A 72,089-nucleotide genomic window follows, 5' to 3' on the forward strand; every position below is an offset into this window, starting at 1 on the left:
AACTTGAACGAAGAGGCAGCTTTGTAGTCGCACATATTACAGTTGTGACGGCGTCCCCAAAGTAACTTGTCAGTAGTATTCATCACAGCAGGAGGAATAGAAGACCCAAAAGCTGCAGAAAGAAAAGAATACAGGTTACTTAAGCATTTCTTTCCATTTGAATAGAAAATAGACTTATTTTAGGGTTTTGCATGGTAACATCACTCTAAGATTATGAGTCATGCCACACTGAACCACCCGGGGTAACACTGGCCTGCCCAGAGTTTTTCTAAGGTGTGAATAAATCCAAGTATAGCAGTGTTCTGATAGTTCACCCCTAGTGCATTGCTAGCACTGTAGCAGCAGTTATGAATAATTAAAATGAAACTACATCAATATTAGCTGTTACAAATTATTCAATGAAACACTTGATCACAACTTCCAAAGCTGAAAATATCCACTGAAACTTTATTATTTCCCTGTTATCAGTAAAGAGGAGGTTTGCCCAGAGGTGGGGCCGCCGAGATGGTGCTAGTGTCGAAATTGCAGCCCACCCATTTAGGCGGTGTCTGCGTAGGCACTCAACTGCATTCTGCCCATACAAGCTACAACGCGTACACACTGCCATGCACACAACCTTTCCTTGTCGTTCGCTGTTTCAAGAGAACTGAGAAAGCGCCAGACCAGAGAAGATATGCGCTACGACAGACCGCAGAGATGGCGGCGGACGCCAATAGTCCCCGAAGCAGATGACGTCAATTGCAACTTTGCATATGCAATTGCTAAGGAGAAAGTTTGTAAAAAACATTCTTGTTGTTCCTAGTAAAATGTGTTCAGCTTAATCTCTAGCTATACTGGCATAATTCCTTAAAGGGGCTGACAACCAATTTCTTTCCACAAAACTTTAAGTAAAGCCTCCAAAAGCTACCTGGCAACGGTCAAGCCTGCACTGGTTGATTAGAGTGGTGCAAGGACATTTTATTTTGTAAGCACAATTTTATTATCTGAGAAAACCCTAAAGAAGTTGTTGTGGTTCCACCAAAAATCCTGGGAAGTGATAGTGAAGTTGACTGCTTTGCACACAAACTGTTCGTTATACTCAATGGTTTTTATTCGCAGGAGGAAGAGAGCAACTGTGGTTAAACACTTTCATTTTCACATTCTCAACCGTGTTTGCACAAAAGACAAGGTAGAATAAATTTGCTGAAATTTTGTTTTCCTATAAAGTGTCTTTACTGTGTCATAAACCAGGTGCTCCTAGCATTTCTCCAATTTGTCTGCATGTGCTGCTCAGCTCTAAACTGACAACGTTCATGCGGCTGTTCGTGAGCATTGAATCATAAGACGAGTCAAGGCAATGCCACTATGGTTTTCAGTACGAATGAAAACGGATATGCCCATAAAAGTTAGACCTGATTTTATAATAAAAATAGTGCACTGCATTTCAACACTAATATTGAGACAACTGTGCATATCAGTAAAGATCACGTGATGGGGACCATATGCATCTTTGCTCGCTTGCCACACGGTGGTTAAAATGTCATTTTTCATGACTTTAGTGAAGAAATATAAATGCTTATAAATCTGTACTTTCTTGGGAATGATAGAGTGTGTTTCAACCTATACAGTAAGCAATCTGTCTATTACTGAGGTTACCTCAATCATGAGGGGTTGTCTCGTTCTTTAATCTACGTTTACATCTTATTAGACGTACAAGCATGTCATATTAAACAATAGCATACCGGACTGCACGCTACTGAACAAGATAAATTAGAACACCAAAAAACACCGTACTATTTCTTTAGCACTAAGCTTAAAAACAAAAGGGGACACATACATTCACAAAATAACAAAGAAAATAAAACTAAAAACACAATTTTCAAACATATGTTGCACTATCACAGACTAATTTACAGCGATTATTATTGATGAAAACACGCTCATAGAAGTGCATTCTATGTTAATAACAAATCATCTAGAGTAATATGTTAGTCAACTTCCATTGCAACACTAGGCATAATACGTTGATTCCTTAATATACTTGTAGTGGGAGCAGTGGAACACCAAGCATACAAGATATCTACACAATACGGTACTTTTAGAGAAAGCACTGGAATGCCAAGAATACAAAATATTTGCAAAGCATGACAACTTATTCGGTTTAGCAAAACGTAACTTCAAATCTAATCGTGTGACAAATCATTAAATGCTTGATATATGTGAACTCTTCATGTGCAAGAACACAACAAAGAAGCTAAGCCATAATACCAACAAAAAATAAAATAAAGAGCCCCTAGACAGCTTGTATGTTCAGAAGAGATAAAGAAAGTGTTAGCCTGAAATGAGAAAACATTGCATATCATCATTTGGCAAGCAACAAAACAGAAATCGCCACTTTAAAATTGAGAGGCAACGAAGATAGCTGAAAAAAAAAAGCCACATTGCACAAATAAATGGGTAATATTTAGCACATTGTAAACTGAACTTAGAGTGAGACATGAAACAAAAAGGAAACCTGGAACGATATGAGAGTACACCAATGTGTTTGTTAGCAAACTGCAAACTATAAATTGAAAAATCGGAGATCAGGATTGGAGTCATATATTCCAATTACAAGTTCAAACGAAATAGTTAAGGCAAAAGAAAAAAAATGCCATTAGCATAAGAAAATCAAAGTTAACATTTGTGTGTGGACACGGTTCATGTTTTTGAAAACTTAAAAATGGTTGACACAGGAAAAAAAACGTATCCATGTTGGAGCTCAGATCACCATTCAACTACCCTAAAAAAAACTTAATTTCCACTAAAAAAAGCCAAATGCAATCAGACTGTTTTAGTGAACATGTCTGTTGAACACTTCATACATAACTGACTTCACATGTACAGGTCCTTTGCATGTGATCAATTTATGCCAAGAATTTTTAGTCAACAAAAGGTTCAGAAAAGAATCTAACATTGTGTGTTGTGTTAGTTACAGCTGCATGTAGTGACATAAGTCGAAAGGTACGGCTAATGAATTAGTGCTCTTAAAAGCACTGAAAATACAGAGATGTCACGGGGTTATGGATAATACAACCTGCAGCGATGTTATGAAGAAACTAAACTCGCACAGCATTCAATACACGAGGCGTCCCTTAGATTTAAATATATCTACAAGATTCTTTCAGCTATGTTAGAACATTCTGTGTAACGATCCTGAGGTTAAAAAAATGGTGATGCAGCTAGCAAATAAATGAATAGATAGAAAGACAGATAAAAAATTATATCATAGAAAAATGGCTAGTAAACAATAAGGAAAAGTGCTCACTTGCATCCAAACAGAGCTCGTTACCGAAGCGAGCAAACACAAGGCACAGCCTTTCGTTTGTTTGATATTTTGCAACCAGCTCGTGGAGGTCCACCGGAAAAATTCTCTTTTCCAGGTTACAAAATGGCCACAGATTTTATTACCAAGTAGTGCGTACGCATTGCATTTTGTGGCCGTTGTTGCTGTTGATATAAACAGATGAATATATATTTTTTTTTTGGCCAATCGTCAGATGATGCACATTTGTTGCTTTCGCGTTTGCCTGCACAACCATGAGCATAGCTGTATTGCATTCGTACGATGCGCACCACTCAGTTCCTAACCCCTTAGACACAAAAGCAAGGCAGCGGCATAAACACTTGAAAGCATTTTTTCAAGATCCTGCAGTGCACTCAGACAAGAGTGTCAAAAAATATTATAACACTTGCACACAATGTGCACCAACTACATCAACGACGAAATTGCACTTACAGGGTCTCCATATTTCAATTTCAATATTTCTTGTTATCAGCTCTCTAGAATGCCATGAAGTGTGAAGTCCACGCATTTAAACTTGCAATTTGAACTACCAAATTTATAAAACACATATAGGTACAGCTTGCTGGTGGTACGATATTATGTATTTATGGTTTCTTATGGATACACATACATGAGTTTTTCACTGAACTTCTAATATACAGAATACTATTCCAATGGTTACTGATGAATCCTATGATGAAGCGATGGTAAATAATGACACGTTCTCAATGCACTTTACAACATGCATATGGATGATATAGTGGAGATAAGCTTAAATGCTGTCCTAATTATTCAAATTCTCTGAAATAATTTTGAAAATGTCCAATCCCGGTTCTGCCACTTTTGGGCCAAATAACGATCTCAGTCACTCACTCTGCTCAGTGGGTGCGCAGGTGATTCTTCAATGTGAATCTATTTGTGAAGCTATGGCCACACAAGTGGCTTTTGTGCGGTCGTTCTCCTGTGTGGGTGCGCAGGTGCATTTTCAACGCAGAATTTTGCGAGAAGGCTTGAGGACGCAAGTGGCACTTGTGTGGTCGTTCTCCTGTGTGGGTGCGCAGGTGCTTTTTCAATGTATAAGTTTGCGACAAGGCTTCAGGACACAAGTGGCACTTGTACAGTCGTTCTCCTGTGTGGGTGCGCAGGTGCTTTTTCAACGTAGAATTATGCGAGAAGCCTTCAGGACACAAGTGGCATTTAAATGACCGCTCGCCTGTGTGAACCCTGCAGTGCCGTTTCAAGTTGGACGAACAGGCAGTTTTGTAGTCGCACACATTACAGCTGTGACGGCGTCCCCAAAGTAACTTGTCAGTAGTATTCGTCACAGCATGAGGAATAGAAGACCCACAAGCTGCACAAAAAAAAAAAAGAATAGAGGTTACTTAGCCATTTCTTTCCATTTGAATAGAAAATAGACTTAATTTTAGGGTTTTGCATGGTAACATCACTCTACGATTATGAGTCATGCCACACTGAACCACCCTGGATAACTTTGAGCAGGGTGTGAATAAATCCAAGTATAGCAGTGTTTAGGTATTTCACCCCTAGTGCATTGCTAGCACTGTAGCAGCAGTTATGAATAATCAAAATGAAACTACATCAATAATAGCTGTTACAAATTATTGCACCAAACACTTGATCACAACTTCTGAAGATGAAAATATCCGCTGAAACTTTAATATTTCCTTGTTATCAGTATATAGGAGGTTCGCGCAGAGGTGGGGCCGCCGAGATGGTGCCAGTGTGGAAATTGCAGCCCCCCCATTTAGGCAGTCTCTGCGTAGGCACTCAAATGCATTCTGCCCATACAAGGTAGAGCGCTATACACACTGCCATGCACACAACCTTTCCTTGTCGTTCGCCGATTCAACATAACTGATAAACCACCAGACCAGAGAAGATCTGCGCTACCACAGACCGCCGAGTTGGCAGTAGATGCCGCTAGTGCCCCAAGAGAATGGCGTCACTTGCCAACCTGCTATACGTAATTGCTGAAGGCAAAGTTTGTGACGCATATACCCATTGTTCCAAGTTCTATGTACTCACCTTAATCACTTCCTGAACTGGCACCGTACCTTGAAGGAACTGATGGCCATTTTTATTTTTTTACAGTGTTTTTAATGGCACCCTTAAAAGCTCCCTGGCAGTGCAGTGGTTGAGTCTAATAGTGCACTAACATTTTGTAAGCGTTATTTTTTTATCAGCGAAAACCCTAAAGGAGTTGATGTGGTTCCACCAACAACGCTGAGAAGTGATAGCTAAGTTGACTGCTTTTCACGCGAACTGTTCATTAAGCTATTATATGTTCTCCTTTAACACGAGGGAAAGCAACTGTGGTTAACCACCTTCACTTTGGAATTCTCATTCCGTGTTTGAATATAAGACCAGGAAGAATAAAGTTGATGAATTCCCGTCATCCTGTAAAGTTCCTATGTAGCATTGCAAGCCAGACACTCCTTGCATTTCTCCAACTTGTCTGCATGTGCTGTTGAGCTTTCAGGTAACAACTTTCATGCGACCGCTCCTGAGCATTGAATCGTAAGACAAGTCAGGGCGATGCCACTATGCTTCTCAGTAAGAATGAAACCGAATATGCCAATTATAGGTTAGTCCAAATTTTATAATAAAAACAGTGCACTGCATTTCAACACTTATATCAAGACAGCTGTGCACATCAGTAAAGATCACGTGATGTGGACCATATGCATCTTCGCTCACTTGCCACATGAGGCAAAAGATGTCATTTTTCATGACTTTAGTGAAAAAAAAAAAGAAATGCTTATAAATTTGTATTTGCTCTGGAATGATAGAGTGTGTTTTAGCCAATACAATAAGCAATTTTTCCATTACTGAAGTTACCTCAATAATGATGGGGTCGTCTCTTCCTTTAATGTACGTTTACATCTCCTTAGACGTACTAGCATGTCAAATTAAACGACAGCATACCTGACTGTGCGCTACTAAACAACATAATTTAGAACATAAAAAAAAAAAACACAGTACTGCTTCTTTAGCACTAAACTTAGAAACTAAAGGGGACACTTACATTCACAAAAACAACAAAGATAATAAAACTGTAAAAACACAATTTTTTTAGAAACAAGTTGCACTATCACAGACCTTGTTTCAGTGATTATTATTTGTGAAAATACACCAATAGAACTGCATTCTATGGCAATAACAAATTATTCAGGGTATTATGTAAGTAAACTTCCAATACAACACTAGGCATAATATGTTGATGCCCTAACATACCATTTGAGTGAGAAGTGGAACACCAAGTATACAAGATATTTGCACAATATGGCAACCTATTCGGTTTAAAAATACCTCACTGCCAAATTAACCATGTGACGAATTGTTAAATACTTGATATGCAGGAACTGTTCATGTGCAAGAAGACAACAAAAAAGCTAAGCCATAATGACAGGAAATAAATAAAAAAGCCCCAAGAAGGCTTGCATGTTCAGGAGAGGTAATGAAAAATTCAGCTTGAAATGAGAAAACCTATCATCATTTGGCAAGCAACAAAATAGAAAGCACCAGTTTCAAATTGAGATGAGAGGTAGCAAAGACGGTTGGAAATAATACTTTCCATTCCACAAATAAATGGGTAATATTTGCCACATAATTAACTGAACTTATGGTGAGACATGAAACAAACATTAAATGAACCTAAAACGATATGGCAGTAGACCAATGTGTTTGTTAGCAAACTGCAATCTGTTAATTAAAAAATCACAGATCAGGATTATAGGCATATATTCCAGTTACAAGTTCAAACGAAATGGCCTAGGCAAAAGAAAAATATTTCGTGAGCAAAAGAAAATCAAGGTTCACATTTGTGTGTGCACACGGTTAATGTTCTTGAAAACTGAATAAATCTTGACTCAAGCACAATTACTGAAGCATCCATGTTGGAATTCCCATCAGCACACAGCTTTCTTTCAAAAAACTGAGATGCCACTTCAAAAAAGTAGTGAACCATGCAAACACTTTTTCAGTGTACTGAACTTCGATATGACTTTAAGCTCTTTACATGCAACATGAAGCTTCACATGCATGAAGGCTTTGCAGTGATGGAAGTGACTTTTTACTTTTCGGAACACACTTTGAAACAAGGAAAGTGCTGCTTTGGAGCAGCTATAAGTGTTTTCGGAGCAGAAAGAAATGCTTGTTTAGAGTAGCTATTGGTGTTTTAGAAGCAAATATTAAATTTGCCGTACAATAATCGGAGTTCAGCACATTGTCAAAGCATCTGTTCAACATTATTATTTCCTATGAAACATGCTTAACACACAACAATCAATGCAAATTTCACGAAGTAAACAATGACGGCTTGCCAAAAATGTGCTGCGAAACAAGCTACAAATTAAAATAGCAGTATTTGTGACAGAAATGAATTGAGGCTGGAAAAGCTGAGCACCACATTTTAGAAGTAACCACAGTCCCATATAACAGTTGCCAAACAAGCAGTAACTGTAATCAGGGTGAAATAAAAGCAATCCCGATAATTTCCACATTTCACCACGCTAGCCTGCCTGTGTATTGCTGAGGAAAAAAAGGGCCAAATGAGCTACATGCTCAAAGGGTAACTAAAGGCAAATACCAATTGATCTCAGAGTTTCTGAAAGCTCAATGTATGAGAATGTCTAAAACCGCAACCAAACAATTTTTAGGCTAAACGTATAATACGAAGTACGCCATGAGTGGTAAACGATGCCATGATAACGAAATTATGCCAATGATATGAATGTTCACATACAATTAATCACTAGTAACAAGCTGCGATAAAAAAGATTTTCCATGCATCAAGAGATGTAATAAAATGGTGCTTGTCTGTTTGTTTGATTTATAGAAAAAAAATATATTCGCTGACATTACTAGGGGGGAATGGTGCGAGTGATTAAAAAAATTGATAGATCCTTAAGCTCCGTCTTGCAGAGCTGAACACGATCGCAATATTCTGTTCCTAGTGCGTTCTTTGAATTCTTAGTGTATGAAATTTTTTTGAACTTCTTTTGAAGCCATTACGTAGCCTTAAGGGTGCAGTAGCATTCGTGCCTTTTGTAGTGGGTGACTGGCTTTAAACTTTGAACTCATTATGATAATTCCATGTTCTGATGCCCGATGACAATGTAAGCTTGTACCACACATTGTTACGGCAATATAACATGTTGCCTTGTGAAGCATGTACACAGGATGCGTGTGTTCGTGAAGCATGAAAGTAACTTTCACTGCCCTTCCAAGCAGTTCAGTTTTTGGCTGGTTAGGCTGGAATGTGGGGCCATCTAGCGGGGCCCAGTTGAATCAAGCAAGCAGAATTATGGCCTCCAAGAACGCAGAAAATAGTTCAATGGCCGCTGTTATTACTGCGGCTCCCGCTACTTTTGCTCTGCTGCTACTGGTGTTGGCAACTTCTTAGTGAAGACAACATTTGGACCAGTAACAGTGGCATCTAAGAGAGTACTTTCAAGTGCAAGTGATCTTACGTGCGCTAACGCGATGCAGACCATTTAAATGTTATTTTCTTTTTCAAAATAACCATTTGCTTGGCCCAAAACTAGCACTACGGGGTATTTGGACTGCTATTTCAGCAATCAACATTGACTTAATATTTACCTTTAAAGTCCTTTTAATATGCCAGTTCTTCTCGCACAAATGAGACCGAAGCCGATAATGCTGCACACTAGGGTGATAGCACAGCAATTATTTTCACTTTCTTTAAGACTTGTATGAGTCGGTCAAAGAGTAAAGGTTTGTTATTCTCATTCTCTCGGTGCCATTTCGGAGCAGGTTTGGAGCGATTACTGACAAAAATTACTGTTTGAAGCAGCACGGGGCAGTATTTCTCTTTTGGAACAGTTTGGAGCAATTGGACCCGCACTTCCAAAACTGCCTTTCCATGTAGTTTATTTCAATATTGTTAACAGAGTCAACAAAATGTTTCAGTAAAGAATCTAACTTGACGTGTTTTCAATGACCGAGTACAATGAGTAGTCCTAAAAAGGTATGGTTAACAAATTAATGTTCTCAAAACATAAAAGAGTATTACATGGTTGTAGATACTGCATCTTGCAATCTTAGTAATAAAAATATCCTGGGAGCAACTAAAAAAAGCTGGCCCCACCTACGTTTATATATGACAGCAAAACTTGCTCGTTGAACTGGAACATTCTGCGAGGCTATTCAGGTGTCATAGTTCCAACGGAAAGACAAAGTGTTCGCACATACAGTTGAACCCGACTATATCAAAAAGCTTATGTGCTGTCCTGCACAATCCAGCGATCCCACAGTGCTTGGAAATGACCTGCAAAATGTGCTTTAACCGGAAAAGAGAAAAAGAAGAAAAAAAAAAGAACACCCTCGTAGAGCAGAAATTTTGATGAAATGATTACTGGCACTTGTGAGAACACAAGTGTCTATTGGGGTGCACCTTCTGCCTAAATTTCTAAGGGCGAAGAGGGCATTGGTACAGTCGTTCACCAATGTGGAATATGCACATGATCGTTCAGTCTGGACTTGCGTGAGAAGCTTTGGGGGCACAAGTAACACTTAAACGGACGTTCGCCCGTGTGGATAAGCAGATGTTTGTTCAATGAGGACTTATGCGAGAGAGAAGGCTTGAGGACACAGGTGGCACTTGAACTGCCGCTCGCCTGTATGAACCCTAATGTGTTGTCTCAGGTGACATGGATGGTCCTTTCCGTAGTCACACAAATCACAGCACTGACGGCATTCCTGATAAAGAGTTGTTTGCATCCACGGTGGCAGGAGGGATGAAAGACCCAGGAACTGCACAAAGAAAACCGGGCAGGTAATGCGAGCATAGCTGTTCACATAAAAAAAAAAATCTTAATATTGAGTCTTTGCAAGGCAACAGAGCTTTACGACTGCAGGTCAGGTCATGGTAGGCAAATCTCGGTTAATTTCGAGCCAGCTAGGGTTTCGATAGTGTGAGCACAAACTCCAGTGCTATCATGCTCAGTACAAGCTAAACCACACGAGCACGCAGCCAAGCACACTGCAATGTTGTTGGGAGGCACCGATTATAGCATATTCTCAAACTATCGAGATGAGTTTGGCTGCAGCTGTGAGTCTACATCTCCCAAATTCGCTTGTTTACAACCTCCAAGTTATCGTTTGCAAAGCTGATAACACAGCAGGTCAAAACATGGGCGAGCGTGAGAGCAAGTCGAGGCAATGCACACGTACCGGAACAGCTGTACGCTCCCCGGATAACTCGAAATCATTTCACAGTAATCGATAACACCCTGCAACCTTACAGCACACTTGGCCAAGCACTTCCAGAATGTAGCTCATACCGAGCACGATAGCACAGGTGTTGTGGTGTTTTACCCTTCGTGCAATGCTACCACCGCTGTAGCCACAGTTATGAAGTCAAAGAAATTAAATGAAAGCGGTGTTGATTCACACAGTGTGTGAATAAGCCTAAAGATAAATATATACATATATATGCACACACACACGCATATGTATGCCATACTCTAGTTGTTACCAAGAAATCGTTTTTCTGTATAATCTTGCTGCAATATCTTAAGGGGCCCTGAAACACTTTTTCTAGTACACATGGAATAAATTAACTGGAATATCTTATTGCCTTACGAATTCAACCCCGCAGAAATTTGAAGAATCCATCTAGTGCAAGTGGAATTACAAAGATTTGTCGCATGCTGCAATTACATTATCTCTTCTCTCGTCCCGACGAAAGTGCTGGAAGCTAAGCAGGGAGAGATGGCAGGGGCAAGAAAAATAATTCACCCGCGCCTCACGAACTTGAGCACTTTTTTTTTTTTCTTTGAATGCGTGGCTTTTTCAGTGTGATCGCACGCGCACACGTGGACAAGTCATGGCCTCCTGCGGCTATCCCTGTAACGAAAGAGCGCGCCATGTTTAAATCAGCCAATGGCTTATAGATGGGTTTGGGGTTTGCTACGACTGGTTTTTGAGAGTTTTTTGTCATTTCTCGGGAGAAGAAGAAATTTTTGGATTACTTTGATAATTTATTGTGAAATCCAGGCAGCGTGCTGCGCTATAATATTTGGCTCGCGCATTGTCGGGAGCTTTTACTGCTGATTGGCAGCATTTTCTGACTAGACTCAAAAAGTGTTGCAGAGCCCCTTTATATACATTGAAATACAGGTGACTCGAATGACAGCAAACGAGAAAGTATGCTACAAAACAACACTATTTAGGAGAACTGAGAAAGAACAACATATCTCTTCAGCACAAAAGTTTAAGACAAAAGGGGATGCCTACATTTAAGAAACAAAGAAAACTGTAGAAAAGAGAATCTTCAAGAACATGTAGCAGGCACTTATTCAGTGGTTATTACTGATAATGTGACAATAAAATTACATATTATGGCAACAAATGTTTGAGCACATTAGATCCCTCGACTCCTATGAAGCACTAAGCTCAATGTGCAAACGATCTTGCATAAATGTAAAAGTACTGAAATATCGTAAATACAAAATATTGGCAAAGCACAGTAACTTACTTGGTGCTAAGAAATGCACTTACAAAACTAATTGTTTGACAAATTGTGAAATGCCTGATTGGTGGAAAGTACTTCTGTGAACAGGACAACAAAAGGAAGCTATAACAGGTAACAGAGAAGCAAGCTCCAGGAAATCTTGCGTGTACAGAATGAAGAGGTAAAAAAGAAATGCGTGAGCACAAAATGAGAATAAAATACATCGTATCATTTGACAAGCAACGAGACGGAAAGCACCCCTGGCAAATCCAAGGCTAACGAAGATCATAAGAAATAAAGTGAAGCATTTCAAACATAAATGGGTAAATATTTTTCAGATAGAAAATACAGGTTAGAGTCAGGCATAAAACAAACAATGAGTGATGCTGAAAATATATGACAGTACTCTAACTTCAGCAGTCTAATGTGCTTAACAAAAAAAAAACAATATACCTATGAACTAAAAAATCCCATAACAGTAGTTGTGGTATCAATCATAGTGACAAATTCAAACAAAATGGCCAAATTAGAAGAAAAAGATATAATTAGCACAATAATACGAGCGTTCACATTTACATATACACACAGTTATTGTTTTAAAAGACTTGATAGCAATGTTTGGCTCCACCACAATTAACAAGGCATTTATGTTGAAATTCCAATAAATGCCCGACTTTCTTACAAACAAAAAAAAACAAGTTTCCTTAAAGAGAAAAAAAGTCACGATTTCACCACAAATTGCCAGCAAAGCAAAGAAAACTACAGCAACGAATCGGAATGTTACGTGAAGAACAGCAAGCAGATAATAACTTGCAGCATGGTGCTGAAGCACAAAGGACACATGAAAACAACAAAACAACACACAGGACAAGTGCAAACTAACAGTGTTCACAGCTCGACACCTAACACACTGCTCAAACACAAATGATGCACGAAATGTATGCATGCACAGGTATTCACAGGATGAGCGAGAACTAGCAAGTGCCACAGTTGTTACTTCACTGCGTTTCGACAGCATTCTCCTTTCGCTCCGCAGATGGCAAAGTGACCTTTGCGCGCTCTGTAACCTAAACAGAATTTTTCCAGCAAAAGCACACGACGTACAAACTGCCCCCATAGCAAGACAAGCGAATGCACACATGGGAGACTATGCCTCATGGGGCAACATACCCCTTGATAAGCAAATGCAATGCAATGAGCAAGACACCGAGCGCGCTTTTCGCGCCATATCACTAGTAGATGGTGCCGAGGAATCCGGCCGTTCGCCATTAGTGAGGCTTACCGAGCACAACTACCGCAGCTCTAAAGAGGATGCTGACCACCTCTCCTTACACTGTAGGGACTGCGGCTGCGAACCAGCGTCAGAAAAGCACGAAGGTATTGAACAAAGAAAAAAAGTAAAGTAGCGCGGGAAGTCATAGAGGCGGCAGAAATGATCGATAGGAAGGAAGAAGCATTAGCTGCCCATCAGTTGCTTCAGCTTCGAAAGAAAGAATGTTTTGAAGGAATAACACTTGACACTTACATATTTCTGTAGTATTTGTTGCTCTTGTATAAGTGAATTGGTACAAGATAAGGTGCTATTGGCTCTGATAGTTGCACTATGCACGCGTCATGTGTGAACAATGCGTGCGTCGCCTACTTAAGCGATTTTATCAATTCTATGAAAATGAGTTGAATTTCAGAGCTTGCGTTTGTGTCATCCCTTTGTCTGCCTGTTCGTTGTTTAACCTGCCGTGCACTGCCATACGCTGCAAAATAACAAAAAAAACAGCACAGATGAAATCGCACTGACATTGTCTCTGGCATTCATGCTGGTGCAGGTGTCTCTAGAGATGTCCACTATGTGGAAAGGTCTGGTGACAAGACCTGTGAGGATATGCACATGAATCTTCAGGGTGAACTTTTGTGAAATGCTCTAAGGGCACAGGTGGCGTATTCACGTGGGTGACTAAGCAAGTGGCATTTATACGAACTCTCTCCTGTGTGGGTTCACACACAAACATTCAATGCAAACTTTTGCGAGAAGCTGGGACCCAGGTGGCATCTGATCAGCTGCTCGCCCCTATGAATTCTGACGTGCTGCGGTGGTCTTGTAGCTGTAGAAGGGGCAACAACGGCGACATTCTCGACAAGGCTTCTCAGCAACCGTGGTCGTTGTCTGGGTGATAGACCCCAAAGCTGGACACAGAAAAGGTTACGAGACAGGATACTTGAGTCATGCTTTCCGTTTAACAGAAAGGGTTTTACGTGACAACACCGCACTACTGTTATACAGTAGTGGGGAAATTTCGATTGACTTGTAACCACCTGTGATTTTCTGATGCTTACATAAAGACAAATATATTAGCCTTTTTGCATTTGACCTTTGTTAAAATACATATACTGTATCTATAGTCATAAAATGTCAGAAAGATTTAGAAAACTAACACTGACCGACACAAATTTTATAACTTTAATGACAATGGCTTCCAGGCAAATCCAGGAACAACGCACACTCGTGAATACTTCCCAATCGATTTCAGAATCAAGTCAATGAAACAAACTGCCACTTTAGTATAGATATCCTGCACTGTACAGATGCCTCAGTATCTCAATATTTTTTTAACATCCCTCTATACGGGTAAGGATGCCCTAGCTACAAAGCACAGTGAGGGAGAATGCATGCTCTTGTGAACTGCACAATGTAGACAAGTTAAGCAACATGTTTTTACTTCTGACTACACTTTTAAGAGCAACAAGATGCATATCTTAATGAAGTACTTAAGAAGAAAAGTATAAAATAAGAATAGAACTTCACCAATAAACATCAGAACCAAGGACCACTTTTTCACTAAGATCTGCAGCTTGCACTTGGATAAATAATAAATGATGCCTGCAATATTTCGCCTTTCAACTTTCAAGAGGGATCAACTCCACTCTCTAAAAGAACCTAAACAGCAGAGTAATCAAAAAGAGATTCTAGAAAGTGAACGGGCTCTAACCAAGAGATTGAAAATGCATGAACACCGTGGGAAAAGAATGAAACCATACAGTGTGAAAGAAAAGCAATCACAGTATCAGATTGAAAGCTCCGAGATAACAAAATATGGCTATATATAAAAGTAACATAAAATATTTAAAGGCACATAGAAAGCTGGTGTTCCTGATGTGACAATGAATCCAAGTGGCCTCAGAGTGCTTTGGTATTTTGTGGCACGCACCTGAGGAGAGAAAGTTGGGAATAATACATTAGCAACAACAAACATCATGAAAAGGAAAGCAGGCCTTGCTGCAACACAAAATTCATTCAAGAAGTGAATTTCATTTCTAAGCTAGGCATGTTATAATTACTGATCTATTACTTTATGGTGGTTATTTTATATGTGCTGACCTTTCACGAGAAGATATTTTCTGAAACGGGACTTCAATGTTAAGCTGCACATAATGCTCAAAATATAAAACATACTTGGCACGGAAACACAGCAAGATGGCGCTGCAATACTTTTTAAGTTTCATAGACTCATGAAATGAAACAGGGGCATGCCACCGCAACGATCATAGTCATGAGACTTCACGTTTGCACAGGTTTTTGCCACTGCGATCATGGATGGCTCACTCGTCGTCACCACGGTTCCTCCTTCTGCATGGAATAAACCCTGGACCAACAGGGGATTTTCTGACTTCGATGCCTGAAAACTTCGACGCAGCGACCCTCGGATCACAGCTGAATACTGGGTCCAAAAACTACCCTCTACGTTTGGTGGCTGATCATGATTTCGGCAGGCGACACTGTGCTACCAGGCATGCAGGTCGAACTGTGTTACAAAAGCCACTGTCACTTTGGAATCAGCTGGGGCATGCCACCGTAGTGATCACGGTCATGAGACTTCCCCTGCTTAGGCAGGTTAGTTACTTGTCATATGCCAGCAGCGTTCATTTTGATGACCACTGCGCTCTTGCAGTGCCGTGCCCCTCAGTCGGCCTGTATGATTGTCCATGTGGATCGTTATACCAGACATTGTACTTGTTATCTATTGATTTCCACCTTGCTAGTCCTTTGCTTCTGATGTCTGGAGACGTCGAACTGAACCCTGGTCCTACTAACAAAAACTCCGCCCCGTCCCTTGAAACAATACGCTTCGTGCGGGACCTATGGGGGTGCCTTGAAAGGCGCGTGCAGCGCCACTTCTGGTGTGGCGGGCGCGCAACGTTGAGAGTCGTAGCAGAAGGTAATGCCTGATGGCTTTGATAACTATGGTGGCACAAGCGCCCGTGGCCGGCGGGTTAGTGCGTGCTTCGAGCAGAATTTAAAGATATTGCAGGGGGACAATCTTCCACAATGCCGCCATGAATAAGTGGGAAAACCTTCACGAAAGCGACCATGTTTTTTTCGTTAGTGAGCGCTTTGCTGCCAGTCGCCAGGAATGACGGCTAAACGTGTGTGTCAGGTGTGTGTAATACATGAGGCTTGCTGCATATCTATCGTGGCAAGCTGTCATTCTTTCGAACTTAGATTATTATCCGTGCCTGCCCACTACCCGTGTACTTGCAAAATACTCGGAGGGTTTAGAAATATCAATGGCTCCACGGCCACTCGCTGTGGAAACTGGTGTGCTCGTTTGTTGCGGCGTCGTGCCAGGGCGATTTTCAGCCACCGAGTCTCGCAAAGTGCTGTGCTTGAAGTTGTCGCGGCATCATCGTCGCTCATCATGATCATAGTCTTCACCTCGCCGCTCGTGCGGCTAATGCTAAGAGCTTGAGGCGCGGGCGAGAAAGAGAGCGCAAGAAGATTTAGTCCAGAGAAGACGGCGCATGCATCGTCCCGTCTTTCGCTTAACCTTGTAAAGTGTAAACGACGACGGCATGGACACTTCGGCCACCGTCACGCGTCTCTCATTCACTATAACATCTTGCGTTGTTTCTGCTGCTTTCCAAAACAAACACTGACATGCACATCCGTCGCTACAGCATTCGCAAAGCATCGTTTCTTACCATGTATAGTTCTGGTATACTCTACACCCTGCATCATTCTTCTCTAACATGCAGATTGTATACAGTAAAAAAAAAGGGGGCTTTTGAATGACCCAAATCCGAAAGATGGGATTCAATTCATTACTTCCGGCGGTTATTTCCTTTAGAGCTACAGCACTTGGTTTTAGACACAGGAGCGTTTGGGATGCCATATGCGATATGCTACGCGAAACAAAATGAATTGAATTGTAAGGTTATTCAAGTGAAACTTATTCTTCAATGACATTACAATTTTTTTTATAAATTAAGTTAATTAGTTATTTAGAAAATGATCTATGGCTAAAGATGTTAAGAGCTCTAAACAAAATCATTTATATAACAAGGCACCGCCCATTTCACGGCCGATCGCCCATGATGCCTTGCGCCACTTTAGTAAGGACCAACCAACTTACGTACTAGCTTGATCCTATCGAGTGCGCATACGCTGCTGGGTAGCTACTTGTGTTTACGATAAAATGCTACGTAACCAAGTTCGCCCCTTCACTGATGGACCCATCAACTCAGTAAGGCACTAATTGACCTCGCATTGCATTCCTCAAAACTGCGAACGGTACGCGGCAAGGCAGTAATTATTAAGGTCCATCAAAACGCCCCATCAGCTTTGATCTGAAATAAAATTTCTTGCATGCGTTTCTTTTCTCACCAGCTTTATGGCAGCAAGAACATCACGCAAGATCATCGCACCTGCAGAAGGTTTCTAAGACCAATTCAAGCACGCATGGGCAGAATGCGAGACGGCAGACAAAATAGGAACTAAACACTTTTTGCAGCCCACAGTCGTGATCCACTTATTCCGCTGCCCAATAAAGCAGGGACAAGTCGAGAAACTCTGAAACTTCATTCCCGCTGGACACGGCGTGTACCTGTTGGTACAATCAACTACGCAGCAGTTCATGATTCAGATAAACTACGTGCTAGCAAACGTTGGGGGAGTGTTTGGTTCTGCTCGGGCTCTCAACGTTTGTCTTCTCTGACGGCCGCGTGGCAACGCACCAGTCTCGGTGCACAGTGTCTCTCCCGCCTTGAACAAGGTCAAAATGCTGTACTGGTGGAGCTAACTCTTAATTGTGCTCATAACTAAAACATAAAAAGTATGATTAGCAAGCTCACCACTCGATATGATGCACTGCAAAGAGTGGCTCAGACCAGTGAGCCTTTATCTAATCATTGAACTTGCCTTTAAAATAAGGGAACTAGCCATAGAGTGTGGCAACTAGGAACATCGCCAGTGTCGTTGTAACCTAATTTTATTTGGAATACCAGATTGAGAAGGTGAAACATGGGCCGAGTATGAATTGCGAGTAGTAGCTTTTTGCTCAGAAAGGTTACGTGTAACGCTTGACAGTAACACAATCGAAAGGGCTCACCGACTGGGCCATTTTCAAAACACTAAAAACCGTCCGGTCATCGTACAACTTGGGCATTTTGAAGATAAAACTAGTATACTTACAGCTAGATCCAAACTTAAAGGTTCCAATTTTTAAATTTGTAAAGACTATTATTCTAGTGCTCGTCAGCCCCGAAAGCATCTTTACTTGTTTGCTCTAGAAAAAAAAAAAACACCCATTCAAAATTAGGGTTGAGAAGCTTTACATTGAAAATAAACCGTTCCCGTAAAATGCTGATACAGCATTCATTGTCGAAGTAAAGTCGTAACAATTGCCGCATGCTTCCACGAATTCAGTATATAATAAAGCTGTACATGTGCCTTTTCCGTGGCTAAACGAAAACATACAATGCGACAAATTTCTACGCGATTTTGGGTCCAAAATTTTTACAGATGAGATAGTGTTGAGAGAATGGGGGAGGGGGGGGGGGAATCCTGGTTCTAATTAAATCCCGCTTGCACTCCTATAATAGATATTACCAGCAGCTACGAAATTCTCTGCATTAATCTGCCTGTTGCCTCGAGTAATCACATACTGTTCACCTGTTATCGACCTTCCGACTGTGACAATGGTTTCATGAATGACCTGCACTTGGTGCTGGCCGATTTGAAGCCTCAATTTTCTCGCACAAAATTCTTTTTGTTTGGGAACTTTAATCTTCCCAATATAGACTAAGCCAACCTTACGGCACGTTCCCAGCTATCAAATGAGTTTATTCAGCTTTCTCTCCTATTCAACTCCATGCAGAGAATTAATACCCCGACTCGTGGCGACAACATACTCGATCCTGTCTTCATTTACTCGCTTACGTGTATAGAAGGTCTCAGTGATCACCCTACCATATTATTCAACCTTTCTATACCGGTACCTAGGGAAAACCCTCGGAAGAAGCTCATACGCGACTACAACAAAGCCAACGTCCATGCAATCATTACCTGATCGGAAGGCTTATAGAGTTTCTTCTTTCAAACGGCCATCTCCGGAAATGTAGAACAGAACTGGCTTATGTATAAGCAAAAGGTGTTGACACTAATCGAAGAATATGTTTCGCTTGTGTCTGTTAGCTCCGACAATGATAGTCCTTGGTATAAAAAACTCACGAAATAAGAAACGCCTTTTTCATAATGCAGAACGTAGCGTTTCTCCATTGAAATGGGACAAATATTTCACTTGCCTTTGAGAATACACTAGTGCACCAAAAAAAAAAAAAAGCTAAAAAGAAGTATTCCTATGAAGATCTCAAAATCAATCGCAACAAACCTAAACAAATTTAGAACAGTATCAACCACAACAATTTATCGCACATCATTTCAATGTCCAATCCTCATGGCTAATGGGTACCAGCTCAGCAGCGCTCCGACTTCATGAATTCCTAATTTTCCTCAGTCTTTACTAATGAGCCGCCAAGCAATATTCCGTCTGCCTCCGGGTATAAATTTCCCCAGATGCCACCTGTCCGTCACCATAAATGCTGAAAGTATCCTAAAAATTATAAACCAACTGAAAACATTGAGTGCACCTGGTGCTGAAAACATACCAGCAAAGATACTAAAATCCACTGTAGCTACTACAAGCCACATTCTGCTAATCATATTCTTTAAGTCCCTTTCCAAAGGTGCTATACCTATTGACTGGAAGGTAGCTAAAGTAACCCCAGCGTTCAAATCAGGTGACCGTTTTAACCCATTCAATCATTGTCCTATTTCACTGACATGTATTCCCTGCGAAATTCTCGAGCACATTACTATTCGCATGTTTACCACCGCCTCGATAATAATGGATTCTTCTTCAAAAATCAGAATGGTTTCCAACCTGGCTTGTCCTGCGAAACTCAGCTCTTGAATTCACTACTCACCACCAACATAACCTAGATTTTCTATTTCAAACTGAGGTTGTATACATTGAGTTTTCTAAAGCCTTTGATCGTGTTGCTCATCAACGACTATTAAAAAAAAATGCTGTCTGAACTTGGACCCTTTAACCCTGCCGTGGATCCGATGCTTCCTATCCCACCGATCTCAGCTCACTAAAATTACTGGTTTTCACTCCGCTGATGCTCTTGTCAAATCCGGTGTCCCTCAGGGCTCAGTGCTCGGCCCCTTACTGTTCCCTACAAAAGTGAACGATCTACCGTCAGGAATATCATCATCCATTCAATTATTTTCGAAGCTCAACGAACTTGGCTTATGTCGACAATTACAGATACCTTGGCGTGCTGATTTCTAGCACTCTCACATGGCTGAATCACATTACACACTTAGTACCCGATGCATCAAAAAAGCTTCATTACATCCGAAGAACTTTTTGCCTACCACCTCCTACACTTCGTAAAATTGTGTACAAAACCTTCGTTCGTACGATGCTCGAATACGCATCTCCCATTTGGAGCGCTCACCGAACCTATCTAATTTATCAGCTGGAATTCTTTCAGAATAGGGCTGCCTGGTCTATCCCGTCCAATTACAATCCCTCATCAAGCATCACTTTTATTAAGGAGTCTTTAGACTTGCAGAACCTAGCTGACAGATGCACCTTTTTGACTTTCTTCATTTCATAAGTTATATTACTCTTTTCTTCACTTGCATGGCTCTCTCTTACTTTCCACCGCTCGCTACTCTCGGCAGCTGAATGCAACAGTCCTTTCGGTAGGACCATTACACTCAACAATTCATTTCTTCCTGTCGCCATCAAGGAATGGAAGAACTTACCAGAAGCCATCGTCTCTGAGCATGACTCGTGCACATTCACACCGCTACTAACTGCTCACTTAAGCTTCAAAGCCAATTCAAACTCTAACACAGTCAATGTATTTTCTGCTCCTGTATGTGTAAATTTTGTGCATACAAGTTTTTATATTTGCATAAGCACATTTCTTACGTCTGTTCTCAGATCCTGCAAAAGTATTGCTAGTATATTTGTACTACTTTCTTATTTTCTTTGTTTTTGCTGTATTTAGTAAAATGTTCTACCCCTTGTGTAATGTTATATTGTTATACTTGTTCTTATACATGACGTTATACCATCATCACTTGATGGTGATGTGATGTCCCTAAGGGACCCTTAAGGACGTTACATCATAATAACATCAAGTATAACTGGCAACTGGAATTGCTAAAGGTAAACATGTTACTATAAATGAGGTGATTAAAGATCATGCTGGATCTGGTGTTAGTATACGATGCAAGGTTACGCTGATGTGACAAAAACTGAACATAATAGAAGACAAACCATGTCGACTAGGACGCCCTTAAAGGGCCATGAGCAAGTGCGCTGCATTTATGATGTTGATCTACATGTAAATCTTTCACAACTGTGCATTTGCATGCCGTGAACATGCCACTTCACGATGCTTTTAAATAAGTAATGCAATAATAAAGTTACGGAGGATAAACAAGCCACACTGGCGGGTTTCAGTCTCTCCCAAGGTCTTCCCCTCCTCTGACACACAAATGGGTAAGCATAGCCTGTCGTCGTGACTACAGCCACATTGGCAACGTATGACGACGTCGGCGATTTCGTCATAGGCATGGAGCCAATGAATGAGCAGAAATTAGTGGCTGCTATGAATTAGAGTCATTGATAAAGGATGACTTCTTGCAACAGTCGCAAGCACATCCGTAGCACCTAATTTCTCTTCGTGACAGTGTTTTACAGGATAATTCAATTTGTCAAATGGTGATTGTGGACCTCTGAGTGCCACATAGTCCTATGGGCGATGAAGTCAAGTAACAATACAAATTGCATTAGTGTTCAAAATGATTTTTGCTTGAAAGCTGTCATGCTTGCAGCTTGTGTGCCATAGAAAAAAAATGTCGAAAGCTAACTTGCCGTGGGCAGGAACCGAACCCGCGACCTTCGAATAAAGCAGGTTTGGGTGCTTGTTAGTTTTCACCCACTTTTCTTTCTTCGCACTTACATTACGATTACGTCCAATAACTTCCCCTATACTTTTCTTGGCATTATTGTCTCTTAAATCTCATTAATATGTATGTATATATATATATATATATATATATATATATATATATATATATATATATATATATATATATATATATATATGTATTAATGAGATTTTTTTACAGGTTTAGGGGGTTAAGGAAAAGGTTGCCAGTCTCAAAAAACCAACAACCAGGAGGCAGTGATAGCATTTGCTTCAAGCAGGAATTCCAAGAGAAAAAAAAATATCCATTGAAATTTTGTGAAAAGAAAAAAAGAAGGAATGGCAACCGGAGCTGTTAGTATTAATACAAGTGGACCTCAGCATGCCAGCATAAAAGCGGCTCTGTCAGCAATGAAGTTTGTTTCATCAGAACAGCGGTCTTGAATATCGGAGGCTACTCTTAATAACAAGCTACATCTAAAACCATGCTCACTCCTTAGACGTAAAAGCATTCAGCCTGCACAGAGAACTTGTGGGCGAATAACGAAAAAATCTTGCATTCTTATCTGCTCTATTTCATAGTTAGCAAAATTTCATTTTTTACCCAGATAAAAACTGTTACAAACTGCTCTGGAACATTTTCTTTTTCTGTTAAAGAGCACAAACTGAATTTCTATACGTGGAAGGAAGCTAAAAAAAACAAAACAATTCATTTCGAATTCACACTGCAATTCGTGGCCAGGCATGCTAGACAACAACACCCCTCCAGACACCATCACCATTCCAGAGTTCTCATTGTCATTCCTGAATAAGGACCTCTATAGCGTGCTTCAGTGGCAACATCGACTTCTCATCACAACATGCAAGACATCATCCCGTACCAACCCTAGTGGCAGCTTTTAACGGTACAGCTAGCCTGCATCATTGAAATCAGCCAGCTCATGGTTGTGGTAAAACTTGTAGCTCAATGCACTGCACTGACGACATATATCAGCCACCATTCTTGCCTTGAGGCACCCTTGCGTGACCTTAGTGATTGCCCGTTGGTGCTCTCAACCTGCATGCCTAAACCGAAGCTGGGAGCATATTTCTTGCTGGCTTTCCAGTCTTCGAGCTCCTACCCATTGATATGACCCCTAGGAACTGACTACCTTCTCTCTAGTGGAGTTCACGGTAAATCACAAAGGAGTCAACCTTCACTTCTCGACTATGAGCAACACATCTGCCCAGAGATCCAAAGTCGACTAAAGCACAATCCACTGATACAAAAAGGACCTATACCGACTAGTCTGGTACACATCTACTGGCTGCATGGTAGCCACTAGCTATGCCAACGCCGACTACATTTTTCTCCATGACGACCCTGGTTTTTCAGGACCTCCAATAACGTGGTAGCAAAGGTACACCCTCAAGTTCCTTGCGTTTTTCGTGCCTGGGTCGTGCTCGTAGTATTTGATCGCGTAAGTTCAAGCAGTGAATTATCTTCTTCGGCCTTAGCCATTACGGCAGCCTCGTGTGCGAGGCTGCTGACGATGGCAAGCACAACGCAAAGCAGATCACCACAAGCTGCTCTGGATGCATTGGGATCCGCCACCAGACAGCGTGACCGAAGCAACAATGTGCCATCGGAAAACTACCCGATTCCAGCGTAGGGAGCACCTACGATGGCATATCAACGCGGCACAACTCTGTGATGTGGGAGGACTGACTCAACCCACTGTGGTCTTGCAGAGCAATATGGGCGAAGTTCGCTGTCGTCGTAACAAAGGTAAGCTTTACATAATTCACCACACGTTCTTTTCCAGCTATTTGTAAAGTTAGTAATAGGGCAAGTAATCAATCGACTAGTCCTTCGCAATTTTTTGCAGTTACATGTTGAGCAGATAGGTAGCAAAGTTATACCGACAAACAAGTTCCTTGTGTTTTTCATGCCTGGGGTTGTGCTCATAGTATTTGATCGCGTAATTTTCAAGCAGTGAATTATTTCCCCATCGATGTGCAGGTTTGCCACTCAGAAGCATTCACAGAAAAGTCACTGCTGCATTGCTTCCGATGAAGGCTGACGGAGAAGTTGTGTGCGCGCACTGCACGTCATAGCTGACCTGGGCGAGACGTGCCTGCAGGTTGGAGCCATGGGTCCCTCAAACTCGGTAAAGGCTGATCCACACCTGCGACACACACCGGTCACGCGACCAAGTTAGTCTCTTTGCGACTTGCAAAGGGACTACTTCGGCTAATCGCTTCCTTACCGATCTAGTAGACGCGCGACTGGAGTCGCAAATCAGCGAAACCAATCAGCAAAGCCAATCAGCAAAGCCCAGAAGCAACAGAGGAATTTTTTTACATCCACTCATTTTCTTTTCCATTACACTAGCCCACTATAGCCATATATAAATGAATGGGTTTCTCTGTGCCTTCATGGTCACCACAGAATACTCGGTTTAGAGATGGCGGGGTGCAACAGCGTGATGAAAGTGTCGAATTTCGTGGCAGCATTCACAAGAAAGTAAACACCATCAAAAGAAAATGAATGATGCACTATCTTCCCCATATTCAGAATCGTTCCTTGTCTTCAATTTGACTTGCCACCACATTCAATGCAGTGCGTCCAGAACAAGTTTGTGCTGCCTTATAGGCACCGCTTACAAACCGCCTAAAGACAGCACATTCGAGACGTGTTTGTGCTGCATTGGAGGCGGTGACAAGTCAAGTTACTTTCAAGGGGCGTTTTTGAATATGTTACTCTCGGAAATACTCCTTATTATGTGAGTGCAGCCGGAGAGGCAGGCTGCTTGCGTGGATGGCCAACTCTTGCGAAGGAAGGGACGGTCATACCCACCACCGGCTTTTTTTTTTCTTTGGAGGCTGCCATGGGCACCTTACCAGTAAAAAGTAACAGTGTTACAGTTACCCAAGTGAAAAAAGCAGCTCAGTTACAGTTACTCAGAAAAACTGACGGCGCTACTTTCCCGTTACTGTACATAATATGTAATAGAACACAAACCAAATGATGGGATTTATTAAATGAAAACATACGGAGACACGCGCGGGTAGTCAAAATTGCACGTGGTAAAATCCTAGACGAAGGAAACCTAGGAGATGGCTCAACACCAGCCTTCTTTGTGTATGCCTCATTTTGTTGCAACAATTTATTTGTTCATGCACAGTTGGTCAAAATGGACTTGATTTGCAAATAATAATAATAAACGTCCTTCGACACTAGAAGTGGAAAACGTAATTGATGCACTGGAACGGCAGCATTTTCCTAGGACGTTTAATAGGGATACCCAGAAGCGCATGAAGAGGAATAGGGAATGTGTCACGAGTGAAGACAATGTAAGATGTGTCTATTTCCGATGTTCAAGATGTATCAGACCCTGTTTGGAGGGCTCTACGTCCGCGGGGCGCAAAGCTCTCCTTGAAACATGTGTTCGTGAAAATCTACAAGCACGATGTGGAGATCGCGACGCGACTTAACATCGGCGAAATAGGCAGGAAAGAATTGGATATTGTTAAAGCAACTAATGCAAAGTGTTCTGGGACGAAGTTCGTTGAACACTGCTGGACAACTGGACATAGCTTTGACCTAAGCGATGCGATGACGAAGTTGGGGGGGGGGGGGGGGGGGAAGAAAAAACTGAGAGTCGAGAGCTGAACTTTTACAATCAGTTCCAAAGAGGTTTCAAAGAATGATTCGAGAGTTCACAATATTCGTGGCTCTCAACCGTATTCCACTCTACTACTTTTTAGCTGCCTGTCAAACAAGATTAGCTCCGACGAAGGAGACTAAACTTGGTGTTCTAATGATTCACCGGTACACCAAGAGCAGAGCTAGCAGCTCAAATGACTAAAACGATATGAGAAGAAAAAAAAAACGGACGTGAACTTAGTCTTAGCGATCTTCACTCCCAAGCTGCGAGGGGAGCGGTGTTGTGGAAAGGTTGAGAGGAAATGGGAAAGTAACTGTAACGCTATTTCTCGTTATAGTTACTGTGTAAAAAAGTAACAGTTACTAGTTCCTCTAACTTAAAAGTACCTGGTTACAGTTACAAGTTACTGAAAAAAAGTAACTAGTTACCAGCAATGCATTACTACTGCCCAAGACTGTTTGGAGGCTTCTGTTCTGCAAGCGCTGACACTATGGCATACCGTATCAGCGCCATGACAATCTCTTCTCCTTCGCTCGAATCACACTACAATACGCTTCTGGGAATGCTGCACGAAAGCGGACAAAAACAATTAATGCAGCGCGCTCAGTTCACTCCGCTCACTCAGCTGGCGGCGATACCTGATAAGCTGATCGGCGCCAGTCTCCAGAGTCCTTGTTGAAAAACAAGATCCAGACGTGACTTTCTGGCATTGCGACTTACGGTTGCTCGCATGCAGCCTCTGCCGGTGTGAACAACAGCCGCTTTTCTGTCGCCAGTCGCAAACGGTCACGCGACCGGTGCTAGTCGCCGTTGTGAACCAACCGCAATGCGACCCTTATTCGTCCATCTGCTTTAAATATGAACTACTGTGAACACAAACAAGCAAGTGTTCAGAAGCACACGACCTTATTCATTAGAAACTTAAAACGTGGATCGCGTACGAAAATAAAGGAGCACTCCTATCAAAATTGAAACTACGACTTGCCTTATCTCAAGATTCACTGGCCCAAGCATATCTCTTTCCTGTAATCATGTGAAAAGCATGCATATTCAGCTATTGACAGTACAACGGAACTCAATGGGATACATGCAATAGACAGCACGAGTAGCAGCATAGTTACCTCGAAAACTGCCTGTAGCTGGAACACAGCGCAAAAGTGCTAGCACCTTTCGGAGAGGCCCGCTACACATGAGCAGTTGCCTTTTTCAACCTCCGGTTCGCTAGACAGGTGCTTCAACTGGAAGTACATCTGACGCGGTTCAAGAAAGAGACTCGATGTTTGCGCACACAGCGCCACTATTTTCGCTGTTTGAAAGTAAAATCCGTTATGCCAATGCAAATGAGGCACTCCGCAGCCAGCTAACTTTCGCGATGGGCGGATGGATTGATTGATATAGCTGTACCCTTTAGATCGGGCGGCGTCTAATGCCACCTAGCCGTAATACTTAGTGAATAAAACCTAGATTCATCTTTTTTTTTTTCTTTTAAATGGTCCAGTTAAACACCGGCACTTTGCAGTGAAGAATTTATTTTCACTGATGCTTTGATTGTAGCCCCCAATCAGATAATCTCCTTCTAGTTATTTCTATCCGCTTAAAGTCTATTTTGCCCTCCTTGTCTCTAAACCCCAGTGCTTTGAAAAGCTATGCACCATCATCCTGAACTATAGGGTGAAGCCCTTTACAGAACATTATCAAGTGTTCGGCAGTTTCCTCTCCTCTCCACACGCACTGCATACCGTGTCCACCTCTTCGTATTTAACCCGATAAGTCTTGGTTCGCAATACTCCCGTCCTGGCCTCAAACAGTAGAGAACTACCCCGAGAATTATCATAGATCCTCTCCTTGGCAATTTCTTGCTTGAAAGCTCGACAGATATCTAGTGCCATCTTCTTAAACATGCCTATTCTCTACATTTCTCCAATTCTTTCACCTTCTTCCTAACTGATAGTTCTCTTTGGTTTGGCCCCCTGCTGTTTTCTAAATGTTTACCCGTCAATTTTCTGGTTCTCTTTCTCCATTTTGTACCTATATTCCTCATGTAAAAATAGCTGAAAACCTTCCCAACACAAAGCTCCTCCCCCATTTTTCTCAATCGCTCCTAAAATTTCATCTTGCTGCTAGCTTCCCTGCCCTCGAATGATGTACATCCCATATCACCTTGTACTCCCTGATTTGGTGTATTCCCATGAGCTCCTAAAGCAAGCCTACCTATTCCACGTTGATTCATTTTTAATCTTGCATAGATATGTGGGGTTTAACGTCCCAAAACCACCATATGATTATGAGAGACGCCGTAGTGGAGGGCTCCGGAAATTTCGACCACCTGGGGTTCTTTAACGTGCACCCATATCTGAGCACACGGGCCTACAACGTTTCCGCCTCCATCGGAAATGCAGCCGCCACAGCCGGGATTTGAACCCGCGACCTGCGGGTCAGCAGCCGAGTACCTTAGCCACTAGACCACCGCGGCGGGGCTTCTAATCTTGAATGAACCTCTCTCAAGCACAAGACCGCATTGCCGGAAGTCGGACCAGGAACCATTCCTAATTCCTCTCACAACATCGGTATCAAATGTAATTCCACAGTGTCATATTTGTCACCGCCACTGCATTCCCTAGCGCGATGCGAAGCCACAATGAAGAAACTTCCGCACGGCGCCAAGCGAAAATGCCGCGTTAACTCCGTTAGGCGCCGCCATCTTTGTTTTTATCCATCAGTGTTGCCAGCACACGGAGCATTTTCTGGAGTAGCAGGTTTTTGTACATTCATAATCGCATTTCGGTTCTGCTAACTTTGCTGGGCGAATAATTTCTTACAGTCGATGTTTGTGACTGCATGTCTATGGGAATAGTTTTTATGTTAAGCTGTACATGTCAAGCAGCCCTGGCGCAATGATAGCTGTTAGTCAACATTTTTATATCTTACTGCGCGCACGCAAGCATGGTTACGACACGCAATAAGTAATTTTCTTTTGTAAATTATGCTTAACGTTGCCAAAACGATTTTGCACGCGTTATTTTTCAGGCAAACTTTCTCGCAACCTTCGTTGACATTACACTTGCACTGTGACTCTTAATAATCGCAGAGGTTTTATCGTGCAATCTGCGAGGGCAAGGTGATCATTGTTGAGAAAGGTTCACTCTGTCTCGATCGAGAATGCAGAAAGAGCTTGTTCGCCGCGTACACGCGCTAAAAAACTCGAATACGCGCAAGACGCGTGATGTTCTCATCTTCGTTCTGTTTTCGTAGATTTCGCTGCTCTGCTTCCTGAGAGAATGGCGTTGCGGCAAGGTGTCTTCCGTTGTTTGCAAACGTGCAGCCGTCATTTCTCTTTACGTCAACAGATCCAGAACTGTACAGAATATTTCACCGTGCTGTCAGAGAACACCTACGGCGCAGCATAGATATGCCATGTATGCACTGTTATAACTAGTACGTGCATTCGTGCTTGCAGCACTTGCGCCGGCGCGAACAGGTGCAGCCTCGTACCACACAAAATCACGAGTGATCGGTTCACTGGTGATGAAGGAATGAACACCAGTCTTGTTCAGAGTATAGTGAGCCACATACAATTTCTCTGAACACGTGCATTCCGACGACAACTGCCAGCGCAGGCAACACGAGCTTACTTACGTTGTACTGTGCACCATCCGTGCCTGTCGGTTGTCTGTTGGGGGCATTTTGATGCGAGTCACTGGAATTTCACTGTTGGCGTCAACTCCTTTGCGTTCATAAGCTTTCGGGGTACGGCATCGCAACACAACAGACACTACTAGCCTTCCGAGTTCATTCCTTCTTTCTGCAGCCTTCCGCAGGGGCACAATTACAAACTATGGTGCCGAGATTCGCTCGCAGGATTTCAAGCTGGACGGTTGTGCCCTCGCGATCTCCGACTTCAGCGTAGCTCCCGCCGACTGGTTCGCCCTCCGCGGTCTCCTGACGCCGTGTAGCTCTCGCATTGTGGCACCCCGCCCTTGGACTGCTTCGACCGGATCCCCACTTTCCTATCTCCTTCTTTTTCCTCTCGTTGGCTGTCTTCTTCTGCTTCTACTTTCCTTCTATCCTTTTTATCCCTCCTTCACCCCACCCCTATAAGGCACTGCGCCGTGTCGCCTGAAGGCAGACAGAAATTAGGTGCCTTTTTCCTCTTCATTGTAACCACTACCACCACCACGAGTTGGCGCCAAATACTGTGGCGCCATCTGCCGAAATCCTTCAGTGACGTATAAAACAGCATCACGTGGTACCGGCTGTTCGTTCGAACCACAGAACACCTACCAGTGTTCGAACCTCGAAATACGCAATAATGATCTAAAAATCTCGAGCCAGCCCGCCCCGGGCCATCTGCACGCTTGATGCTGACTGTATCCGCTGTGGCGTCTGCTATGCCGTCTGCTCCCTCCATAGCTGAAACACAGGCAACAACGCTGACTCATTTGCAACCTAAACAGCAGTTAGGTAGTGAATTGTACCTATTTGTGTTGTGATGCAACTTACTGCAAGTGAAATACTCGAGCGCGTGCGCATCGTAGACCGGCGCGGTCGTTCCACCGCTGTTTCTCCTAGCGAGCATAACGCGCGTTTGCCCGACCTTCGGTAATACGCACATGCTCGACGTGGCTCACGAACTGAGTGCACTAGAACTGAGTGCGCTAACAATGCGAAATCCAGAAACATGCGAGAAGTGGACAGAAAAGCAAAAAGAGAACAAGAGCGCATCGAAAATTTCCCGTGTCTAACTTAAGATGGCCGCACAGCATGTGCACCGCGCTGTCGTCTGCTAGCGGCCCGAAATAAATATTTCGGGCGGTCCCGGGCCGCCCGCAGGCCGCCAGGCCCGCGAAAAACGAACATGCGTCCGAGTGATCCCGGACCAGTGGGCGGACCTTCCAGTTGGTCCCCGAGAAGAACGAATGCGGCGCCGGCGTCCGGGACGTGTAAATCGATGAAGCTCAGTGAGCCAAGATCATTTGGGCGACGAACAAACAAACTTCTGTGACTCGGGCTGTTCTGCAGTGGATGTTCTCGCTTCGCAAGCGGCGGTGTGTTTGCCAGCAAAGATTTTTAGCGAGCCAACGTGTGGCTTCACCGTGCACTTTCGATGGAGTGCGTACGTGAAGAGGCACTCTCGTGAAATGGGTCTAGGAATCTGTATATCGAAGCGCTATCACATTTTGCGAACATTTATGTTTGGAAAGCTAAGATCTTTTGCAGCTACAGCGTTACTCTTCATAACAACCGTGGTTTATGCGGCCTGCTACTTTCATTAGAATTATTGCTGCACGACCATTTTATAAGACATACATTTCAATAAGTGGGAAGTGCACCCGCATAGAATTAGTCTCCATAATCCTCGGCTTCACTGCCCGCGCGTCTCTGCGGGGTGTGGTGACTGATGTATGTGGTGCGCAACGACACCTGCTCGCATCATTTGCTCGACTATTCCAATTACCGTATCTTGTTTTCAGTGACTCCACCGGTCCCTGGCATCTGCGAATTTGCTTACCAGGAGCTCAAGCACATAACGGCTGCTAACAGAAGAAATGTCCAAATATGCAACGCAAAATGACAGCATCAGGACAAAACAATTCTCGCCGCCCTGAGCTGCAGTCAGCAGACAAAAGCCTGTCGGCCTCGCGTGAATACATAAACTATGCCAATTCCTATGTGTGCATTCCCTCAGAGTCGCACGCTGTACTCGCCAGGTATCAATCCCAACGCAGTACACAAAATATTTTCGCGAAAGTTACGATAATACATACGATAATAAATTCCGGGTTGTTTCCCCATTCTCAGCTTTATCAAACATGCATCACAAAATCTTTGCGGGTTCACGAATGATAAGAAAAAAAGGTGGCCGCTGAGTGAGCTGCACACCTGAGCATCAATGCCGAGTTGTTTTTGCTAATTTCAGTTTTATTGGTCGAGTGCAGGGCCCTAGCCTGGGGGTGGCACAACAGGCACGCAACTCCTGGCAGATGTGTCACGTCTGGTCACAGAAATCGCCATAAAATGTCGGTCTAGTCTATAAGCAATCTGGTTTCTCCGTTGACATAAAATTAGAATAGAATTTGGTTTTGGCATTGCCACTCGCACAGGGATACAGCTGAACCCCTTTATAAGAGGCTCGTTCCAGGTAGCAGGCTTGCCTTATATGAGATGTGTCTTATAAGCAGGGTACCTAATATACATTTTCTTATCAACCTGTATTTTACTGTAGGTACACTGGTGTCTCTCTTATCAGTGTCTCTTTTAACAGGGTTCTGCTGTGTCAATGCAATACAAAGTTTGGGAAGAACCGATGAAAACTACATGTTGCAGGGCTTTTGTTAATGTACCTTGACCTCCTTTTAGACATAAGCATGCCTTGAACGACAGCACACTGGAATGTATTCTACTAAACAACATAAATTAGGACAACGAAAAAAACAGCACCATAGTATCTCTTCAGCACCAAAGGCGAAAACAAGAAAGGATGCCTACACTTAGATAAATCAGCAACAACAACAAAAAAACTAGAATTAATTTTCAAAATTATATTGTGCTATCACAGACCATTTTTCAGTGATTAGTATTGATGAAAATACATCAATAAAACTGCATTTTCTGACTATAATGAATGATTTAGTCTATTATGCCACTCACCTTCAAGCGTAACACTACATGTAATATGCTAATGACTTAACATACCTTCAATGCAAGCACTGGAATATCGTGAGTTCGAAATATTCCTATTTGGTGCTATAAAACTCACTTGCAAAACTAATCATGCAACAAAAGATTGAATGCTTGATATGTGCAAACTGTTCGTGTGCGAAAACGCAACGAACAAGTGGTGCCATAATAACAGGAAATAAAAAAAAAACTAGCTCCAAGAAAGCTTGCATACACAGAACATAAGGGTAAGAAAAGTGTGAGAGTCAAATGAGAAAAGATTACATATCATCTGGCAAGCAACAAACAAAAGGCACCAGGTGCAAATTTAGGGGTAAGAAAGACAGAAAAAAAAAACCTAAATTCTACAAATAAAGGAAGTATCTGCATAAATATTTACCAGATAGTAAATTGAACTTTGAGAGTGAGACATAAAACAAGCATTGAGTGAACCTGAAAATACATGACAGCAGTCCAACCTGCTTGTTGGCATAAGGAAATCTGCTGGTTGCAAAATGAAAGAAACAACAGGATTGGAGGCATTTTTTCCAATTACAGGTTCAAACCAAATAGTTGAGTCAGATGAAAAATGTTCCATTAACATAAGAAAATTAAGAGTTCACATCCGTATATGCACAGTGTGAATGTTCTTAAAAACTTCGTAGTAACGCTTGGCTCCAGCACAATTACCAAGGTATACGTGTTGGAATTCCAATCACTAAACAACTTTCTTACAAAAAAAAGAACTGAATTGCCACAGAAAAAAGATATGACATGCAATCACGCTTTTTTCGTGAACATGTACGCTGAACCCTTCGCATTTTAACACTTTACTTCAAGAATGTTAACAGAGCCCAAAAAATGTTTCACTAAAAATCTGACACTGTAGTATTTATTGTAATATATTACTGTGACATAAGTGCTCAAAGGGTATGGTTAAAGAATTATTGCTCTTACAAGTGCTACAAACTCAAAGGAATATCACATGGTTCCAAATACGTCTTGCAGCTATCTTAGTAAAAAAAAAAAAAAACTGCAGGATTGAATTTAAGTGGCTGCACACACATTAAAAAAATCACAGCATATCCACTGAGTGAATGACGATAAGTGGGGCGAAGTGCTGAATATCGCCCACTACATAGTCAAAGATGTGACAAATACTGCATATAGTTATACAATAAATTTGATTATTTGTAAGCGGTAGCTATACGTTGCGTCCGTTCCCCCTTCATTATAAGGGCTTTATGGTCGTCGAAGTGGTGGATGGGTGATGGGGCGTCGCGGGATGTTTGCAAGGACGAAGTAGTGGGCAGTCTGCAAAGGTGGAACTGTAGGCAGTCACGAACAAACAAAGTATGGACACAGTGGATAATATATAGTTCTTTAAGGCGCACCTGCATACAAGTACATGAGCATCTTGCATTTCATATTGGCTACTCCTCAAGAGTATTCGCTTTATGGTCGGTGAAGTGGTGGATCGGTGATGGGGTGTAGTGGGATGTTTGCAAGAATGAAGTAGTTGGCAAAGGTGAAACTATGGACGGTCAAGTACATACATACAAGGGATGGACAGACCCACGCCCTTAGGAGCTTCACCCTTAATATAAACGACAGCAATATTTGTTCGGTTGCACTGGAACATTCTATGAAGCTATTCAGATGACTATGTTCAAACAGAAAGTTGAGATGTTTACAGACCCGGAACACAACTATGTCAATGCCAGGTAAATTAAATCCTCCTTCATGTCAAACTACTTTCGAACACAAGAATGCCATAATGTCAATTTATAAAAAAGAAATCTAAAGATACATTTAACAAAGATATGCAGTACACTTTGTATGCCAAACATGAAACATCCTAAGAAGTTGGCTTCCTCATATAAATTATTGGCTTCCCAGTCAGAAGGGGTTTTGCTGATGCATGTGAAAACGTGAACACAGCTCACATAGATACCGTACTTTCTTGCGTATAACTTGCCTCTGCATATATTCTGCACCTTTAACGACAAATCTTGGTAAAAGAAATCCCACATATATCTGTGGCCCTGCGTCTCTTGCTTTACTGTTTCGTATCCAACTATACAATATATCGAACTCCTCACCCCCTCCCCCTTTTTGAGCATTCAGGATGCGCGGGTATCACTGCGCCACAATTCTTAACGTCACATACAAAGTACGTTCTGGAGGTTTACTGGCACTGGTTACTGTAAAAACCATCCCGATACTGGTCAAATTAGTGAGCTTGGCTGATCCTTGTACAAGAGAAGAAAAAACAACCTCTCATGACTGTGAAAAGTGGTTTTCACAATGCTCGTAAGATGAGCATGGCAAACCGAAGTGAGCGAACACACGACATAGCTACGATTAAAGTTTGGCAATTGATATAGATTCATGGCTAAAACTTGCGCAACAAAAGACACAGACAAGAAGAGACAGACACCACGGGTGTCTGTCTCTTCTCGTTCATGTTTTTTGTTGTGCAAGTTTTAGCCATGAATAGCCACGATGTCGCAAGCTGCGTACAGAGATCAGACTGCTTGTGTGAAGGACACGTGAACGAACCAGCAAACTTCACTTTTGCAGCCCATACTATGGCCACAGACTATTTACAAAATGAATAAACAGATGCTTGATTATGGTCAACCTCATCGTCACATGCATTAGAATTTGCCTTCATCTGTGCCAGGGCAGCCAGTAGCATAACCTTCTTCTTTTCGTACAGCACACACCGTTAAAACGCTAGCCCCAACTTCTCAGGAGTGTGAAGGTGGTGGGAAACTCCTGAAAGGTCTTTTTGAAGGTCCTACGGTGTGCCTAGTGTGATCGCATCTTATCGCACTTGCAGACTATATGAACCATTATATCCATGGTGAGGCTTCACTTCCAGGGTCCCTATAATTGTAGTAGCAGTAATGCTTGTTTGCAGCTTAATAGAAGGCCATAAATCATTAATACTATGTATGTATATTCACTATTCAAACTGCCTAACTTAGTACTACAAAATGTGTATATGACCAGCCTAACAATCGCTCTTCTTCGTTGTTTTCATAGTGTCTCGTCAATAGAGATACATGGGTGTTTGACTGACCTTATAACACACAGAATATATTCCAATAGGAAGTGACGATGTCTGTAATTAAGCAATGACAAATAATGACACATTCTAGCTGCATTCTATTACATAAATTTGGTGCTCAGTGACAATAAACTGGAATGTTGCGCTACATAGGTCCAGCGTTACCCATCAATGCCAGAGCACTGTAAGACAACCTTTGAATGTGCATTTGCCAATAAAAAGAAGCCTCGTTCAATAGACATTTCTCTGTAAAGGTCAGTGCGCACGCAGGTGTGCTGTGAGGTGTGCTAGTTGCTTAAATTTCTGGGCACATGAAAGGCAATGATAGGGTCGTTCACCAGTGTGGTTACGCAGATGCTTGTTCAGTGTTGACTTGAGTGAGAAGCTTTGGGGGCACAGGTGGCACTTATGCGGACGTTCCCCTCAGTGGATAAGCAGATGACCGTTCAATGTGGCCTTTTGAGAGAAGCTTTGGAAGCGTAAATGGCACTGCAATGATGATGATTTGTGTTTACCCGGCCGTTTCATTAGGTGGGCACATTGACGCATCCTACCCTGTAAAAAAATTTTAAAAATTACAGCATATCCACGGAGTTAATTATGAGTGGGGCGAAGTGTTCGTCAGCCCGTCCATGCTTCCGTCCCTCCGATCGTTCTTGCTTCCGTTCGTCCGCGCGACCATCTGTGCGTGCATTCCAAGAAGGATTAAAAATTTTTTTTAAATCCTCCTTGGTCCATTCATGCATCCGTCCGTCTGTCCGTGTGCCCATCCGTGAGTACGTTGATCCATCTGTCTGTCTGTTTGTGCATCCATTCGTCTGCTAGTCTGTCTGTTCGTCTGTCCGTGCGTCCATCTAGTCAACACTCCAAGTACCGCCATCTCCCATCTCGCATCCCCTGTAGCACATACCCGCTCTAGAGTAGGTATGTGCCGCTGGTGGCTATATACTACTACATACATACAAGGAATGGACAGACCCACGCGCTAAGGAGCTCCACCTTTAAAACAATCATGAAGGAGTTAGAACTGGGCGGACAAGAAAGTAGAGGGCCTTTACGGACCGGCGCTCCACCGCGCTACTTTGCGGTCATGGTTGTTACGGCCGATTGTATGGTCAGTGCGGTCCACAGAGGAAGAAAACAACTTCATCCGTGGTGCAGTTAGTTTCACGTATCGTTGCCGTTACCACGCCATATATGATGAAAACATTTTATTATTCAAATTCAAAGAAAACAGGGAGGGTCCCTATTCCGGGACACCGATGGCAATCTCTGCGACAGCCCCGGCCCGCAGAACGAGGGCTTGACAGATCTCGGGGGGCGCCGTCGCGAAGGGTGCCTTTCCACTGCTACCACTGCTCTGGGGTATGGGTGGCCGACGCGATAGAGAAGGAGGCAGCTTGCACTCTAATACACTCTACGGGGACGTGAAACGTTGTGGGGATAGCGCCGCATCCTGGACAGGCATCGGGTATTAAGTGCAGATTCAGGAAAGTTCGAGTTCGCAGCCGGCAGAGTGTGACAGCCTCCTCTCATGTGAAAGAGCCTGGTGGGAGTTGGTATTGCTGTCGTTGGCGTATGTAATGAGTTTCATATAAATTTTAGGAAACTTTATGCATCATATGGCTCCCATGGGCGCCGCCATAGTCCTTTTTGGGCGCACAAATTGACGTGGCCCTCAAAAAATGCACAGCCGAAGATGAGCGATTTGTACTCCCAACGACCTCTTTTGTTGTACCCCCGAGCGCAGCCCAACATGGCGGCGTTTTTCAGGTGCGAAGCAGCTTATGGCGGAGTTCAATCCAGTGTGCAGCGTGACCACCCTACTGCCCATTCGCGTCGCCTCCCCCTCTCTTTCACGAGTCGCCGACGAAGGCAACAAAATGCTACCTCAGCAGTGCGGGATCATTACCCGGCACGAAGGCATGACCAGAAGCCCAGAGCAAGTGGACACGCTGTGGTATGGATGTGTCGATGTTTGTTGCTTTGAGTGTTTGTTGCACTGGACACGAGCATGCGCTTAGCTTGGGAAAAGAGAAGCGTGGCAGAATAAAACAGTCAAGGACGCTCATGAAGACTATTTATTTATTTGAATATACTGCAGCCCAATTAATATAGAACGAAAACAACAGAGCAAAAAAACAACGATATAAAACTGAAATACATTAGAGCAATGCACAAGAAAACAACACTTTGCATATTACAAACAAGAACTTAAATATGTTTGAAATGATTAGTAGCGGCATCAGTGAAATCTTTTAATGGTAGTGAGCGAATCCGTATGCGGACAAAAACTAAATTTGGATGCGTTAGTACGAGCAAGTAAAGGCTTTACGTTCAAGTTGTGCGAAATGCGTGTGCAAGTTTCGTTCATAAACCGCCAAGGATGCCAGTGGGGGAGTTGATAATTGTATATAATAGTTTCAAAAATTCAACACGGTAACAGGAATGCAATGATACAATGTTTAGTGATTGCAGGGCCTGTGATGGCTGGAGGTTGTGGCTGTAGTTACGGCATATGAAACGGATGGCTTTATGTTGGACGCTGTCAAGTATTTTTAGGTCACCGTATTTGTGAAGGTACCAAACAACGGAGGCATTTCCTAAAATAGGCCAAATCAACGCTTTATACAGAATTAATTTGGTATCGCAGAGGGAGTCAGCCAAGGTAAAGCGCAAATACCGTAATTCCGAAGTTATACACGGAGTAAAGAAGTTGTCTTGGTTCCAGCTTTATATCTCAAGAACTTTTCCGTATCTTGATGTGAAATATCGCAACTCAATAAAAAAGTTTTGGATTGGCACTTTGGCATTTTTAAATCTGTAGCTTTTGTTAATATCTTGTATTTATGTGGAGATGGGACTCGAAAAATGCAAGGTTTTTTCTAAAATTGTAATTTTTTTTTCTTAATTGCTTTCACAAGTTTGGTTTCTCTACTTTCATGACAAAAAAAAATCAAGGTAGTAGTTAGTAAGCTAATAATATCATTTTTAAAAAACACAAGGTGGCTATAAAAACTAAGAAGAGCTCATTGTCTACAGTCCCCTAGAAATTGTCCCCTGGCAGCTTGCCATTGCCTTTTGCATGAGCAGTTCACCAAAGCCACATGCTCAAAATAACAGCAATTCCCAAGCTCTCATGATAGAAGAGGTTATTTAAAAAAAAACACATCATTGCCACAGAAATGAGCCTTCATATCTACCTTTCAATTGCATTTTTCTTGAGATGCAATTTTAGACAACTTTCCAAGTTTTGGCATCAGGTTTTTGGTACTTGATGGCCAGATCAAGATAAAATTTTTTGTCACATATTTCTCAACATGTGAAGAGTGCAATTATCTTTTTTAAAGCATGATATCATTTACACAATTATGAATTTAAAGTAAGCAATTAGCATGGGCTGAGCATTGAACACTTCTCGCATTACAATTTTTCTTGTTCACTTAAATGTGTTATACACACTTTTTTGACAGTTATTTACATTCTGCAGTTAATGTGGAGTGTTGTGAGACATCAATGACTCATACTTATAATAGTTTCAACTTACTAATAACTATTCAACTTACTACAGAACTGAATACATCTTTGAAATCAACATGCAAACTTATGTGAAAATATTTATCTCCTTCAGCTACAGATAAAAGATATATATTTTTTCGAGTCACATCTTTTCTTAAGCATCGGCTTTTCGGAGGTCTCGAATAGTAACGAGACGTTTACCCCTGATGTCAAGGGTCTCAAACACGCAACTTGCCAGCTGCGAGCGCGGACTTTTCCAGGCAGCTCGTGGCTTCGCAAAAAAATAAAACGCTAAATGGTACCCACGTCATTTACTCACCCATGACAACAACTATTTGATCTGTTGAGTTACAAAGACGAGACTGAATTCAAGAATTTTTTTTTTTCTGAACCACTCCTTACGGTCACCATGCGTTGAAATACAAGCGCCGAACAAAATTACGATTTCACAATCTGCGCCCACATTCGAGTAATTCTGGGAATCGGTGTGATTACGTACCTCAAATTCTGGTGAAGAATACTATACCACAAAAATGATCCATATATAAAATACAGGATGTGTGATTTTCCAAATGGCAGCGTTAGGCGCGAGTGAGTGAGTTTGATGAGGTCCAAATAGACACGAGTTAACTCGACGCCACCTGGCTAGGCCCACTCGGCAGAGTTAGGCGATATTTTACTAAACCCTCTTCCACCACATCTTCCCTCGCTTCAACCTTGTTCAACTGCAACGTGTGGCCCGCTAACCCAGTTGAGTTTAACAATGAAATACTAACTGGGGTTTCATATCTCAAATCCACAATATGGTTATGAGGGACGCCGTAGTAGAGGGCTCCCGAAATTTCGACTATCTGGAGTTCTTTAACCTGCATCGACATCGCCAGGCCCGTAGCAAAGAATTTATAGGGGCGAAGGGGGCACTTTTTGAAAACTTTAAGAAAATCTAATTTTTATTATTTTTCCTCGGTAAAACACTTTATTCAATCCGGATTTGGGGAAGGTAGTAGTTAGGGCCCTAACCCTTCCGGCTTTACGCAGTACACGGTCCTCCATCATTTCGCCTCCATCGAAATGCGGCCGCCACGGCCGGGGTCAAACCTGTGACCTTCGGGTCAGCAGCGGAGCACCCCAGCCGTGTCCCACGGAGGCGGACAGCCAAGGCGAGTTTGAGACTCCTGATTTATGTGGATTTATGTGGATTTATGTGATTTATGTGTACAGAAACCGAACAATTTAGGGCTAATTGACACACATACTTCCGCTTCCACAGTTTTCAGTTCGAGTTGTATCGGTGTAACAGACTCAAACGGGTAGGTCAGAGGGAACATCATCTTGAGCAACTAGATTTGCCGCAACATGGCCTGGTTATCTCGAGAAATCCCACATACACTTAAACCTCGATCTAACGAGCCCATATATAACAAAATATAGATTATAACGAAGTAAATAAAAAGTAGCCTTGCAATAGGTTTACCATTGGGAATGTACCTTTATAACAAACTCTCTGATATAACAAACTTTTTTCGTGTAAGGAGCAACTTCGTTATAATTAGGCTTCAGTGCACAAGTTGTTATGCTGAAGTCTTGATGTCGTCTTTGTATCAGAGAGCACTCTGTACAGCATGTCCTCATGGCTGCTCATCAGCAAGAATACACGAGTCTTCATTGACTTTACATCAAACAAAATATTCGATTGGTCAGTGAACACTGTCAAGATGCATGAGAAAACAATGAAACATCCTTGCCACATTACACTGCATGCTAATTGATGATCAACTGAACAAAAAAAAAATGAACTACCAGTACTCAATCTGGGGCTTTAGCGTTCCGTGAATGGTCCACCGCCTAGAGCTTGATGCTGCATTTACGCGACGCTTCCTACACAGGATAAAACGTGCGCCTAGTACAGAGTGCTCCTGCGACCACCCTGACCATGATTTACATCACCTCCTTCTGGAGTGTCCGAAATATGAAACACAAAGACAAGTATTACGTGGAAGTTTGCAACTTTTAGATAGGAGGCCTTTCACAGGGACGAAAATACTAGGTTCATGACCAACTGCAGGTCTTCAGAAAAGAGCACTTGTTGCCTTCAAGAAGTTTCTTAAAGAATCAAATATTTTATGAAAATATTGACCTACCGTAAATGATTTCGTCTTCATGCACAAAAAAATATGTAATATTTAGACAGTGTGCTTCATATGTGAAATCACCTGTCTCCGTGTGAACTGACCTTGTATGAGGAAATTGTGTACATACTACCAGGCAAATATGACCTGTCATGTGAGGTGAACTGACCTGGTGTGTGGAACATATAAATCTCTTAGTTGAATGTGAACTGACCTGTGAAGTTCGGCTATTGTGTACTATCACATTGTATGTTGTACAGTCTCGCATTCCATGCCCATATTGTTGATCATACGGCATATCTTGCCTACTAAGAGAAAAGGAGTAGCCGGTGCCACCATAATGGCACCAACCTCTCCTATTTCATCATTTTAATAAAAAAAAGTCAGATACGTAAAGAAAAATTGCAAAGCCGTACACTAAAATTGTCACTGGCGTTAATGCTGGTACATGTGTATTCTAAGGCTATCACCGCGTGTAAACGTCTGCAAACATATAGAGCACTGATATGGCCGTTCGCCTGTGTGGGTACGCACATGATTCTTCAAGGTGTACCTATGTGCAGACCTGAATGGGCACAGGTGACATGCATAAGGACGCTCTCCTGTGTGGGTGCGCACGTGATCATTCAATGTGGTCTGTAATGCAAAGCTTCGCTCGCACAGGTGACATTTGAAGGGCCGCTCGCCCGTATGAACCCTGATGTGCCGCTCCATATGGGTCGGAGTCTCGTAGCTGCAGTAGGGGCAACGATGGCGGCTTTCTCGAGGAGGCTTCTCAGCAACCGTGGCCTCTGCCTGGGTGATAGACCCTGGGTGTGCACACAGAAAAGGTAACAAGATAGCTCACTCAAGTACCGCTTCCCATTTGAGCAGAAAATGAACTGAAGTGCAAGGGTTTTCCGTGGCAGCAATACACTACTGTTACGAGTCGGGCAGCAGGGGAAAATTTCATCACTTTGAAACTACCTACATAATCTTACCCTTTCTGATATACAGCTATTGCATCCGTGGCAATAAAATATCAAAAAGTTAAAAAAGAAAATAACACCGACCGACTCAAACTCTATCGCTGCTATGTGAATGGCTTCATGGCACATTCAGGAACAAAGCACACTGGTAAACATTTCCCTTTTGCTGAAAACACACACACACACACACATGCTAGTGTTCAAGGACCAAGTTAATGAAACACATTGCTACTATGCTAATAAAGGTTATTTTCTACCCAGTACAGTTGTCTCAATATCTTTATATTTTTAAACATACCTCAGTAGATATATAAGGATACACTGGCTCCTAGTCATGGTGAACGAGCATGGGTGCTAGTCTAAACACACAATGTGGAACAAGACAGGTACTTATTTCCTCTGAGCTGGGTTCTATGAGCAACGGAAAGCATATTTTAAATATCATAAGAAAAACAATCATAAAAAGGTAGCATTTTAAAAATGACCATTGTGAACCAGGAAAGCATTTCATCAATTTTTTTTAGTCGTGGGTTTGTATTAATCATAAATAATTGTGGCAGTCCTTCGACTTTCAAGAGCAATCAACTCCACTCTCTCAGAAACTGAACAACGTAATTAAGAAGTGGTTCCAGAAATCGACCGTGCTAGAAAGGAGAGATCACAAATACATGAGCATGGCCGAAAATGATGGAACAATACTGTGCGAACGAAAAGCACTCATAGTATGAGATACAAAGAAGCGACATCCCGAAATGTAGATAGAGATAGGAAATAGCACAAAATATTCAAAGAAAGACAGAAAACAGCGATTCATGACGTGACGCAATGAATCCAATTGGCCTCATAGTCGTCTGGTATTTGGTGGCATGCATCTAAGGAGAGAAAGCGGGGAATAAATTGTTAGCAAAAGTGAACAATACGAGACGGAAAGCAGGCCTTGCCACTATACGCTTCAAGCTTATCGCTACAGAAAAAGCAACTGTCAAGAAAACGAGCAAATATGGCCTTTTGCTGATTTTTAAAGAATAGTGGACACATTTCTTGAAACACCCTATATACAATACCTTACGTTCCTAGGGAAATTAAAATGTAGTTATGCTGACTTTTGAACTTTTTTCGTGTGCTGCCCACCAGTAAATTCCTACGTCTTGCCATGAATCCAAACCTGTTAGGCCACCATTGTAAATTAAAAAAAAAATCCTTCGAAGAGGTTGGCTATGAAAAACTTTATACCAGTACGCTCAATCTGCCGTAGATAATGCAAGTGACATTGTACAACAATAACGGTTTAACCTTGAAATAGTGTGGGATAAACAGGTCGTATGTTCAGCAGAGATTGAAGTACTGTCATGTGGCCTAAATTCTTCAAAGCAATGCCTCTTAAGCCCTTGCAAAAACAGAGATTAAGTCGTATTTAATTACGGGTGTCAAAAAAAAAAAGAAGCTAGAGAGATCAAAGCATTTCTACAATGACTATTACTCCAAGACATTTCTTCACTAAACTTCATTCAATGGCAATAACAAATCCGCAAATCAGAGCCATCAATGAACTTGCATTGGAACATATTAAGCACAATGAAATGCTAATAAGGGTTGAAATACCAGAAATGCACGACATTTGCAATATACAGTATTTTAGTTGAAGGAAAGAAATGAAAATTTAAGGGCTGGTTTTTCTTTGTTGAATGACGGTTCCTCACCTACCGTGAAGACGAGCATTAACTTCAATTATCTTTTGGCTGAAACCCCGCACAAGCTGGCAACCCAGGTAACGAGGCCGGCCATCGGCCAGCTCGAAAATTCGTCAACTGAGCGACGTGCCGTGCCACGGACCCCCCGAGGACCGCGGTGAGCCCCGGACCTGCTATCACGAAATAGCTCAGCACTATCGTCTCACGCGTTAAGCCAAGCCACCACCACATACTTGACTAACGAAACCACAAGAGGTCGCATGGCGTCACATCCAGACGAACTCATTCCTGTGCGTGCCCACAGATATGCACACTTATTTAGTGCTCCCCTCTTTTTCGGTTCACATTGCTCTTGGTGTGGCTCCGTCGCCTGCCTCTCTAACATATAATGGGACTGCAGTGAGGAACCACAGCTGCCTGATCTCCTGACCAATCCCTCACCCGAGGCGTGGAAAATCGTACTCTGTAACCCGAGCCTTGACGCACAGATCCAGGCGACACAAAGGGCCGAGGAGGTGATGGCCAGGTGCGGCTTGGCCGCCCTCTCTCTGTGAAAAACTCCTTTTCCACTTCAATAAAGTTGCTTCTCTCTCTCTCATTGTTACACGCAATATTAATGAGAACTGATGGACAACGATGTCGAAAAAAGTGTAGGGGATGCTATTAGCAGAAATTGTACTGCAAACGTAAACAAAGCAAAGTGGACGAAAAGATGACTTTCCCTTGGCAGGGAGCGAACCTGCAACCTTCGAATAACGCGTGCGACGCTCTCATTTTGGACACATTATTTGAACGCCACAAGTTCTGTCCCAGCCAACGGAAATTTATTGTTTAAACCATTTTCTATTTTTTTTACATTTACATTAATTAGAATTACTACTGACTTCTGCTATACTTTTTCGGCATCGTTGTGTGTTCTTACTAGTATCTCATTTTGTGTGACCAAAAGTAATATTAGAAATAATAATGTGACAAATGGTTAAGCACTTATTTAGTGAAAAGTGTTTGTACCCAAGAGTAAATCAACCCAGCTAAAACAACAGTAACAGGCTACAACAAAGATAGGCTCAAGATAAAGCTCATGTGTAGTGAACACAGAGGCAACAAAGATATGAGCTTATTATGTAAAGACCACGCCTTATCATTCACCAAGCAACACTACACAATGCACCAGTCATACAGCTGTACCAGAAGTAAAAGCAGGGTATGTGTAATAATAATTGATATTCCACAGTCATTTAGAGCAATTAATGAGTCGAGTTTTACTGCCTCGTTACAGTTTTCAGATGCCCATGAACACAGATTCAGACTGCTTCAATTATCACAAAATTACACGTACACAGCACAGTGGTACGACAGTGAGACATTTTCATGGTTTCTGGCCAGCACAAGTACACGGGTTTCCATTCGCGTCATAACAAAGAGAACATACAACTGGTCTATCAAGAATACTGTGAAGAAACACTAAAAAAGAACAAAACTTTCTCATCCCATTTTACTGCGTACACAGACTCTATATTGAGGAGAACGTACTGTGCTATAAGTACTAAGACATGCATGTCACGCATAGCGCAACAAATGCACAGGGCTCCAGAACAGTCAAATGCATTTCCACACACAAAAAAAGACCTCGCACAGATGAGATTACACTGAAAATTGTCACTGGTGTTACTGCCGATACGGATGTCTCTCAATAGGTCCACTACGCAGAAAGGTGCGGTGGCGTGGAGGTCATTGAAACGCCCGTTGTGTGTGGGTGCACGCATGAGACTTTAGCGAGCTCTCGTGTCGCAGGCAAAATATGGTTACTTTCCTTTATGTCTGAGTATGTGAGTGTACAATGTGGCCCTTTTTGAGAAGGCCTGAGAGCAAAGAGGGCATTCATGTGAACGCTCGCCTGTGTGGGTGCGCAGGTGGTCATTCAACGTGGACCTTCGTGAGAAGCCTTGGGGACACGGGTGGCATTTAAACGGCCGCTCGCCCGTATGAACCCTCATGTGCTGTTTCAGATGGGACAAAAAATCGTGCTCTAACCCGCACACGTTACAAGGGTAACAGCGTCCCCGATGTGGCTCTTCAGCATCCGCAGTCGCACGAGAGATAGAAGAACCCGAAGCTGCACAGAGATAACAAGAGAACAGGCTCAAGTACTGCTTTTCATTTGAATTGAAAATAAACTGTAACTTAAGGGTTCAGAAGGCAACACCACTCAAGGATTAACAGTTGTGCACCAGTGGCATGTATCCAGATTTATTTTTTTTTTTGTCGGTATTTCAGTGCTCGTATGAAAGATATACTGGATATTTAGCATATAAAACCTAGTGCTATATCAGAAATTGAGCGATATAATGTATTCAGTCATATCTTATTACTATAGAATTTGGCTTTATTGGTGCATTATCAATCGTGCTGACTGAGAAATTGCGATTCTACTACATGTCATGAAAATTCCTTTTTAACAGTTTTCTCTCTGTTGCAGCTCTTTAAATGCAGGCATCGCCCCTGTTTTCGACTTCAACGGTAAAGAGATATTAATTTGTTTCTTTTACAGTCGTCCTGATTGATGTTTAGTTGTATGTAGTATTCTAATATGCTGTAATTAAAGGCATGCTAATATGTGCAAAACAATGACAAGATTACTGATTGCAGCAAGACAGTTGAGTGCAATAGGTTATGCCGAATACATTTTCTTAGGAACAATAAGAGAGTTTCACAAACTTCACCTTTAGCAGTTGCATATATATTAATATCTAGTAAGTGCAAAACAGTTTTTCAGACATGCTTTGTTTATGAAACTCTCTTGAAGCCTTTTCATTGAAGAATTTGTATAAATGAACATTGCTCTCACTTCACATTTTTGGCTGTTCATAACTGTTGCTATAGCGGTGGCATTTTACTGGGGGGGGGGGGGGGGGTGTAAAATACCAAAACACCAGTGTACTTGGATTTATGCACACTTGAGAAAAGGCCTGGGTCGCTCAATGTTATCGAGGCAGTGGAAAGACATTCCATTGGCACAAGAAAATCACAGCTCACATTTGTGAATGCACCGTATTAATATTCTTAAAAACTTAATCCAAGCTCCAGCATAGTTAACAAGGCATCCATGTTGGGATTTCGATCAGCACACAACCTTTTGGCGAAAGACTAAATTTCCACTTTTTAAAGAAACACATGCAATCGCGCTTCTTCAGTGTACCAATACGCTGAACCCTCTACAAGCAAAACGAAAATTCACATGTGCAAAGCCTCTGCAGGTAAGCAATAACATTAGGCATTTACTATGACTGTGCATACTGATACAAGTCCTCAACAAGAATGGTTATGCTCTTAAATGCTCTGAAACCCCAAAGGAATATCACATAGGTACTACATATCGTAGGGGTTTTTTGTTTAAAAAAAATTTAAAAACCTGTAATATTCAAAACAGGTGCCCTCACCTACATCCTAATATGACCAAAATTTGTGGGTATGCGGTGGCGCATACCCACTGTGCGGTGAGGGTTCGAGGACAACCTTTTGCAATGGGTTGGAGCACTGAACGACCCACTCGTTAAGCAATTCCCGTTGTACTATGCCAGGTTGTTCGTTTGCTGCTCTAAAACGCTTTATTACTCATATTAACACGATTCCTTTCGTGAGATACACCCGCCGCGGTGGTCTAGTGGCTAAGGTACTCGGCTACTGACCCGCGGGTCGTGGATCGAATCCCGGCTGCGGCGGCTGCATTTCCGATGGAGCCGGAAATGATGTAGGATCGTGTGCTTAAATTTGGGTGCACGTTAAAGAACCCCAGTTGGTCGAAATTTCTGGAGCCCTCCACTACGACGTCTCTCATAATCATATGGTGGTTTTGGGACGTTAAACCCCACATATCAAGCAATCTTTTCGTGAGATAAAGCCTGCCTAAGGCCAGTTTGCAAAAGAGTCTCAAGCAGCGGCATTGCTTAGTGTTTGAACACTGGGCGTACCCGGAGGGGACCCGGATTCGAATCGCATTGTGTCCTTGGTGTTTCTCATTTACCGAGTTTTTTTTTTTCTATTTTGCGCGTAAGCGGTTACGGACACCGCACGTCTTCATGCTTGGTCGGCAGCATGAATATATGGGTTTTTCCCTGGCCTTTTAGCAGATAATATTCAACTGACCAGCAAAAAACACTATAAAGAGGCACTAGATAATAATAAAGCATTCTTGCCACATTATACAACTTCCACATAGACACTTAACCAGAAGGAAGCCGTTTTAGAAGTACTAATAGCGGGGCTTTAATGTACCACATGACTCAGCAATTCCACAGTGCTCTAGAACAAGTCAAATTTACCTTTACAAAGAAAAAGTTCACACAGTAAAAATCACATTAAACTGGTCAGTGGTGTGCATGCTGACGCATGTGTGATCTGTGATTCGCCCTAAACATAAACCTCTGATGTCATAAAGGGCATTGATATGACCGCTATCCCAGGTGGGTGTGCAGGTGATTCTTCAAAATGGAGTTTAGCGCAAAGCCCTGGAAACACAGGTGGCATTTATACGGTTGCTCTCCTGTGTGAGTGTGCAGGTGATTATTCAATATAAACTGTTAGAGAAGCATTGGGGACATAGGTGGCATTTATACGATCACTTGCCTGTACGGGTGTGCAGGCAATTATTCAATATTGATTTGTGCGAGAAGATTTTGGCACACAGGTGGCATTTACACGGTTGCTCTCCAGTGCGAGTGTGCAGGTGAATATTCAATATGGACTGTTGTGAGAAGCATTGGGGACACAGGTGGCATTGAAACGGCTGCTCGCCTGTATGAGTGTGCAGATGATTATTAAAATGTGAATTTGCGTGAGAAACTTTCGGGCCACAGATGGCATTTATACGGTCGCTCTGCTGTGTGGGTGTACAGGTGATTTTTCAAGCTGAACTTTTCTGAGAAGCCTCGGGGACACAGGTGGCATTAAAACGGCCGCTTGCCTGCATGAACCCTCATGTGTCGTATCAGGTTAGACAACTTGTTAGTCTTGTAGTTGCACACTTTACAGTGGTGACAGCATTCCCGATGTGACTTGTCCAGATCCATGGTGGCAGGAGGAATGAAAGACCCCGAAGCTGCACGAACAAGGCAGATTACTTAAACATTGCTTTTCATTTGAAAAGAAAATGAATTCTAATTTTAAGATGTTGTAAACCAACGTTCTATAACTGCGAGTCATGTTGCAGTTAGAATATCTTAATAAACTTCAAGCCACCAAGAGTTTTTCTAACTTATGCACAAGTACACAAGAATTGTGGTATTTTATCCCTATTACAACACTGCAACAGTAGCCGTGGTTATCAAAAGTAAATGAAATGCAATGATGCGAGTGAAGTTGATTGACACAAAGCCTGTGATAGAGGAAGCTTGAAGACAATCAAATATACAATATAAGAATGCCATATGTTATTATTAATAAGGCCACCAGAAAGCTTGCTACTGAAGAACATAAACTAGGAAACCTGAAAAGCAACATTGCTCTCCAGCACTGAAGTTGAGAGCAGAGGGGATGCCCAGATTTAAAAATTTTAAAAAATGCTAGGGCAAGTGAAACTGTGAATAAATAATTTTAAAACACCTAGCAGACTCACAAACCATTTTTCAGTGATTATTATTGATGAAAATACACCAATGAAACCACATTCTAAGACAATACCAAATCAGTAAGCATATTATATCACTGAACTTACAATGCAACAATATGAAATAATATGCTAATGATCTCATATAACATTTGTGCAAGCACTGCAGTACCATGAGTGTAAAATATTTACAAAACACAGTAACATAGTTGGCACTACACAATGCACTTATAGAGCTAAACAGGTGATAAATTAGTAAATGCTTAAGTGGCAGAATTCGCCTCTTTGCAACAGGACAATAAAATAAAAGCTATAACATAATGACAGGAAATAAAAAGCGACCTCCAAGAAACCTTGCATGTACAGAATAAAGAGGTAACAAAAGCACAAGTGTAAAATGAGAAAATATTACATGTTATCATTTGGCGGGCAACAGTTACAATTTTAGTGGAAACAAAGACAGTCAGAAAAAATAAAACCTCCATTCCTTGAATAAGAGCGGAAATATATCAAGATGGTAAATTGAACTTAGTGAAATATCGAACAAGCATTATGTGAGCCTGAAGTTATATGACAGAACTGCAATGTGTTCATAAATAAAATGCAAAATTTTTATCACAATATGACAAGGCAGGATTAGTTGAATCTGTAATATACAAGTTCAAGTGAAACGGCCAAGAAAAAAAAATTTCCACTGATGGAAGTAAATCAGAGCACACATTTGTGTATGACCACTGCTAGTTTTCTTAAAAACTTTGAAAACGGTGGTTATCTGTAGCACAATTACCAAGGCAGTCATGTTGCTTCGGATAAGCATACACAACTTTCCTACAATAAACGAAATTGTCGCGTAAAAGGGAAAAAAAAAAAGAACACATTTAATCATGCATTTCTAGTGCAGCACGCATAACTTACACATGTGTATGCATACACATCTTTCCTTTTTTTTGGGGGGGAGGAGATGGGACGTATCTCAACGTCCGTCTAAGGGAGCATGCTTGCCTCTGACAGATACACCGTCAAGGCATATTTTTCTCTATTGTTGATAGTGCGGTTGCACGGCCGGGCTTAACGAATACCCTGTGGTGATGCGGCACAGGGACCAGAGCACGCGCGAAATCGCTGAAGCATTTGAAATGATAAAAGCAAAAAACCGGTACACGGGCCAGCTTTTAATTGCTCACAAAAATGCTGAGTACCTACAGCATAAGTGATTGTTCGGGGTTGACGAAATTTTTTCAGTACCTCCGCTCATGCTTATATATGCCACATTTTTAACTTTAAATTTCAGTCAGACAGCACTTGTGTCGTGCACTTCGTTGTTTTTTCGTGTCCTTTTTCTTGCGCTGACTGTCATGAGTTCATTTTATCTGTGCTAGAGTTTCAAGAGCCAGAGAAGGCATGTTTTCAAGGGAACTGAACATGAATAAAAGTATAAAAAGGTTGAACTTCAGTAACAACTATTGAAATTTAAAACCACCTCCCGGTAATCTTTTTCAGTTATGCACTTATAATATTAGTTTTAAAAATGCCTGCAAATAATTCAGCTTTCAAGAGCTGCTGATCCCACTCTGATGAAGAACCTAAATAATGGGCTAATTAAGAAGTTGTTCCAGAAAGTGGACGTGGCAGCACAGAGAGATCACAAATACGTGAGCATCACAAAAAGAGATGAAATCGTGCTGCGTAAAAGAAAAGCATTTAGACTATCGGACACAATGATGTCAGATAACAAAATAGCGTAAATGCAAAATAACATTTATACAGACACTCTAAATAACAAAAAGATAACAAAATATGAGTACAAATAAAAAAGCAACACAAAATAGTCACAGAAAGCCACAAAGCGGGTGTTCATGGTGTGAGGTATTAAATTCAAGTGGTTTCAGAGTTCGTTGATATTTGGTGGCATGCATGTCATGGGAGGAAGAAGGGAATAAGATATTAGCAACAGAACACAACCTCAGAAGGAAAAAGTAGCTACCTTTTACAAGAATACAAAATACATGTAAGGAGTGAATTTCATTAATAAGCAAGCCAAGTTAGTCATGAATGATGCTACATCAAATTTCGCGGGCTAATCCGTAGGCACAAAATTTCTCAAGTGACAGTACTCCTCGGGTTGGCTCAAGCTGTCAATGGACGCTTAAGCACCTCAGGGTGCCCTTTTGTCCCATGGGAAAAGAAGTCTGAGAACAAATGCAATCCAATTGCTTATGTTGAGTGCATAAAATGCTTTTTCTTATGAAGAGCGGCTGTTGAAAGCAAGTATGTTGTGCCTTTGAACCTTGGCGCATACAGAAATATCCTACATTTTATTACAACATCCGCACTTCGCAGCCCTGCCATTGAGAGGCTGAAGTGGTGTCTGAAAAGACACCAAAGAAGTCCAAGTCAAAGGCAAGTTTGAAGGATTTATCTGTTAGCTTGGACAATGTGCAGCAGCACAAAAGAATGACATAAGGGCGTCTAAGCCCCACATGTTTGGGTCTGTGGTGTGGCAACACACCCAAGTGCATCAAAACTTCTGCCTACACTCCAGGATCTGCCAATACCAACTTCGTTATTTACGGCAGAGGCTTTATACATATATATTTCATTCCTCCTAAGATTAGGATGTAGTTATGCTGATGCTTGAACTTTTCTTCTGTGGTCATAGTATGTTTACGTGCCCTATGATGAATCCAAACCTGTTATGCCAACATAGTGACTGAGCAAAAAAAAAAACTTTCGAGGAGTTCAGTTATAAACAGTTTAACACAAGTAGTGCACTGAATGTGCCATAGATAATACAAGTGACACTGTATCCCTATGACACTTCCAATTTGCATCAGTGCACAATATAATGAATTCTGCAGTAGAGACTACAGTGTTTTCATCGGGTCTATCTGCTTCAAGGCAAGCACTCGTATGTCCAGGCAAAAAACAATATAAAGCATCCTTAAAGGGCTGAGCTCCAAAACATCTGAATAAAAAAGTTTATTTTCCCTTAACGTTTATGGTCTTTTTGACACACTTCGCTACACCAGAAGGGCGATTCAGGTGATGTAATTAAGGCACAAACTGTCAATTAGTTCATATATGTGGAACATCAGTTATTGTCTCGTACCCTGCTTTGCCATGCTGTCAGCTACACGGGCCTGGCGCACCTTGCGAAAGGAGGCTTATACACGGCTTACATAAAATTCCTTTGTCACCACCAATGCGACTTTCAATGCTGGTGTTGCCAAATTTGTGCACTCTTACCATATCAATGTTAAGAAACTCTTGTTATCCCATAAACTCATCAGCGATGGCATTTTACCCGATCGCGGCTCTACAAGTTCGAGCTGCTTAGACAAGTGGCGCCATCCGACTGAAATGCGCAACCAGGCAAGAAAATAATTAACCACGTGTTTCCTACTTCAATGAAGTAGGAAACACGTGCTCGATTATTTGCTCTCTATGCACCTGAATCGTAGCTGCCATTTTCCGTCAGTCCTGAGGAGCTTGTGCACATGGCGCAGTCAGTCTGTTGCAATGAATTCCGCTATTCCCCGAGCATTCACTATTCACTGTGTTTGCACCTTCCGTACTTTGCGCTCGCAGTACCAGCATGACTTGCTCGATATCCGATTTTCAGCGACATCTACATTACACTAAAACAGTACTGTTCAGTTGTGTCTTGATTTTAATGTTGCAATTTTATTGCTTATCTAAAATTATTATCAAATTTGCCCTGTATTTTTGGTATCATGCCCAAGAGGAGCGTCTATGCAACATACAAGCAAAATCTCTTTGACGTGATAAACAAAAACACAAAAGTTGGCCTTTAACGAATTGATTGATATGTGGGGTTTAACGTCCCAAAACCACCATATGATTCTGAGAGACGCTGTAGTGGAGGGCTCCGAAATTTCGACCACCTGGGGTTCTTTAACGTGCACCCAAATCTGAGCACACGGGCCTAACATTTCCGCCTCCATCGAAAATGCAGCCGCCGCAGGCCTTTAACTAAAAGTGACGTTACACAGTACTTATGAGTTATTAATGAGTCAGTTTTTACAGTCTGATTGCAACTTTTTAGAAGCTTGAGGCATCTGCATCAGACTCCTGAAATCAATACAAAATGTACACATCCACAGCATGTGTTCATGATGACTCAGCATCACAAATACATGGGCATTTCCCTGACCTTAAAACATACACAATATTTAACTGGTCATGGAAGAACACTGTATAGAGGCACAGAAAGTAAGAAAACATTCTTGCCACACTTTGTAGCATGCACATAGATGTTCTAGTGAGAATGAGGCCACTCTATCAGGATGAATAGAGAGGCTATAATGTTCCACGTAGCTTGGATACTCTACAGCACAATAAATCAAATTTAGCTTTACCTTAAAGAAAAGGCTAATATGGTAGAAATGGCATTAAATAGATCACTAGTGTGCATGCTGACGCCTGTGTCGTGTGAGGTTTAAGTTCGACGTAAACGTCCAGATGCACGAAGGGCACCAACATCGCCGGCCGCCTATGTGGGGGCGCAGGTGTATGGTCAACGCGGACTTCTGTGAGAAGCTTTCAAGACACTGGTAGCATTTATACGGTCGCTCTCCTGTATGAGCGTTCAGGTGATCACTCATTGTGAATTTTCGTGAGAAGCTTTCGGGACACAAGTGGCATTTATACTGCCGCTGGCCTGTATGTGCGTGCAGGTGATCCTTCAAGTTGGACTTTCATGAGAAGCCTTGGGGACACAGGTGACAATTAAATGGCCGCTCACCTGTATGAACCCTCAAGTGTCGTATCAGTTTAGATGGTGTAGCAGCCTTGTAGTCACACACATCACAGCGGCGACCTCCCTGATGCGACTTGTCCGTGGCCGCGGTTGCAGGAGAGATGGAAGACTCTAAAGCTGCACAAAGAAAACAGGACAGGTTACTCAAAACAAAAAGAAAACAATTATTTTAGCATTTTACACGGCAACAGCATTCTTCAACTTTCGTGTCACAATAGCGAAACCCCCGTTAATTTCGAGCCAGCTGGGTTTTTCCAAGTTCTGCATAAAGCCAAGTACACAGGTGTTTTATTGCCCTTATTAAAATGCTACCATGTAGCCGTCCTATGAACAACACAAGAAATGAAATGAGAGGAAAGATGACTAACACAAAGTCTCCGATAAAAAAAAAGGCTTGAAGACAACTACAGTAGATTCTCAGTAAATGAAAATTTACAGAAATGCTGCTTCAATGGAACAGCTGCCCATGATGCGATTGGTTTCATACTTGTACTCTACACAACTGTTCATCTCTCAGTAAACGAAACTCCTGTTAAATAGAACACATTTTCCTAGTCCCTCCAGGTTCTGTTTAGCAACTCTATTGCACATAAATATACTCGTGTGTGTCACACCATTATAGTTACTAAGCAAATGTATTCTTTGCAACCACTTGCTGCAATGTCATAAAATACCTTGACTATCCTACAGTACATATACCGTATTAACTCGCATATAACCCTGCATAACGTGCAGGTTATATGCAATAAAATATAAGCATGCCCCAAATGAAAGCACAGTGGTAAGTATGAGACTGAACAACATCATCATCATCATCAGCCTGACTACGCCCAATACAGGGGCAAAGGCTCCTCTCATGTTCCATCAATCAAACCAGTCCTGTGCTGCCTGCTGCCAGCAAACTTTTTTTATCTCATCTGCCCACCTAGCTTTTCTGTCTTCCTCTCCCACGTTTGCCTTTTCTTGGTATCTGGTCAGTCATTCTTAATGACCAGCGGTCATCCTGCCCAGACGAGTAAACTAAACAACATTAGGACAATTATAAAAGAACAAAACAACACATTGCTTCCTCAGCACTAAAGCTGGAAGCCGAGGCGAATTCCTATACAGTCAAACCTCCTCACAAGAGACACTGCACCGACATAAGAGACAATGGCTATAACATATGACACCAGCATGCATACACAGAAATAAAGGTCGATAAGAAAACGTGCATTATGCCCTGCTTACAAGAGATACCTCGTATAAAAGGCGAGAAGTGCTCACTGGCGCACGTCTCTCATAAAGAGGTTCAACTATATTGAAGAAATGACCCAGCAAATAAAAGCATGAAGACAAAATCCTATAGATGAATAGCACAATTGTAGACCACCTTTCAGTGATTATTATCAAGAGAAGACATTAATAAAATCACATTCTATAGCAGAATAAGAGCATACATTAAATCAGTGGACTTCCAATGACACTCCTCTATATAATACGAGCTAAAGGGCTGATATACCTTTTAGCAAAAGCACTGAATTATGAAGAATGCAAAATAATCGCAAAGCACAGTAACCTGTTTAGTAAAACAAAACACATCTGCAACAACTAATCATCAGAAATTGCTAAATGCTTAATTGGTGCAAAGTGCTTGTGCGCAAGAAAAAAAAACCTATACCATAATAGGAAATAAAAAAAGTTAGCTGAAGAAACATTTGTACAGTACATAGAGGTAACAAAACTCTGAACCTAAAAGATAAAGAAGATTAGATCTTATTGTTTGGCGAGCAACAAAACAGAATGCACTAGTCCCAAATTTAGATAAAGACACAGAAACGAAAGGCACCTTTCTACAAATCACTGCGTAAATATTGACAAGATGGCAAAGTTTGGCATAGCAGCACAAATTGCTAGATTGCACCGGAACATCTGAGAAGGTACCTTGAAGTTGAACAAAGGAGAGCATAGAATCGCTGTTCTACCGAAAAGGCAAGGAATTATTAGATATCATAATTCAATAAAGAGACATATAAAGTAAATTTTCAATGGTTACTGGTGTTATTGCGGGAATTATTTCCACACTATTCAAATAAACAAGCTTGGTTACTTGCAAAAGAAAACAAAGACGATCACTCAATAACTGCGACAACAGGCTTCGACAAATCTGGTATCACGAACGGAAGTGGCAAAATGCACAGCACAGAATCTTGCTTTTTTGAGATCAGGCAGTGCGCACAAAGTGCAGGTGAAGCTGTCCCGGTGTGGCTTCTGAGCATCCATAGACGCTGGCTAAGTGGCAGGCCCTGAAGCTGCAAAGAAGTAAGGTTACAAGTCAGGTTACTAAAGAGCCGCTTTTTATTTGAATGGAAAATGAACTGAAATTCAAGGGTTTTGCATATAGCAACACCACACTTCCATCAATCAGGAAGTAGTGTGGAAATATAGATTAATTTATTCTAACGTGCATGTAAACAAAAGCCCTTTCGTATTTCAGATGACAGAGTTACAGTTTTATGGACATACATACGACAGTGATTTGATGAAAGGAAGACTGAAAACATGGTGGTATTTTGAGCGCATAAATAGACAAGGAACGAAAGACAGTAGTAGACAGCACAAGCACTGTCTACCTCTGCCTTTCGTTCTTTGTCTATTTACGCGCTCAAAATACCACCATGTTCGAGTACAAACACGCCCAAATTTCAGTGCTTTCAAAGACTGAAAACAGACATCATCCTGTAAACGTCAGTACCCTCTCATCTTGATCAAGTTTGCTTATTAATAAAACAAATACCTTAGCGATTGGTTAAGGCACACACAAACTTTTTTGATGTTCTCATGAGCGGCGGCGAACGCTGTTGTCGCGTTTCTCCGCCATTAGCAGGCAGGCATGAAGGCAAGCGAACACACCGCCAGCAGCGCCACCGGATGACTTTTTGAACGGGTGAAAAAACAAAAGCAAAAATTGGTCTCTGGAGCAACCTAAAGCTGCCTCAAGTACAATTTCAAGTTAAACATGTTTGTTTTTAAGCAAAATAAATCTGCCTGTGAGGATTTCTTGTCCTATCAATAGATTGTCAAGATTGAGCACATTTGCTGTTGGGTGATGCTAGTGGTCACTTTTTATCTACTTTCAACATCAAGTTAAAATTACAATTCCTTTTTTCTGGTACGAAAGCATGCTCGTTGCCGCCAATATGGCGAACAATCTTTTCACTTGCGCCGCAATGAGAAAAATTTTTCTGAGAGGTAGACAGTCCCTTTAACCTGCAACTAAATCTAAGCCACGGGCATATTCGCCTGTATTGAAAATGCAACCGCTGCAGTAGGGATTTCATTGCACGACCTGCGGGTCAGCAATCGCACACCGTAAGTCGTGGTGAGTAATCTAGAAAATAACTTTTGCGATCAAGTCCAGTTCACAGTAATTTATTCCTGGGTGATGCCCTTTTAGTCATAATAAAATGCAGTTGCTTTACATCAATTTTTAACAGCAATAATCTCCACTCTCTTGAAGAAACTAATCAACAGGCTGATTATAAAGTTGTTTGAGAAAGTGAACATTCCAGAACTGAGAATTCGCAAATACACAAGCATTACAGAAAAAGATGAAACCATTCTGAGCAGAAAATAACACACACAAATGTATCATTTCCAAAACTGAAGGTTGACAAAAAATTTAAGTTATAAAAAATAACTTTTGGTGTTTTTTATGCAAGAAGCATGATATTTCTACATGGCACACCACTGTGAAGAGCTCCAGAAGTTTACACTACCCGGTGTTCTTTCATGCACACATAAATATAAGTACATGGGCTTCCAGCATTTCGTCTCAATCGAAATGAGACTGTCACAACCTGAATGGAATCCCCGACTTTGAGGACCCCAGTTGAGCACAGTATCACTACTGAACCACAGTGGTGATTCCATCGTTAAAGAAGACACAATATATTCAATGATAAGCAGTCAGTATCAGTTCATTCATGGTAGAACACGTCACATACAATGTCTCAAGGGTTCATTGCTATTCGCTGAATGCCCCTAGGGAAAGAAAAAGAACAAGATATTATCCACAATGAAGCAATTCAAAAGGATTATTATCAAGGCAAAACCTATTGCTGGCACATAAATGTGATGTTTATCTGCTTCATATTTTGGAGCTGGCTGTGCTATCACATCTGTATTTTCAACTTAATTACTTGTCTCCTGAACATTAAATAAAGAGCAGTAAAATATTTCTGCATGCAAAATTTGTATCTGCATGCCCGCACATGCGCAAAATTGAAATTTGGCGGGGATCAAGGGACGGAACTCCACGCACCCCAGGCTGTGCCACAGCATGCTGTATATCTACGCATAATATCTAAGACACAAAGCACAGCTCTATGATAAGATGCTACTGTGGCAATCTTCACGTCCACCTGAATTGTTGGGGCCAACTGGCTTTCACACATACATGTTTGTTAACCGCAAGAGATCTTGTACCTTTACCACATGCATAGCAATGTAATGTAAAATGGAGAAACAGGTGATTGAGCTCAGCGTAAGTACTGTCTTTACATGTTCCCACATAACGCAAAGAACTGCCAACCTTTTCTTTGCACTGTGATTTACTTTGCATAATCGATTGGTAGTGAAATATAGAAATACAGCAGGCATATCCATTCTGCAACGCCTTACAAGAAAGTCAAAATTAGGAACATGGCATTGACATTGCTTGTTTCAGCGCTGAAGCCTTTGACTTCGAAATCGGTGGTCAGTCGTGCAGCCACAAACTCTGGAACAAACAAAGAATCTGGAAGCCAACGACTGTACTGTGTATCAAGTGCTACTTCAAGACACTACCTGGTGGTTTCACTTTTACCGATTCTCATGCAAAATATGCGGTATTGAGGTTACCATATTAACTCGCATGCTCTCGGATTGTACCAAAAATCCCCAAGGTGCTGAATCCAGAACCCTTCAGCCGTAATGGGCCGCTGCCATGTGCAGCCCCAGCCTCGGCGACCAACTCTGGGCCGTCCAGAAGGCCCGCGATGCGGCAGCCAGGCAAGGTCCTGACGACGTCCCGACGAGGGAGACCTAAGGCCCGGTCGGCGAAAGCTCTGCCGGACTACCAATAAAGTTGTTACCAATCAACCGACACTTTCGACAAGTCTAGTTTTCATTATACCAACACAACATTTGACAAATGTATGCTTTGTTCACATAAAACTCCTACAAGCAGAAATAGCTTACTATAGCAAGCAGAGATAGCTTAGATAGCAGAGATAGCAAGCAGAGATAGCTTACTAAAATTCTGTACATACAAACTTGTCCGCGACCACTACATGCACAATCAGCGTGCCACGGAGGCAGTTAAAATTGTGATGGCGATTGTGGAAATTCGGGTATTGCATTGAAACAAACTGTGAAAATGAATATGAAACAATATTAGTTCTCTTTGAAGTATAGCCGATCGGCTTGAGTTGGGGGGGTCAGGATTTTGAAAAACTGGTAAATTAATTACCTAACATGGTCTCCATCATTTTCAGGGACTCCACTGTACATTAGGATACAAAAAAAAGTAAAATACAAGGTGAAAAAGGTGTCAAAACATACGCGGAAAAAAAAAGTGATGACCAGCATTACCGCGGCACACACCACCCGAAGTATCTATCTGCCTTGCATAATATTTTCCTCGGCTGTTTCCACAAATTTCAATCCAAGAGGCTCAACATCAGCGCTGTTTAAAAGCCTTGGAAGGGGGGGGGGGGGGGGGCTCCTACTTAGGTGGCGTGGGCCGCAGCAATATATCAATATTAATATTATATCTCTTGTAAGGTTGCCTAGCTCTGCACGACTCGTTTTCGATGGGAGCTGCTGCGCTTCACTCATCCACTCTTACAATTGCGCGGCTCGTGAGGCTTTGGGCTTTCACTTGTTCTTGAGCCATGTAATTTGTGCAAGAAGCACAAATTGTAGTTTTTGTAGAAGCAGAATTGTAGAAGCAGAATTTGTAGTTTTTGTAGTGAAAGCTAGATTATGGGCCCTAGTAGGTCGTGGCGGGAAGCCGGTGTACGCGGTGGCTGGTATACGTGTCGCACATTTTGAATTTCTTGTCTTGTATCGAGTGAACAAACGAGGCCTTCCTTATCCGATGTGCTCGTTAAAGTATGTCAACAAAAAACCACAATGCTTCCCTTTCAACATCGTACACAGCAACAGATGACGAGCTCCCAACAAAAGGCGCTCCCTGGGTACATATGCAAACTACCTTAGGTACCCAGCGAGGTACCCGAGCATGGTGGAAGAGGGCAACAACGGCGGAAGTGACATCACATGAACACAGCACACCGCGAGCCCTTTCGGTGTGGTCACTACAACTGCGCACGCGTCGCCATCCGCGTTCGCGGCCCTCACGCAGAAAATCTGAAATGGCGTGCAGCGATCGCGGCCCGCAAAGTGCTGTGAGTAGCTTCCGTGCATTTGGGTTTGCGGTCGGGGCGAAAGTCCCAAGACTTTTTCCTAGAGAGAACAAACGCTATTCTACAAAATGGAAAAAGCGAACCAGAAAATTGACGGGTAAATACTTAGAAAACAGTAGGGGGCGAAACCAAAAAGAACTAATTGTTAAGAAGAAGGTGAAGGAAACGAAGACTGACGTGAGGAGAATTAGCATCATTAAGAAGTCCGCACTAGAGATCTATCGAACTTTTAAGCAGGAAATCGCCAATGAAAGGATCTATGTTAACTCGAGGTAGTTAACTCTCTACTGTGTGAGGCCAGGACAGGAGTATTGCGAACCAAGACATATCGGGCCAAATACGAAGGGGTAGACACAGCAAGCAGTGCATGCAAAGAGGAGGAGAAAACTGCCGAACACTTGATAATGTTCTGTAAAGGGCTTCACCCTATAGTTCAGGATGATGGTGCAGTTTTTTTCAGAGCACCGGAGTTTAGGGACAAGGAGGGCAAAATAGACTTTAAACGGGTAGAATTAACTAGAAGGAGGTTATCTGATTGGTGGCTAAAGTCAAGGCACGAGAAAAAATTAAACCATTCACTGCAAAGTACCAGTCCTGTACTTTGCTATTTAAAAAAAAAAATAATTGGTACCAAATCTGCATGTTACACCGCAAATATCGTCGAAAGACGATAGTCTTGCGTCTAGAGAGAGAGAACAAAACATTTCTTAGATGTTCTGCGCAAGAAAATCGATGAATGGTATTCTAGAGGCGCTAGAGTGCCTCGAGCGTGTAGCGGAGGCAAACAAGCGCATAGAGGATGGATGGATGGATTGATCTCGCTGTACCCTTTAGATCAGGCGGCGGCTAACGCCACCTAGCCGTAATACTTGGTGAACCACCAACTAGATATATCTTTTTTTTTTCCCTTTAAATAGTGAAGTTGAAGACTGGTACTTTGCAGTGAATGACTTAATTTTCACTTGTGCCTTGACTTTAGCCACGAATCAGATAACCTCCTTCTAATTAATTCTACCCGCATAAAGTCCATGTTGCTCTCCCTGTCTCTAAACCCCAGTGCTTTGAAAAACTCTGCACCACCATCCTGAACTATAGGGCGAAGCCCTTCACAGAACATTACCAAGTGTTCGGCAGTTTCCTCCTCCTCTCCGCATGCACTGCATACCGTGTCTACCCTTCGTATTTGGCCCGATATGTCTTGGTTCACAATACTCTCGTCCTGCGTCACAATACTCTCGGTAGCGAACTACCCTGAGTCTTGTTATAGATCCTTTCCTTGGCAATTTCCTGCTTAACAGTTCGATAGATCTCTAGTACGGACTTCTTAATCATGCCAATTCTCCTCATGTCAGTCTCCATTTCCTTCACCTTCTCTTAACAGGTAGTTCTTTTTGGTTTCGCCCCCTGCTGTTTTCTAAGTATTTACCCGTCAAGGCACGTTAAACACAAGCGCCATCTGGCAGTTATCTTCGAAAACGAAGGCGTGCAGCCCGCGGAGAAAGATGCGCGCCAGACTCGGAGGTGATAAGGTGTTGAACGCAGAGCGACGGGCAGGTGCCACCACCGTGACGTCGTAGCAAAGCATTGGAAACACCTTTCTGAGCATCGCCTTGCACTGTAAGCGCAGTGCGATTAACGCTACACTTCTTAGGGTTACTTGTGTGTCGCCTCTTCTAATATAAAGTCAGACATACAAAACATCGAAGCATTGCTGTGGCGCCTCAAATAGGAGAAATAACTGCTTTTTACAATAGCAGAGCTATGAATGCAAAACCTTGAGCAATATTGGTGGGCGCTGCGGATGGGGTTGGCCGTTTGAGGTATCGTTGGGGCGGACAAACAGACAAATGTACAGACAGACCGAAATTTTACCGTCGAAGGTCCCCAAGAAAGACTATCGTCTTAAAAAAATATAGGTCTGGTGGTTGGTTCACTACGTATTGCTAGAGTGTGCTAGAAGTGTTGAGTGGCGTGACCACGCCTCGCCGTCTGATCCCTTCCGCGTTGCCCGCACAGCGGCGCTGCAGTCGAATAGTACTGAAAGAGCCACGCGTCACGTGTAGGTTGCTATGCGCTTCGGCTCCTCCGTCGTGCTTTCTTGATGCAGATTTCTTCATACCTGCGCTTCATTCATGTCTAGCACATGATGCCATAGCCCTTGAAGTATGACATGCAAATCTAGTGAATTTGAGCTCCATAAAAGCCCTTGTGAGAGATCAAAAATAATTCAGAAAAGGTGTGCCTTATACTGAATTTTTCTCTCTTAACTCTTTCTTCATTGGTTAGGTGTCTACCATATTCTCAATAGCTGGGCCGATTTATTGGAAGTTAGCTGTGCTCAGAAAGCTGTGAGATTAAAAAACAGATACTGTGTCACACGCACGCAGAACCAGAAAGCCATAAGTAAAGAGGGGAGAGGAAGGGAATCTGAACCGTCTTCACCACGAAATGTTTTTGTAATTTAACTTTTCAGGATATACTAAAATATTTACACGAATTCACAGCGACCACCAAGTGCCAAAGTTAGGCATTCTGCTGCACACCCCACCCCCTCGGGAAAAAAATTTATCTTCCATGGGTAGCCCTGGGCCAATAAGTTGCAGTTAGCGAAGCTTAATATAGCATGCCTCTAGAAATGCGCGCTGTATATTGTATATTTCAGACCTTTTCGACAGTATGAGGTCTCAAAACTAATTCATGTTTAACGTAGTCGGGCGAGGAATGCACCACCTAAAAATAGTAGCTATACTAATTAAGGGGCACATATATATATATATATATATATATATATATATATATATATATAATTTCTCAAAACAAGATGCACCACTGCCGGCCTACACTTTTGATACTTAATATTAGAACTTCGCTTATAATACAAAACATTGTCATAAATTTGCTCGCTTGCAGTGGCATTACACCAATAAAATATTTGGAAAGCAGCACAATTTAAGCTGTCAATACAAAATGAGAACTGGTTACAATGAATTTACGCAGATTAACAGACAGGCAATATATACAATTGGCCTTTTGTAATACGTTTGTGTGTTGTTTTAATAAGTTTAATATCTATTAAGTCTTTCGGAAAGCAATAAATATTATCTACTGGCATGATAAAACAGAGTCGTCAGCGATATAAATGTTGTGACAACGTTACTTAAACTCGGGTTTCTCGTGAAACAATCGAGCGCATGTAGGCTCATATGAGGAACACTGTTCAAGTTCAAGTTCAAGTTTATTCAACAACAACGATGTCAGTTTACAGAAAAGTGCGTACAGGATTGGTAATACACACAAGGAGCCCCAAAGTTGGAAACTGTCAGGGGGGCTCCCATACATGATGTTAACGGGAGAAGAAACAAAATATACAACATTCAGTTGTTACGGTATCTTCAGTAAGAAAAAAAAAAAAAAAGCACAGTGCGAAAAAACGAAAGTAGAAAATACATATATGTTTAGCAAGGCAAAAAAGAAAACTCTGAAGAACAAACAAGCGCAAGTTATAATACAAAACGTAAGGACAGTATAACATGTAGCAATTGTTATCGCTACATTAAAAAGCAGTTGCTAAGATGAAGACAACTGTTGCAAAAAATATTTCTTTACTTGGTTTTTGAATGCATGTTCTGTGGTTGATGATTTTATTACGTAAGGAAGGGAATTCCACAGCTTGATTCCCGTAAATGTGGTAGTGAACTTGCCGTAGTTTGTGCGAACTTTAGGCAGAAGGCGGTTATCAAGCTCAGAAAACCTAGTAATATTATTATTTACAAGGCCTTCCAAGACAATGCCATCTATATGCACATTACCGCGAAAAAGCCTATACATCACAACTGATAACTTCAGCTGAAAGAGGTGATAAAGAGGATGTATATTTAAATTCTGATAAAGTGGCGTTGCATTGGTTAAGAAATGGCTGAAAGTCATGAGTCGAAGTGCTTGATTCTGTAGGCGTTGTAGTTGGTTGAGGTGGGTCAAATATGTGTTACCCCAGGCTGATATGCAATAAGATAAATGGCTGTGAATATGTGCGTGATAAAGGGAGTGGATTATGTGTGGCTGAAAATATGAACGAGTTTTGATTATGGCGCGTATTCCAAAGGTTATCTTGCGAATGAGTGATTGCGCATGAAGATTGAATTTCATATGCCGGTCAAGAACTACACCGAGAAACGTTGTACTGTCGGACATGGGAATTAAATTATCGTCCAGACGCACAGATATAGATTTTGAAAGTACAGTCGGGAAGGAATGAAAAACTATAAAAACGGTTTTTGATGGATTAATTCTTAACATGTTCATTCGACACCAGGAACTTATATTATGTAGATCCACGTTAATGTTTCGTTGTAGCTCATCGACATTGTTAGCATAAGTAAAAATGGTCGTGTCATCTGCATATAAGATACAATCTGTAGCGGTCAAAACATTAGGTAGATCATTAATAAATAGCAAAAAGAGCAGCGGGCCAAGGATCGAGCCCTGAGGAACACCTTGATTTACTTTCTTAGCTGCTGAAACTTTACCGTCAATCTGAACAACTTGAGTGCGATTGCAGAGATAACTAGATATAAATTGAAGTGCAGGGCCAGTTATGCCATACGATTCAAGTTTATGTATAAGAATTTTGTGATTAATTGTGTCAAAAGCTTTCGTTAAATCTATGAATACGCCACCAACTACGAAGCCTTGGTCGATTGCCCCTTTTATTTTATCGGTGAGGGTTAGAAGCGCAAGCTCAGTGGAATAGCCAGGCCGAAAGCCGTACTGTTTAGATGTCAACAGATTAAACTTTGTCAGGTAGGATATTAATCTTGTATGCATAAGACGCTCGATTATTTTGCTGAAAAATGGAAGAATACAAATGGGCCTATAATTACTCAGAAGTTCGCGATCACCTTTTTTGTGAACAGGTGTTATTCTACCAACTTTTAGGGAATCGGGAAATATGCCTGCTTTAAACATCTTGTTAACAAAATCTGCAATGACAGGAGATAGCTCACTAGAGACTAACTTGATGTGGGATGGATGAACAGAGTCAAGACCAGGTCCCGTGCACCTGAGCGAAGTTATAACACGAAGAACTTCCTCTGCACTCGTTGGTCGCAAGAAGAAAGAATAAGGCTGGCGAGGTAATGTTGGTAATGGGGGATTTCTCAGAGATTCACAGGTACTGCTAAAATACTCACTGAACGCATTGGCGATATCAGTTGGATGGCTGTATGTTTCTGCTTCAGTTCTAATTTTTGTTATCTGCTCACGACATTTATTATTTAAGAATTCGTTTATGACCTGCCAGTTGCGCCTCGTATCATTGCCATTATCCAAAATTTTTTTCTGAAAGTATTCTCGTTTTGCACATTTAAGTGCGGCTGCAAGCGTGTTGGAATATTTCTTGAAACGAATTTTAAGTTCAGAGTTAAATGGCTCACAAGACACTCTTTTGTGAAGTTGGTTTTTCTTCAAGATACAACGAAGTAGCGCCCTTGTAACCCAAGGTTTTCTGGGATTACTGAAATGATGAGCTGTGATGTGTACCGTCGTGCATTCGTTAATGCATTGTGTAACTGTAGTCAAAAATAGCTGATAAGCCTTTTCAGCGCAGGATTCACTTATTACGACGGTCCAGTCAATTGATTGTACCATAGATACGAATTTTTGAGAATTAAAAGATATCCTCTCTTTGTTTTCCTTACACTTGTAATTTTCTGTGCCCAAAGTCAGGAATATAGGGTAATGATCCGTTATGCTGTGCTCAATGACTCCTTCTGTATTGTCTGTAGCAAAATTGGTTAATATGTGGTCAATTAACGTACTAGATCCTGCTATGTCACATCTGGTGGGAGTGGTTATTAAAGATTCAAAACCGTAGCCATGTAAACACCCGAGATAATCAGAACAGGACTGATTAGTAGGGTCGATAATGTTGACGTTGATGTCTCCGCAGATGATGATATTTTTGTTTTCGTTCGTAATAGTGTGCAACAACTTATCGAACTGAAAACAGAACTCAGACTGTGAAGATGCTGGCGAACGATAAATGCACCCTAATACTGTGTTCCGGCCATCGACTGAGAAAACACTCTTGTCAAATTCTATCCATACAGATTCACAGAACATATTAGAAAACGCAAGGTCATTGCGGCGTTTGTATGACAATGACGATTTAATAAAAACGGCGGATCCACCGCCCCGTAGTGTAGCACGATAGCAGTACTCTGCATTGTATCCTGATAGCGCATACAAGTTTCTGTCGTCCGGCGACAACCACGTCTCAGACAAACAAATAAATGAGAAATTGTGATTAATTAAAGAAAGAAATGCAATGAGACTGTTGTGGTTTTTACGTAGGCTGCGAATATTCAAATGTATCAGTGATAGTTTTGGGTTTTTATCACTGAAATGTTTTTTCAGAGCTTGACAAGAAAACATTGTTGCGTAGGTTTAAAATACGAAGCAGTAAATAGCAATACTGGTAGGCTAGGCCAACACAGCAAGGTCACCCGCACTAGAGATACGGTAGACGCGGCTGTCGTCCGTCCTTCTGGCCTTAATCATGCAGTGATCAGTCCAGAGATGTTTCCAGCCTTTAGCTTTTTTCAGTTCAAGTGCCTGTGCGAACAGCCGTTTCCTTTCTTGTGTGAGATGATCATTTGCATATAAGGGCTTCTGATTGTTTTGGGAAAACCCAAGGGCCGCAGTCGTCAAGCGGGCCTTGCGTACTTTTTTCAAGAACTCAGTCTTTTTTTCTCGGGAGCAGAAGCGCGCGATAATGTTCGTGTCTTTTTTGGCTGGCACACGATGCACAGTATCAAGATCCTCAGGTGCAATCTTGCACCCTACAGCATCACCCATGGACTGAACAACTGCCAGACAGCTTTCACCTTTTGTTGCAGGGACGCCTTTTATTTCTACATTATTTAGTCGGGAGTACTGTTCAAGTTCAGAAACCCTTCGTGTCAGTTGCTTATTTTCATCTTTCAAAGCCTTGTTTTCAGTAGCGAGGTCGGAATTCTGCTTCTTAACACTCTCGACAAGCTCGTTGAACATACTAAGGCTGTCACGCATCGCCGCGACCTCAGTGCGTAAACACTCAATTTCTTTTGCCAACTCAGCGTTCGTCGGCATTCTGTACAACAGCACACGATTGGGCAGCAGCGGCAACGGTATTCACGGAACAAAAGAAGTATGGTTGGGTGGAGAAATAAGACCAACCTGTGACGAAAGTAGCAGTAGATTAGCGACTTGTTTGCGACCGCAACCGCTGCTGCCAATTGTGACTCGGCGCCAGCGATGCTTGCTTATATGCGGGAACTTGGCCGGTAGAGGGCAGACGCAGCACACCAATCACTGTCGTGACGAAACGGTCCGCTGGCGATACACGTGCAGAGGCGATATCCTTTCCTTGCTTCGGCTCGTAGACAGTTCCGCATATACTGTCCTGTGACGAAAGTAGCAGTAGATTAGCGACTTGTTTGCGACCGCAACCGCTGCTGCCAATTGTGACTCGGCGCCAGCGATGCTTGCTTATATGCGGGAACTTGGCCGGTAGAGGGCAGACGCAGCACACCAATCACTGTCGTGACGAAACGGTCCGCTGGCGATACACGTGCAGAGGCGATATCCTTTCCTTGCTTCGGCTCGTAGACAGTTCCGCATATACTGTCCTGTGACGAAAGTAGCAGTAGATTAGCGACTTGTTTGCGACCGCAACCGCTGCTGCCAATTGTGACTCGGCGCCAGCGATGCTTGCTTATATGCGGGAACTTGGCCGGTAGAGGGCAGACGCAGCACACCAATCACTGTCGTGACGAAACGGTCCGCTGGCGATACACGTGCAGAGGCGATATCCTTTCCTTGCTTCGGCTCGTAGACAGTTCCGCATATACTGTCCTGTGACGAAAGTAGCAGTAGATTAGCGACTTGTTTGCGACCGCAACCGCTGCTGCCAATTGTGCTCTGGATATCATAGAGACTGCCGACAAAACGAGTGTATGACTTAATCACGGTTTTGATACTTCTCCTCTCTTTGTAGTTCGCCAGTAGCACAGCTCAAAGGGCTGATTGAGTAAGAAGCTAGGCAGATCCGTGCAAATTCCGATTGACATTTTTTGTATGTGTGTGTGTGTGTGGGGGGGGGGGGGGTCGGCAGGCTCTTGAAACAGTGAATGTATCCACGCAATTCTGGCATGCCTGCATATTCACTCGTGTACCATGGCACGTAGCACGTGCGTCCTCTGATAAAGGCTCAGAAAGGCATTAAACGGGCTAAAAACGAGCAATTACACGCTTTCGCAGGCTCGGGCGCTCCCAATGCAGATGCTCCCGAGATCTTCAGTACCATGAAACTACAGCGCCGCCGCTACTGTCACACGCCGGAGAATCAGCCGAGGTAGGTGTTCTGTGGGGCGCCTCGTTCACTCCACTGTCCCCTTCTAGTACACTGTAGTATTGTGGCTGCACTCTAAAAACGTATAGAGTAAAAAGGGTGTCTTTTTGTCCCACAACAATAATCGTCATCAGGCTTGCGTGCGCTTCCTTGAAAACTCAGCGCTGGCCACTTTCTTATCGAAAATGCAATGTAACCCTAATAATGGGCATGTCGATCGTGACCTGAATGTACCGGGCGCGGGGCGATAGCGCAAGGATGGAACGCAATATAGATGACGATTATTGTTCTGGGACAAAAAAGAACACCCTTTGTTTGTTTGTATCCTCTAATCCATGGCTCATACCCACTCTGGGGGATTGGCCAAGAGAACATATAGTCTCATATGGACGATAACTGCATTATTGCTTACAACGAAAAAAAAAGGGGGGGGGGGGGGGAGTTGTATAGTGAAGACAGTATGTTAAAAAAAAGAAAGAAACCAAAGATTTAGATAGCGAAAAAAAAGAATCAACAACAAAGTAGACACTAATAGCTACAACTTGATTTTAGGAGCCGACCAGACAGCTGGTTTTGCCAAACCCGATTAATTTGGTATGTCACGGATTTATCCAGAATTGAAAATTACTTTTCGACACGTTTTTTTTTTTTTGGGGGGGGGGGGGGTATCTGTTAACGTGGGCTTTATGTTGAAAAACGTTTAGAGTCTTGAATAAAATTACACACCGCATCGAATGCATCTCTGTGGCAATTTCCCAAAACAGAGACACCAAAACTTAACTTTATTACTCGCTCTTTTTTTTTTTTTTAGTGTGGGTGGCGTTAGCCGCCGCCCGATCTAAGGGGTACAGCCACATCAATCCATCCATTCATCCAACTCATATGGCGCACGCTATGCACGCAGCCCCTGCACACCTTCTTCTAAAATTCCCTATTCACAAACGCTCTTCGACTCGAAACCACGACCTCAAGGGACTTTTGAGGACTGTTTGGCGTTGCGATTTCCGGTCCTTGAGTTTCAAGTCGAGAAGCGTTCGTGGGCTGTTTAAAGCCACGATCCTCAAGACTGTTTTACATACCGCGATTGCAGAAAAAAAAAAAAAATCAACCACCGCTAATGGCGGTTTCGTTTCACAAGGACTGTAGATGCTCCGCGATTTTCACTCAACTGCGACTGGAGCGGCGAGTTCTTGCCACCGTTCTTTGTGGCAGACGCGAATGTAATGTAATGATCTGTGCATTACGATATCATTAAGTTTTTATGAACGGTAACGACGGGCCCGCTTCGATATGCTCAATGCGAGGATGAGCGTAAAAATGATAACCACAACAGTGCACTTTAGCCTTGAAACATCAATACCCTAGTAGACTACGAGAATAAACATTCTATTTTGCATTTTACTCTCTCACTGACAACGGCCGATTCCAACGTGATTGTGTTCTGGTAACAGCGCGACAACTACAGGGGGAGACACAAAGTTGTCGCCATGTTACTACAACACAACCACGAAGAACCAACTGGCCCAAATTAAGCTCTTGTTGCGGTTTTTAACGTTTCCAACCACCGCGTGCCTCTTACAAAGACGCACATGGGAACACCTATGACATACTGGATGACTTGCCTCTACGACGTCGTAAAGTAAGGTCCCCAGATGAATTCATCGAGGGTTAGACGCACGAATCATGAAACTGCGTGCACGGTTTCATAAGCACGTAGAAGTTGCTGAATACTTGCTCAGAGAACACGAGCACGAGATCGATGGACAGATGAATAAGACTACCCTTTAGATCGGGCGGCGGCTACCGCCATGTAGCCGGATACTTGTTGTTGTTGTTGTTGTTGTTTCCCTGTAGAAATGGCTCGTACCCAAAGAAGGGGATTGGCTGATTTTAAGGTGAATTTGCCCTAAACTTTCAGCATTGTGTCATTCCTACAATTTTTTTTTGTAACTTAATTTTGATTTGAAATACCGATATCAAGTTTCCAGAAAAAAATAAGAAAAATTTTGAGACAGCAATTTAGCAAGAAAATCGTTTAGTCGCAGTGATGTATTCTTGAACGGCGAATAAAACATCCCTGTGGCTGAAACCCAGTGTAGAGGCTCCAAATGAAAGAAGATCAGGCTGTGATAGTTGCAAGCCCAGTCTTTGAAGAGGTGGTGCTAGTATGCTTTGCCTGAATAAATCGAAACGGCGACAATGTAATAAAAAATGACTGATCGTTTCCTCTTGATTACAATAAATGCACATAGGGGAATTCAATATGCCTGATCTATGCAAGTAAAAATTGAGGGAGGTAACGCGGCAACGAAATTTCGTGATGACAACTTCCATCATCCTTGATTTAGTCAGTTCACTGCGCCAGGGAAATAACAAGTGTTTGTACTCTGGAGAAGCCGTCAGTGCAGGGTCAGATAAATTTTGCCTGATTTTAAGTGTGCGAAATCGCGCCACCGTAATGTATACTGTATGGGGGAAAATAGGAATAATTGGTGTCGAAAGGGATGCCTTCGCAAGAGAATCAGCTATTTCGTTTAACAACAAACCTTTGTGCCCTGGTGTCCAGATTAAATGAATACTTCGGAGATGACAGGGGATCAACGATTTAAAAAGTTTCACTATAGGTGAATGACCAGATGCAGACAGAGAAGAGCACACTGATAATGAATCAGTTATGACTGCTACAACTGGAATGGAAATATTTACCTTTCGCAAAGCTAACATTATTGCCATGAATTCAGCCAGAAAGACAGGAAGAAAGTCCGGTAAGCGAAGTGAAAATGACCAATCAAGTACGGGGCAATATATTCCAACGCCTGATTTTTCATGTGATTGAGATGCGTCCGTTGCTATAATGACATTTGTTGGCAGAGTACCTAAATGGTCCTGCAATAAACCATTTAAAATGCCTGTAGGTAATAGCTTTGCGTGAGTTGGAAAGATATCATGGTAAACAATTTCTGGAGAATTTTGTTGCTCAGTTAAAGGAATCAGATCACGAACGTGTACATTTAGGGGCTCAAGTAACGATTGAACAAATACTATTTGTGGTTTGGTAAACCTGGGCCAATGCACGGAGAAGAATAGGTCA

At 42.2% G+C, this 72,089-nt stretch overlaps 1 protein-coding gene and 2 long non-coding RNA genes across 4 annotated transcripts in view; all 3 read right to left on the reverse strand.

Moving 5' to 3' along the window:
• LOC142765764 (uncharacterized) overlaps positions 1-4,312 on the reverse strand; it is a 9,409-nt gene extending 5,097 nt beyond the window's left edge. Inside the window, exons 1-2 of one of the 2 annotated variants that reach the window (XM_075867368.1) lie at positions 4,178-4,312; positions 1-112 (exon numbers count right to left, since the gene is read on the reverse strand). The exon at positions 1-112 is cut by the window's left edge and continues 534 nt beyond it. In XM_075867368.1, the coding sequence (XP_075723483.1) occupies positions 1-83 (83 nt within the window). In that variant the 5' untranslated portion in view covers positions 84-112; positions 4,178-4,312. The other variant, XM_075867369.1, reaches the window with a different exon arrangement.
• Positions 4,313-37,539: 33,227 nt separating this feature from the next.
• Positions 37,540-47,022, reverse strand: LOC142765766 (uncharacterized). Its single transcript, XR_012884386.1, has 2 exons — positions 45,810-47,022; positions 37,540-41,925 (listed from the first exon to the last, which is right to left on the reverse strand). It is a non-coding gene; the product is annotated as an uncharacterized LOC142765766 (long non-coding RNA).
• Positions 47,023-48,156: 1,134 nt separating this feature from the next.
• LOC142765771 (uncharacterized) lies at positions 48,157-57,269 on the reverse strand. Its single transcript, XR_012884389.1, has 3 exons — positions 56,937-57,269; positions 54,146-56,451; positions 48,157-48,873 (listed from the first exon to the last, which is right to left on the reverse strand). It is a non-coding gene; the product is annotated as an uncharacterized LOC142765771 (long non-coding RNA).
• Between the last annotated feature and the right edge of the window lie 14,820 nt (positions 57,270-72,089).

The sequence above is a fragment of the Rhipicephalus microplus genome, chromosome 6 (assembly GCF_043290135.1).
Source record: "Rhipicephalus microplus isolate Deutch F79 chromosome 6, USDA_Rmic, whole genome shotgun sequence".
In the NCBI taxonomy this organism is placed as follows: domain Eukaryota; kingdom Metazoa; phylum Arthropoda; class Arachnida; order Ixodida; family Ixodidae; genus Rhipicephalus; species Rhipicephalus microplus.